Source organism: Boleophthalmus pectinirostris, unplaced genomic scaffold (assembly GCF_026225935.1).
Source record: "Boleophthalmus pectinirostris isolate CB_2022bp ecotype Guang Dong unplaced genomic scaffold, ASM2622593v1 HiC_scaffold_22, whole genome shotgun sequence".
Classification (NCBI taxonomy): Eukaryota; Metazoa; Chordata; class Actinopteri; order Gobiiformes; family Gobiidae; genus Boleophthalmus; species Boleophthalmus pectinirostris.
Window position 1 is genome coordinate 2693590 of NW_026571190.1, and position 70968 is coordinate 2764557.

The 70968-nt window shown below is 40.9% G+C and overlaps 4 protein-coding genes and 3 long non-coding RNA genes across 9 annotated transcripts; 5 read left to right on the forward strand and 2 right to left on the reverse strand.

The window, feature by feature from the left end:
* Positions 1-7627: 7627 nt before the first annotated feature.
* LOC129410322 (uncharacterized) lies at positions 7628-8462 on the forward strand. The gene is made up of 3 exons (XR_008632818.1): positions 7628-7727; positions 7838-7997; positions 8388-8462. It is a non-coding gene; the product is annotated as an uncharacterized LOC129410322 (long non-coding RNA).
* A 415-nt stretch (positions 8463-8877) lies between these two features.
* On the forward strand, positions 8878-10203 carry LOC129410286 (uncharacterized). Its single transcript, XM_055157968.1, has 5 exons — positions 8878-9259; positions 9331-9408; positions 9479-9546; positions 10000-10043; positions 10152-10203. Exons 1-5 carry the CDS (start codon positions 8959-8961, stop codon positions 10201-10203), a joined length of 543 nt encoding a protein of 180 aa, XP_055013943.1. The 5' UTR covers positions 8878-8958.
* A 573-nt stretch (positions 10204-10776) lies between these two features.
* On the forward strand, positions 10777-13774 carry LOC129410319 (uncharacterized). 2 transcript variants are annotated; one of them, XR_008632815.1, is made up of 7 exons: positions 10777-11006; positions 11735-11838; positions 11929-12027; positions 12195-12514; positions 12594-12661; positions 13079-13143; positions 13241-13774. It is a non-coding gene; the product is annotated as an uncharacterized LOC129410319 (long non-coding RNA). The 2 variants fall into 2 exon arrangements; XR_008632814.1 differs by having other exon boundaries at positions 13079-13774.
* Positions 13775-15847: 2073 nt separating this feature from the next.
* LOC129410287 (uncharacterized) lies at positions 15848-17865 on the reverse strand. The gene is made up of 4 exons (XM_055157969.1): positions 17799-17865; positions 17438-17704; positions 16928-17104; positions 15848-16858 (listed from the first exon to the last, which is right to left on the reverse strand). Exons 1-4 carry the CDS (start codon positions 17863-17865, stop codon positions 16632-16634), a joined length of 738 nt encoding a protein of 245 aa, XP_055013944.1. The 3' UTR covers positions 15848-16631.
* A 28-nt stretch (positions 17866-17893) lies between these two features.
* Positions 17894-22204, reverse strand: LOC129410316 (uncharacterized). 2 transcript variants are annotated; one of them, XM_055158061.1, is made up of 10 exons: positions 20753-22204; positions 20465-20539; positions 19939-20331; positions 19729-19827; positions 19287-19519; positions 18978-19156; positions 18773-18866; positions 18356-18694; positions 18175-18292; positions 17894-18090 (listed from the first exon to the last, which is right to left on the reverse strand). In XM_055158061.1, exons 1-10 carry the CDS (start codon positions 20955-20957, stop codon positions 17933-17935), a joined length of 1893 nt encoding a protein of 630 aa, XP_055014036.1. In that variant the 5' UTR covers positions 20958-22204; the 3' UTR covers positions 17894-17932. The 2 variants fall into 2 exon arrangements, with proteins under 2 accessions (XP_055014036.1, XP_055014037.1); XM_055158062.1 differs by lacking the exons at positions 17894-18090; positions 18175-18292 and having other exon boundaries at positions 18457-18693.
* Positions 22205-31026: 8822 nt separating this feature from the next.
* LOC129410288 (scavenger receptor cysteine-rich domain-containing protein SCART1-like) lies at positions 31027-34177 on the forward strand. Its single transcript, XM_055157970.1, has 6 exons — positions 31027-31108; positions 32943-32990; positions 33233-33520; positions 33654-33932; positions 34001-34077; positions 34166-34177. Exons 1-6 carry the CDS (start codon positions 31069-31071, stop codon positions 34175-34177), a joined length of 744 nt encoding a protein of 247 aa, XP_055013945.1. The 5' UTR covers positions 31027-31068.
* Positions 34178-34207: 30 nt separating this feature from the next.
* On the forward strand, positions 34208-35298 carry LOC129410320 (uncharacterized). Its single transcript, XR_008632816.1, has 4 exons — positions 34208-34293; positions 34496-34823; positions 34966-35054; positions 35200-35298. It is a non-coding gene; the product is annotated as an uncharacterized LOC129410320 (long non-coding RNA).
* Positions 35299-70968: the final 35670 nt, after the last annotated feature.

Genomic DNA, 70968 nt, shown 5'->3' on the forward strand with positions numbered 1-70968 from the left:
GTGCAGCTCGGACCTCGATGGTGGAAAAAGTCGAGTCAGTCAATTGGTTACGCCCACTGTGATGTGTAAATATGAAGTGTTTTCATTGTGTTTGGACACTTTGGTTGTTTAAATGATGTTTCAGTCAGTTGTATTACTGCAGTATCTTACCACGTCTGTATCACTGACTGTGGGTGTGAGAGTCGCTGTTGTGGTGAGGCCAATATTGAACAAATACTTGATGTAATGGGTGTTAACGTCCCTAAAGTTGTAACGGAAGAGAAATTATAACATAAAATAAAGTGCAAATTTCAAAAATGAAAGCGTTTTCATAAAATGAGGGATAATCAAGCTCTGACGTGACGTCAAATCCAAGGTTCAAGTGAGAGTCAGAAGATAATCGAATACAGCCTCTCCAGCCTCACCTGGAACTGCTGGGTGTGACCATGGCTCCATCATTATCATCATCATCATCATCATCATCATCATCATCATCATCTCCAGTATAAAAGCCTGAGCTTTCCACACCATCTCTGCCAGATTGTCAGTTATCAGCCTGCTCCTACTGCAGCCCCAGCTCCAGCTCCAGCCATTTCAACCCTGTGTTCCTCTTCTCTGCTGCTCCTGGACAAGTCTCCAATCCCTGTAATATTCCTCAATTCCTGTAAATAAATCATTGTTAAGCCTTCCCTGGATTCCGTCTGCTTTTAGGTCCTCAACTTATTCAGTTGTGACACCGTGACGCAACTCCAGAATATTAGCAACTGGTCTGCTTTGTTTTTCATGTTTGTATTTCAAACTTTCTAAATGGTCATAAACAACTGCCACCCTTAAACTACAGCCACCCTTAAACTACAGCCACCCTTAAACAACTGGCACCCTTAAACTACAGCCACCCTTAAACAACTGGCACCCTTAAACAAGTGCCACCCTTAAACAACTGGCACCCTTAAACTACAGCCCTTGTGTATGTGAATGAGTGAGTGGTTCCTTGTTGTAAAGTGCTTTGAGTTCCTTGAAGGTGGAACAGCGCTGTGACCATTTAGGATATTCAAAATAAGTGGGAGAGAGAAAAAGACTAGACTAGAGAAACAAACAGAGGAGAGAGAGAGAGAGAGAGAGAGAGAGAGAGAGAGAGAGAGAGAGAGAGAGAGAGAGAGAGAGAGAGAGAGAGAGAGAGAGAGAGAGAGAGAGAGAGAGAGAGAGAGAGAGAGAGAGAGAGAGAGAGAGAGAGAGAGAGAGAGAGAGAGAGAGAGAGAGAGAGAGAGTCGTCTGAGGAGTTATTATTAAGATGAAGTGAACAGTGACAGAATATTTGCCCAGAGCGACTGACTCATCATCTTTTGTGTTGTGCTGGCGGAGGACAGGACAAACCTCTTCATTATCCGGGGCTGTTGGCTCTCGTCTCATCCAGGGCCGTGTCACTTTATTAGGGAGGAGTTCATGTCACATTATTTTCACTTAATTTTCAAATATATCTGGTGATTATGTGTCTGCTCCACTATGGAATGTGTCTGATGTTTTCTACAATGTGCTGAAAAAGATTGACACATGTTTACTGTACTGAAACAAACTTTAATAAGAAATCAATAAATAAATTAGACACGACAGGAACATTACAGGCACAAACAGCATCTGTATAGAGCAGCAGCTAGAAAAGTACTGCACACCTTTACATATACTGAATACTTTCTTTTCTTACTTCAAAAATAATCTTGATATTGTCTACTTTCTTAAAACTTAAAAACCTTTTTTTTTTTTTTTTTTTTAAAGGTGCACTATGTAACTTTTCTGGTTGGTGGTCTGCTTCCTACTTGTTTCAGTGGAGATGCTATTGCTTTTATCTGGAATAGAATAGAATAGAATAGAAAGCCTTTATTGTTATTATACAATAGTATAATGAAATTCAGAGCTGCTCCATCAAAGTGCAAAAATGTATTAATAAACTAGAAAAGCAGTCAGAGAGCGCAGACCTCCGCCAAGGACTACAGTCCCCCTCATATTAATTGTGTTTTCCATAAATATTTTTCTCGTATTTTCAATTTGGAATATGAAAAAGGATCCCATTGTCCATCCCTGAGTCAAATTTCATGGGGTTTGGTCAATAATTAACCGAGATATTGAGAAACAAAATTTTTGGCCCCATTTACCACAATGTTAACTAAAATTTCAAAGTGATCCAGAATCCAGGATTTCTTCCGGATCAGCCCCAAAATGAAATCAGTTCTTCCTTTTCACATTTCCAACAAATCCTGAAAATTTTCACCAAAATCGGTCCATAACGTTTTGAGTTATGTTGCTAACAGACAAACAAACAAACAAACAAACAAACAGACAAAAATACAAACAAACAAACAAACAAAAAAAACAGACAAACGCCGGCAAAAACATAACCTCCTTGGCGGAGGTAATAAATAAAACAAATGAACAGTTCTCGTTCAGTATGGTGACAGCTTTGGGGAAGAAGCTGTCTCTGAGTCTATTCATCCTAGCTGGAACTGACCTGAAGCTCCTGCCAGAAGGTGGAATCCAGGGTGTGTATTGCATGTGTATTGTCTTTAATGATTTTCCTCACTCTGCTGAGTGTTGTTGGTGACCCTCTGCAGATGCTTCCTGTCAGCCTCTGTGCAGCTAGAGTGCCACACTGTCACAGCAGAGGTCAGCAGGTGACCAATGGTGGAACAACAGAAGGTCACCAGCAGCTTGTGTTTAGTTGCTCCATCCTGAGCACCTCAGGAAGTGTAGCCGCTGCTGGGCCTTTTTGACCAGTGCTGACGTGTTGACTGACCAGGAGAGATCCACAGAGATGTGAACCCCAAGGAATTTGAAGGTCCCCACTCGCTCCACACTTTGGTTGTTAATGTACGGGGGGGGGGACCAAAAGTCCAGGACCAAAAGTCCAGGATGAGTTCTTTAGTCTTGGTGATGTTCAGTGCCAAGTTGTTATTTGCACAGCACTGGCTGAGTTTCAGGACCTCATCTCTGTAGGCGCCTCATTCCCCTCTGTTATCAGCCCCACCACTGTTGTGTCATCAGTGAGTTTGACAGTGCTGTTCTGTGGGTGGGACTGCAGTCGTGAGTGTAGAGTGAGTAGAGGAGTGGACTCAGCACACAGCCCTAGGGGAGCAGGTGGTGAGAGTGCGAGTGGATGAGAGATGGGGACCCACTTTCACCTGCTGGGGTCAACTGACCAGAAAGTTCTTGATCCAGGAGCAGGTGGATGGTGAGAGCCCCAGGTTGGTCAACTTGGGGATCAGGATGTCTGGTATTATTGTGTTAAAAGCTGAGCTGTAGTCAGTGAATGACATAAGCTCTCCTGTTTCTCCAAGTGGTTCAGCACCGAGTGGAGGGTGATGGTTATTGCATCTGTGCCATACTGTGGCTAATGTTCCACAGTATGGCATTAAACTGGTGTTTCTTGCATTTATAACCTTTCTGGTGTTTGTTTTTTGTTGTTGTTGTTGTTGTTTTTAGGTAATAAAAACTATTTTAAAAACACCAACAATTTTATACCACAAAACAGGCTTGTCTAAAAGTACGTGCACAGTGCGATTTATGCACCGAGCACCCTCTTCTTCCAATGTCACCCAGACGCCAGTCCCGTGGGTGCCACAATGACACCTCTATAAAACAAGTGCACCCACTCAATAGGCAGTCTGTCCATGTCTCTCTGTGTCTGTGTCTCTCTCTGTGTCTGGCCTGTCACTCATGTCGGTCAGTGTGTTCAGGTCAGGATGTGAAAACTGCCCCATGGAATCACATGTTTTCATTCCCTCTGCGCAGAGTAAGGCATCTTAAAAAAAAAACATGAAAAGGTGAAAAACATGTACATATATTCAGTAAACCACAGGACTGAACAAGGGCTCTTTGACATGTGATGTAGGTTGACCGTAATGCGGGTTGGGGTTCAGTGAGTAAGGTTAAAAATCCAGACACAGACGAGAAGCAGTGGTCCACAACTTACTTTTTGTTTCAATAATTACAAAAAGTGCAAGTGCAAAAAAAGTGCAGGGTGCAAAATGGAGGCAGGCAGCAGTTTCCTCTCCAGCAGCAGAACACAGACTGGTGCCTTTTATACTGGTCTTACTGATTGGATAAAACTACTACAGCTAAAATAGTGATGGTAAAATTATCATTAGCTTAAAATCTTAACCTAAACCTCCATAAAATAACTCAAAACCAAATAACTATTAAAACCACCAACTATATACATAAAAACCCTAAAACCATACACCAATTCAATTTTAAAACCCATAAACCAATAAAACACCAAACCTAATACCCCTGTACAAAATAATACACATGGTCCAGCCCGGAACCTTAAAAGAGGGAGCTCGTTTCCAGAAGGACTCTTTAAGGACCTGGACAGAAGATAAAAAGGAGGTAAGTAACCCATATGGAAAAAAACTGAAAAAAAAAAAAAAAAGAATCTACCACTGTCTTTGTAGTAAATCTTAATATAAGGTTCATATGTGTCATGTGTGTTTTACTCCTGAAAGTGTTTCCCCTTTTACATTTTTCTCATACAACTATATTATGAAAAACTAGTAGTAAAGATAAAGTGAACATTTTGCATGACATTTACAGGTAATGTGCATGATCAACTACATTGTCTTTGTATGTTCCATGTAATGTTTGTATTCTTTAATTATATGTTGCAGAAAAAACAATCTGAGACTGAAGGGGGATTTGAACCCAGATCTACCATGTGGATCCAGTGACTCACCAATTGAGCAAAGCAGCTGCTGATTCCAGAGGGAACAACAGCAGATATTGAGGACAATTACAAGTACCTTGGTATTTGTAACTGATATGACGTCTTGTCAGTTGAGGCATGTGAAAAAACAGAAGTGTGTAGCTGCTTTTTGGAATATTACAAGTCAATATAGAACTTTGTAATAATTAGGATTTTGCAGAGTAAAAATATTTTTACAGCCTGATGTTTGTTCACTGTGAGATCAGTGGAAGATGTTTTTTAAGGTTGTAATGCAAGATTTACATTACTGTGTTTACCCCCATGCTGCCCAACACACACACACACACACACACACACAGACACACACACACACACACACAAACATACACATACACACGCGCACACACACGCACACACACTGTGATAATTTTCTTTCTCACTCTCTCACACAGACAACACAGCTGAAAACTGAGTTTAAGGAAACAATCATCATTTCACTTGTTTTTCTATGAAATAAATGACATTTGTCCAACACTTGTGAGGACATTGTGTGTGGGATTAGTGTTATATTCAGCTCTTGCAGGTTACAAAGTTTTATATGTTTCATGCTGCACATATTTACCAAAGATCTTGTAAGTGTTTTCACTGTCATATATAAATCTTTTAAGATTCATATGAAACATGTTAAAATGGTGTATGATTTGTCTATACCTTTTCCATATGGGAAAATCAGAACCACACCATTCACTAAAACACAATAAAATACACTAACACACACATCAACCCTTAAAACATTTAAAAAACAGATATTGCACCGTAAATTGCACTACTTCAGTTTAAAATGTAATTGGCTCATTGTCTCCTTTCCCTCCAGGGACCAGCAGCTTCCAATTAAAGTGCTACTGTGCCTCAGGATTAAAACATGGTAAAAGGAAGGACAATAAATCATTTTTAAAACCAATTGTGTGCTATTTCTTTTGTCATATGTGCAAATGTGTTGAAAGTGCTGTGTGCGATCAAAGTGCAGTGTTTTAAATAGGCTTGTCCCGAGCCGATCACGTGACTGCGGACTCGATCCAGACTCAGACGTTATGCGCCGATCAGGTATCGGATAAATAATATATGGGCCAAGGTCAAGCAGAAGTAAACAGCAAGGCCAAAAATTCAAGTTAATGCATCTGATATAAAAATGTATTGAACAGATACATATGTACTCTAGTTTATGAAACTGTCAACACAGTCTCACTCCGAGAGCGTCAATAAGTGACATTTTGTCAGTGCCCTTTGGCGTCAATACAAAACGAAAGTAGTGCCCATTTGCGTCCAGCAATGACGCGAAGTGTTTTTCATTCATCTTAAGGAGAGTCCCACAGCGGTGAAATGTGACGAGTTGCGCTGTTCTTTTTGAGACAATATTTTCAATATTTGTTCGAAATATTATTCATATTTTCTAGTCCTGGTTTAAGACCTGGTTTAAACCTGGTTTTAGTTCTGATTTTAGTCCTGGTTATAGTTCCGGTTTAGAGCCACCCGCGCACGGAAGGCCGCCACGCGCGGGACGAAACGCAGCGCGGGTGGACGAACGGGAGGTGAGCGCACGGGAGCGCACGGGAGGCGGGCGTACGGGAGCGCTCGTGAGGCGGGCGCACTGGAGGCGGACGCGCACGGGAGGCGGGCGCGCATGGATGGCGGTCGCGCACGGGAGGCGGGCGCACTGGAAGAGGCGCTGCGCTGGAGGCGGGCGTACGGGAGGCGGCCGCGCACGGGAGGCGGCCGCGCACGGGAGGCGCGCGCGCACGGGAAGCGGGCGCGCACGGATGGCGGTCGCGTACGGGAGGTCGGTGCACGGGAAGAGGCGCTGCGCTGGAGGCAGGCGTACGGGAGGCGGCCGCGCACGAGCGCGTATAGCAGTAGGACTCTTATCTCTGCCACGATTAGACAGCGAGCGGAGAATCATTCTAGAATTTGTAGGCCATTGATTCTGACTGACTATAAGAAGTTACCATGGTTACCACTGACACGGAACTCTCAAAACATCGAATAACTTGACGCTTTTAAAGTGGCTTGTGCAGTGTTTGTAAAAGTAGCCTATTTCTCATGATATTGTTTTGTCAGTAAATTCTATTAGTGGTGATTTAAAAACAAAACTAAACAACTAAACATGATTTTTTTTTTCTCCCCCGTTATCGTCATTTTCGACACTACACTTCCCATAGTTCATTGGTTTGGTAAGGCGCCAGGTTCATCGATTGTAATTTATATTTACATTTTTATTAATTAATCTTACCCATCGCTTTTATTACTCCCTTGTGTAAAATATCCGTCCGTGGAATATTACAAATTTTATACATAAAATATATTCATAATGCCGCGCAAATGACGTCAGCGTCCACGACTCTCCTATCCCAGTTCCCGCCATCTCCCACCAGCATTTGCTGTTTTCCGTTTGTGGAAGTCCGTGGAGCTATTAAAATAAGTAAGTAAGTCTTATACATGCTAATAACCACATAATAAACATTTGTGTAATTTAATGCTAGATAATATAGCACAACTTATCATAAAGCAACATAAAAAAAAAAAAAAAAGTAAACAATACAGCCGTGGAACAATACGATACTGTATGACTGTAAATCCACGCTATGGTGTTACAATCATTTTTAAGTTTAGCATTTTAAAATGTTCATTTTCATTGGCTTAGTATTAGGTAAACATTCTGTACACAATCCCTATCTCTATTTGCTCTAAATTGCTACACTTGTCAAAATACTACTTTTTGGATGAACACCTGTTATATACACTGTGTTGTTTGTTTGTTTGTTTGTTTGGTTGTTTTTTTTTAGTTAAAATGATGACAAGGCCAAAAGTGAAGGCTTGCCCCTCATGTGGGGAGGCGAACCCTTTGGCTCGAAAAACCTGTGGGGCCTGCCTTGTCTTGCTTCCACAAGGTGGAAAGGTCCACCTGCAGAAAGAAAAAATAAAGCAGTCTGGATGGGCCACAGGAGTAAAAAAAAATAGGAATGTTGGCAGAATTGTCAAGTCTGCCCAACTGTCTGTAAGTTCATTTTGTCTGTTTTTGCTCGTCACATCACTGATAAATATGAATAAAACAACTAATTTGTTAGTAATCTTTATTAACTTGCTATAATCTTTTTTTTTTTGCAGACATTTAAGCTGCATGAACTTGGGCAAAACCCAATTTTGTTCATTGGGCAGCCTAAGAGGAAGGGGTTCTTGGCAGACATGTTCCACCATTTCAACCTCGACCCAATAGCGGAAGAGATAATAAAAAAAATGATTAAACTTTATGAGCACCTGCTTAAAAGTAAGATTTGTGTTTTATAATTGTAGAAATTTTAGCATTACATAAGGGTGTATATAGAAAAAACAGACCTACCAAAAACTACACAAAGATACAACCATCATACCACACAATAGCCCCAATCATAACAGCATCATTCCAGAGTCTGAAGAAAGAAAGATCTTTGTCCAAAGGGGCTTTTGTAGGCAGAGCTGCTACTTTGAGCTCAAGCTGGTGTTCAGTCTGGTGCTGAGTGCTGCATTAGTGCCAGGAACAGACACTTTGCTTTTATCTGATTATAAAACCCAATGGAGATCATTGGACATATTTTTTGCTTTAATAGAACACTTATGAAAACAATATGCATTGTACCTGTGTGTGTTTGAGTTTGTAATTGTATTCCAATGTTTGCAGGACTAGTTGTACCACAGACCCCACCATCCACTGCTCCACCATCCACTTCTCCACCATCCACTGCTCCACCATCCACTTCTCCACCATGCCACTCCACCATCCACTTCCCTGCCATCCACTGCTCACCGTCCACTTCCCTGCCATCCACTCCACTTCCCTGCCATCCACTGCTCCACCGTCCACTTCCCTGCCATCCACTGCTCCACCGTCCACTTCCCTGCCATCCACTGCTCCACCGTCCACTTCCCTGCCATCCACTCCCACCGTCCACTCCCTGCCATCCACTGCTCCACCGTCCACTTCCCTGCCATCCACTGCTCCACCGTCCACTTCCCTGCCATCCACTGCTCCACCGTCCACTTCCCTGCCATCCACTGCTCCACCGTCCACTTCCCTGCCATCCACTGCTCCACTGCCATCCACTGTCCACTCCACTGCTCCACCGTCCACTTCTCTGCCATCCACTGCTCCACCGTCCACTTCTCTGCCATCCACTGCTCCACCGTCCACTTCTCTGCCATCCACCGCTCCACCATCCCCTGCTCTACCATTCCCTTCAACCCCTGCCTCAATGCCCCCTGAGAAAGCAGCAGAAACTATTATACTTCATCTTGTCCCTGTTGACCCTATGGTCCCTCCATCCCCTGCTCCCCCATCTTCAGCTCCACCATCCACTGCTCCGCTGGCCACTCCTCCACCATCCCCTGCTCCAAGATCCACTGCTCCAAGATCCACTGCTCCGAGAGCCACTGCTCTGCTGTCCTCTGCTGCAAGATCCACTGCTCCACGATCCCCTGCTCCAAAATCCACTGCTCCGCTGTCCTCTGCTTTAAGATCCACTGCTCCGCTGTCTTCTGCTCCACCATCTACTGGTCTTCCATCCTCTTGCCTTTCTCATCTCGCTAGTCTTCCTTTTCTCATTCTGGTTTTGTTGTGTTTTCAGCCTGCACTCCTTCATCTCCACCCTCTTTCTCCACCCAGAAAACTCAAAAACAGGCAAAAAAGAGACCTCATGTGAAAGGTTAGTTGTTGAACAGTTTTTGTTTTTATATGGGTACAGTGCTCATTATTATCTTTATCTATTTTTGTAGAATGTAAAAGACACAAATATCAAAAGGTGTTTCGCTATGAAAAAGTAGTGGACAAAAGAGTTTCAAATGTAAGTATATGACAGTTTTGCAGACCAGTTGAGCAGTATGTTGAAGGTTTCTCTGCAGTGCCTTTACATATATTTTATTACACTGTAAAACATTCAAAATCTTACTGAGTCTTACTTTGCCTGGAGGAGAATCTCCTGCTTTTTTTCCATGGAAATGTTGTTTCTTTGACTGTAATATTATTAACTTTCTATTTCCATGGATTCCAGAAAATTACGTGTTGTTGCTTTAAATAACTCTAGACTTAGCTAAGACATCTGTCTGCCTCCCCTCACAACTGAGAGGCTGCACTATATCACACTCTTTCAACTTTTATATCATCCCCATTTATATCAGGATATATCTCCAGTAACATTATAAGGCCAGGTTTATGATGTGTATTATGAAGCAAGATTATGCTATTTTTCTTCATGGTTTAAAATGCATTCAGTATTATTATAATGCAATTTTTTTAGGGAAAAGCAGAAGTCAAAATCCGATGGTCACCATGTCCTGAGTGGTAAGTGATGTGCTATCAAATAATTGTAACTTAATTAGAACTTAGTTAAAAAAATTTTTTTAAAAAAGCTGATTTTTTTTTTTTTTTTTTGTCTTATACTGTTTGCAGTGGTAAGGTGTGGGATGACACCTGGGAACCAGCAGCACAGTATTTGTTGTAATTGTAAAATAGTAGTAGTAGTAGTAGTCGTCGTGGTTGTTGTCATCATTCTAGTAGTAGTTGCAGTTCGTTTAACAATTAAAATAAACATTTTCTCTGTATTGTTGTTGTTGTTTTTTGCGGATATACAGTCAAATCAGTCATGCTTACCATATACAGTTTTAGACCTGTTTTATTCTTTGTAGTCTGACATTTTTTCAAAATCCTTGTTTAGGTTTAGAGAAGTTATAGATATTCCACTCCAGCGTATAACTGCTCACACCCCTCAGACAAAAGATTGAAGAGGCTCCCATCCTAGACAACAACACTGCAGTTAAGCAAGAACATTTCATATAGTACCTATATTTCAAGTTATCAAATCTTAACTTGACTACAACCTATTGCTGTTCTGTAGAAGACCGTTACTGATCAACAGTATTTAATGGAGGTGGCAGGGGCAGTAATTGTTAGTGTGTTAACATTAGTGGGCATAGAGCAAGTCTGTATGTTATATTTTGCGAGTCAGATTTTCACCTCTCAGGGGCAGTGAACTACTATGGTCCTGTCAACAGGCTAATCCTCTGAATAAGGTAAAACTTACACAGATGTTTTGCGTATTTGCTTTACTCTAAGAGCTATTTTTAAAAAATGCTTTTCACAGGTCCAAAAAAAAATGAATCCACTGATGAAACTCTGATGATCCTTCATTCAGAGAACCCACCAGGAGACCCTGATGTTATAGCCTCTTCTGTACACTGTGTCTGGCTTGTGGTGTCCTCTCGACATGATGATAAAGAAAGAGAAGTTGACAGACCTGTGCTAAATGTAAGTATGTTGCTTTAGAAATTACACTTTTATTAATTATGTTTTGCAGCAACAGCATGAATGTACTTAGTAATACTACAGTCAGATTTTAACGTAACATTTCTCACCAAAAATAAGCACACTTCCCTATGCAATGCCAGTAATACAGTATGTCTATTCCCAATCATTGTCAAGTATGACGATGACAGACAAATCTAGACAAAGTAATGAATTTGGCTTGGCCATTACATTAATCTTACCGTAACCAGTCATCAGCTTTAAAATATGTTGTTTGAGTCTTCATCTGTACTCAAGATGGAATGATGGCAAGTTAAGCCGCTGTAACATCCCTTGGTACAACAATCTGAAGTTGCCTGCTCAAGGCTGTCATTTGCTTGTGAGATATCAAGGCATATTTGTGTTCCTTGCTGTTTTATTTCATTACACACCCATGTATCCATATTTTTAGCCTTTTTCTGAACTATTGAAATGGTTGACCACTGCCAGTGACGTGCAATACAACATGTTTTAGCATAACTGTTTCACTATGGTCAGATTAAACCCAGGGATCACTTATTTCTAAACAGAGCACTCAGGATGAATGCAAGAGCATAGTATCTGCTTGATGTCAGGCATAAATGGGCAGCAGGTATCTTGACCTTTTTAAAAATGTATGTTTGCTATCTGTATTATATTTATATTTGTCCAGATGCGACTGTCTAATTGTATTTATTTATTTTGACATACAGACAAAGAACAGACAAACCAGGGTCAGTAAGCAAAAAGAATGAATGAACTCCGTGGTAGACTGCTGTATATTTGGTGATGCTTTCTTGGGAAGCACAATGAGAAGGTAAGCAGTGTGTGTACTCAGAGATAGAACAGCTATGGAATATAATGATAATTTGTGCATCTCTTTTCATAAACATGGCCTGCTTAAAAGACACCGGAGGTGAGGTCAGACTGTCAGACCCTTATTTGTCCAACAATGGGTAAATCACAGTGCTGCAAGCAAGATAAGCATGGGAATGAGAAGCATCATGTAATTACAATCAATATAAATGACTATTAAAATAGACAAATGTAGGTCAACCCTCAGTCTAAGTTATTGTGACTTTTTTCAATGGTGCTGCAACATAGCAGAGAAAATATTTGTCATTAACAGTGTGAATATTTATTTATAACAACCAACTGTATTCTCTTTTTTAGTAATGCGCCACCCAAGATGTTCTATCCAAATGTAGGACAGAGGAGATCAGATTTCAGCAATTTGCCAACCTTGAGTTCTTTAAGAAATCCCAAGTGCTCAACAGAGGCAATGTCTCAAGTGACTGCTCTCTGTGGTGCTGTGCACCGTTACATGTACATGTGAACCGAAGTTCCTCTATTTATTTTCTGCCTTTATTCTATGGTGTCACATGTCAGCAGCTATCTTGTGACTGAAGAAACATCTTCAGATTTTGAGAGGGATTTTCAAGGCGGAAAGATTCATCAAATGATTCAGCAAGACATCTTCATCCACACCAAAGGTGAAGAGGACGCATTGCATTATAATGCTTGCATAATTTACATTTATGACATTGCTCCTGTCTCTGTTTGTCATTGCAGTTTGAGGCTGTATTCGGCAATGAAGGCTTCAACTGATGTGAATGTGCTACCTGCTCCCGTCTAAACAGGTGATCAGTGTGGTACAGTGTACCAGCTAATGTTTTGTTTGTTACGAAGAACATTAAACATCCTTAATCAAATATTGCTCTTGCTATTTTTTTTGTGTGAAAAAAAATATATAATTATAATAATTTATATGTATTAATTAAGTAATAAAAAAAACATTTATTCCCAAAAACAAACATTTAATCAGCGGCCAAATCTGCACTGTACATAGCAATAACAAAATAATAAATAGCATTGAGATTAATAAATTAATAAATTTCACTACCTAATATATAATTTAGTTCAGTTTAGGCATATTAACTGTATACCGAAAAACTGAAAATTTTGACCATTGGCATTGGCCCAGTATGTTACTACTTTCATGTTTGCATACATTTTTCACTGTACTAACACAATGCTCTGTCTTTTTCCCTTAACAGACTACGCTGAGGACTTCTGGTTATTCCCCCCACCAAAAGAAAGTGTGGCAGGTGTTTGCTAAGAGGTTATTTAAAATATATTGCAATCTATGATGTGATTGCATTTTTTATTTTATAGAGCAACCAGTCAGGGCAAAAAAAATGAATGGGTTTTCTGTTCAGAGACAACACCCTTGGGATCACTGTGGCAAGAACTGTATAAGTGCAATAAAGGATCATCTCTGAAGAAATTATATCTGAAAAGGTGAAGGAGTGAACAGGAAAAATAAAGAGGCTGTCTGACTAATCACCAGGCCCACGTCTACAGGGGTACAAAAGGATGCTGAGCAATCTCATTTAAAAGTGTTTGTATGTAAAATAATGACAGATAAAATGGAAGAGTATTGTTTGCACCCCTTTGAAACTAGGATGCACCCTGAGTCAGTTAGGTCCCACACCTGAACCAAACACCACATCACACAGGTTCTACAACAACCCCACGGGCTCTCCATCTGACTGAAACCTCCTCATTCACACAGTTTAGACAAAGCACCTTCGCCATTGCTCCTCCTACTCTCTCCCCCTCCATTTTAGAAATTTGGACACACTTATCACCTTTAAAAGACTGCCCCCACCTCCTCGACACTGCCTTTGATGCACACTTCTCTTTGAAAGGAATATTCTGACTTTGTTTAAAGTTGTCAACTAGTAAACAAATAATTGGAGGCAACAATAGTAGCCTACATCAGATGCTATGAAGTAGTAATAGCTTATAGGGCTACAACTGCTATTTAGCCAGTGGCATTTAAATTGTGTAGGCGTATGTACAAACTGTTTACATTAGTGATTACATGTGATTCATTGTTGAGTTCTTTTTGTGGTTAAGCAAAACAACAAGCTTGGCTAATAAAGTTACTTTTAATGGATTGAATTATTGTTTCCATTATTTAATGCACCATAATCATTTTCTTCTCAGTGGAGCAAAATACACTATGCAAAATAGACTACGTTTTACAGATGCTTTCAACATCATCTTGCAGAAAAAAAAGTTTATCTACATATTTTGGTGAATATTTCTTTTAAATACATTATTATAGCATTCATAAATCCTCTGTCTCTTATTAGGGCTCATGTCACAGCAGCATCTGTCTAAATATGGGCTCATAGGCCTTTTTTCTGATGTGTGGGACACAGGTGACAGTATGATCTTACACAGACCCCTCCTCCTGATGTGACATAGACATGCCCAGAGGCTCTCACACATGTTCCTTAGGCTTAGATGCACCTGTGCAGCTCTGTTTTATCTTCTACAGTGTGACTAAGGGAGCACCTTGGTCACCCTATATATATAACATTGCACTTCTGATTCCTTTTCCTTTTACAATATGTGGAAGATGGACTTATCACATGATCTTGGAAGTTCATGATATACCAATATACCTAAAGAACTACAATTTGACTAAACTTACAAAAAAAAAAAAATTAATAATAAATAAATAAATAAATCTATGAAAGGAATAGATCATACACTGAGTGGACATGTCCAGTGGAAATAGAGAAGTTCTTGTGTTCATTTCCTCTTAACTAAGTGCATTACTCAATGAGAAGGCCATTGAACAAATACATTAACGACCGGACATACAGTCATAATGTAAATGTGTTTGAGCATGAATGATAATTGCAAAAGGTGCGTATAATTCTGTTGTTTCTGTTTTCAGACTTGTGTTAAACAGGTTCAGGCAGTGCCATGTCTCCAGTAAGAATTTAACCCTATGTAAGTATTATGGATGATGGAAGCCATGATACCCAAGAAATAACTTTTTTATCTTTCTTTTAATGTGAGGAAGAATTGTTGTTGAATATTCTTCCCTGTGCTGATCATGATGATGGTTTTTATACACATGCTCCAGCCCATGCACATCAAGCTGGATCTGGTCTCTGCATGTGTCCTACTAGTTCATTTATAGATTCCTCTTTTCAGTACAGTGTTCAAGAGTACCCGGTATATCATGGCTGCTGGATCTTTTTTCCATGTCGGCCTATTGTAAACAGAACAAAACCAAAATGAAACATACTTGCATTCATTGTAAATTTTACCATTTACAATGAAACATTGTATCACATTGTGTTGGCTAACCCCTCTCACTCAAAGGATTTATGGGTGCACTGCACTACTATGGAACATTTCTGCTATAGGCAACACCACCTGCTTGTTTCCATGGACATATTATTGTTTTGTCTGGATTATGGGCTAGGCACTAATGTGTACACCACTATAATAATAATAACAAATCAATATTGTGCTTATATGCATTTTGTACTCTCCTTCACATGGAAATAATACATTTATAGTTTATAAGTAGCATGCCTGCATGAATGCTTGGTGGAATCTGTGTGCTTTTTATATATTCTCTGTCTCTTACTGGTGCTTAGGACAGACGGCTCATATATACCCTTCCTTCTTGCTATGGTCTTTGCTTTTCCTCATTCTGAATACCATGGATATATAATGTAGGCACTTTCACTGTTGTCCTAATGCTGACATATACATAGACAAAAAATATACACATAACATATATGTTGATTAATGTTATCATTATTGTAGGAATATATTGTAACATGACAATATCAAATGTAACATTTTCAAAAATCTACTATAGGAATGAATACAAAGGATCAATTCATATTTTTCAGTTAGCTGAGTGTTTTATTGGAGAAGAAAGTAACACAGCAAAATAATTTTGCTGACAAAGATGTACAATATTGATTTTATTTTCAGTCTGTGGGCTGTCAATGTATAGTTATTCAACATAAAAGGTGTGAATACAACACAATACTAATGTTTCTGCTGCTCTAAAACAGCAGGCTGTCACTTTACACACCCAGACATTCACTAGCTAGGACCACGCCAAGAACATAGTGCGAAGAAGTTTATTGATAATGTACAAAGCAGGGCAGAGATGGCTGGGTTGAGACTCTAGGTGGGGGCTCCGTCTCAATCTACAATTGGCCCAGTCGGAACGGGACCCTCCCCGTAGGGGTATCATGACTGAAAGACAAAATAGGGGATGGGAGGGTGGGGTCGAGTTAGCCCAGACAAACTGGGATGATGGGAAAGGCTGCTACATAAAGGCTTCTGGGAAATTAGAGGCGTAGTCGAGATGAGTTGTGGTTCGCTGGTGAGAGGAGAGGGCGGCTGAGGCGTGGTCCTGCTCCTGAATCTCAGTTAATCATAGTAACTACATGTATCAGCCCTAAACCACAGATGAGGTGATTAACCAAAATAAGGACAAAAACATGAAAACTGTAGAAACCCCATACACATACTAAAGTTATAAAATCATGTAACATAAAACATAGGCCAGAAAACAGCGTAAATATGGGCCCTTTTAACTCACAGTTGATTCCTAAATCCAAAACTAACTCACTCTAAGCCTTCTCCTTTCTGATCTGATCCATATAAATCCTTATAATACAAATAGAAAAATTAGTCAACTAGTACAAACTTTGGTGGACTGAGGACACCCTCGACCGATAAATGAATTAAACAATTTAAGGTCTATAGAACTACATTTTAGTACATGTCGTCCAAATCACTGTCCAAATCACTGTCCAAGTCACTGTCCAAGTCACTGTCTGGAAAATCAGAAGTCATCTGTAGGAAGTCACACTCTGCTCCAGTAAAAATGCTCAAGTAGCAGTGCCTCACATCCTGTATTTTTTGCCGAATGTTCCACAACTTTTTTTTTAATAGGGCCTGCATGCCATTCAGGGCCTCATCAGTGAGTACATCCTGAGTATCTAAAAGTAAAAGAAATTTAAAACAGTTACTAATAATTAATCATTATATTTTTTCATAAAACTACATACTCTGGAGGGGAAGTTTAGAGACCCGGTCAGAATGCTCTTTCAGCCAACCAAAACGAGCTAGGAGATAATTCCAGTGCTTAGCCATCTCAGCAACAAGAATCTTCTTCTCTTCTTGCAGTCTTCTCACTCCCATGACTTGGTCAAAGACTTGTCTCTTTGTCCTAATGGTAACATGATCTGAATAGCATAAAGGTAATCATCATTACTGATTAAAATGCATAAAGTATGTGATAAAATCAAGTAAAATGTAGAAGCAGCACTTCCTCCAAATTGAAAGCTAAATACTTTTTTCATGATGGTTAATTGTAAAATTATAAATCAATTAATAGTTAATAACAAGTGCTTACTATACACATCCAATCGTGTGTGGGTGTGAATATGTATGAATGGATGTGTGTGTCTAAATTTGTATCTAAATAGAAAGAATATTATTATGTCTCCAGGCTAACTGAAGTAAATGTATTATGGGAAAAACTATGGAAACAAGTGACTAAATTGTGAACAATGTACCATTTTGGTTGTCCTGCCATGGCCATGCGACATCTTCTCTGAGGATTGTGTCAATGCACAGAGCCTCTGCGCTTGAGCTCAGGGTGTTATACTCTTCAATCAAAGTACATAACATCCGCTTCTCCTCTCTGAGTTTGCGTCGGACCCTGGCTCGAGCTTTGCAGCCGTCTGTGTCTTTGTACAAATGCTGCGTGCGTCTCTTGATGCTTGCTACCAGTCCCTCAATTTTACTTTCCAAGGCATCTTCATCTGTTGGAGTGGTTGCTGCTATAGAGAAAAAAATTCCATAGTAACATGAATATACATCATAATCTCAATTTAGACAGAACATGTATTATTTTATATGTATGACAGTTCTCACATTCAGCCCACTCCTTCACATCAGCTACCCAGTCCTTTAACTGGACCTCAGTGAGCAAAAAGTTCATTTTTTGTGGATTCCAGCATTTTTTCTTTTTCATCCAACATCTTTATGGTCTGTAAGTAAAAATGCAATCAATCAAAAATTGATATGTTCTTGATATGGTATGTCATTAACACACTATATATAATAGTTATTACTTTCAGATATCTGCGGGACAAGGATCCAGCCAAGTTTTCAAACTTGTGATCATTCCACCGTATGGCCATAAGGGTTAACATGTCAGAACGCCCTATAACAGAAAGGAAGCTCGTCACTCATTGGGAGTTTTATATACACTGTTAATGAATCACTCTTAAAGTATGTGTTATGTCACCTGCTTTTGACATATGCTTTGTTGTCACAGCAATGCGAGAGAGGAAGGCATTAACTTGTTCTACCTCCTCTCCAAGGGTTAAGCCAGCCCCCTCCTGATATGCTCCACTCCATTTAACCTGTTTGAAAACAAGAAGGTTACAGGAGGGATTAACAAGGATTCATTCTGTAACTTCACTTACTTCACATTTGAAGTCATGAGCTTTTGCATGGAACACGGAAAGAAAAGGTTTCATGCTGAGCAGTGCCTGGAGCTCTGGACAAAGCTTTGAGACCTTTTTTAGGTATGGCCAATATTTGCAGGTAACATCCATGCAAAAAAAGGTGCTGTTTGTGACCTTTTGTTGGAGGTACAAAGGATAAGCAAAAATTTCCCCCCTGTACATGTTAAGTGCACAGAGAAGAACTCCATGCCGGCACACTGCTAGCTCAAGTCCCTCTTCATCCAGCTTGCTGGCAGATTTGCGGGAGGTTTCTCTGGCTGCCGACCACTCGCCACCACAAATACCTCTTCCAGACACCTAGTAAAAATGAGAAATGCAAATTATTTTGATATTTGAAGATTTTTTTAAATTATAGATTAAAATTAGCAACAATACATGTTTGGCCTTGCTGTGAACATAGTTCACAAAATTTGCAACATCATTATCATTTGCAAGGAAAACTCCATCAAATATTGCTGGTTCTTCAGATCTAAAAAGAATATAGGAACAGTAATAAATTAGCTGAAAACATTTTTGAATTCATATAAGAAGAATTGTGATATTTTATCTGTATGTACAGTTTACAATTATTTATTATTACCTTGATGCACTCTTAAAGCGGTAATGCTTACGGTTTCCATCAACAGAAACTGCAAGCATATCTGGACTACAGGCCGGACAAGTAAAGGGCTCCTCTTTACAGCACCTATCCAGCCCATACTTAACAGCCTCCCACTCAAAAAAACTTCTCAGGAAGGTGTCAGCAGAGATCTTCCCCATCTAATGAAAAAAGACACACACACACACACACATAAACACACACATACTGTGTATAGAGAGATAGAGAGAGATAGAGAGAGAGATAGAGAGAGAGAGAGAGCGAGAGAGAGATAAACAATAAATTACGTACACGGCCAAAACGGACAGTTCTAAGATCAAGCATTCTTAAGAATGCCTGACAAGACAAGCCAGGTGCTGCCATTTTCATGTCTTCATAAGTTGCAAACACATCAGTGGCAAAGAGAGTGGCAAAGTTGAGTGTTGCTGGCCAGAAGTCACTGGCCAGAATTGTATCAATTCCTGCAGACCATGTAGTGCAGCAACTGTCACACACGAGCTCTGGAATACTCAAATCATGTCGTCCTTAAAAAATAAAACATGTTTTTTTATATATACAAATATTTTTCAAGTTACTACTTGTGTTATAATTTGTATTAGTTTTACATCCTATCCTATAAGTCCCAACAATCTTTCTGTTCAGTAGCATTATTTTGTAGGATACAAAATTAAGTTATAAAAACATGTGTAATATCTGTAGTGTAAGTTTTTTTCAACAATACACTGATTCCTACCATTCATTGTAACCACAGCCACACGCTTTCCTGGTTTGAGCTTTAGGGAGCTGGCACAACCACAGATTGTAGCAGGTATCTCCAGAGGCACAAGACGATCTAAAATGTAAAAAACCATTAGCACCCAGATTATGGACAAATCAAGGACAAATCCAGAATGGGCTGCAAATTGTATATAGGTATATGGTTTAGCACTTTTTACAAGCTTACCATAATGGCAAAGAGCCCCACTGCAGATGACTTTGGTTGGGGGCAATGGCTGATAAAAGCCAGCAATAGTGGCCTCCCTGTTGTGAAGGGGATATCTATCGTGCATTCTGCGGTCACACTCAGAGCAGAGGAAAGGGTGTGGACGGCAGTCACGGCACCGCACGACAGCAGCATTGCTCCAACATTCCTGGCAAGTCTTGGGAACCACGTGTTGATTTGCCATAATGGTGTTTACCAGGCGTGGTCTTTCTGTCCTCCAGTTCTCAGCAAACATGCACTTTCGTTTGCTCCACTCTGACGATGCTTGAGGAGAAGTTTGATGAGGTAGTTCTTCCTCCAACTGATCCACTGTAGTATCACTTAAGGCATGCTGGAGCTCCAGCATAAACTCCTCTGATGAAAGAGGTACAAAGAAAAGTAGAAATAAATAAGGATAATAAATAAGGAGGATTAAGTATTGTTCAAAACCATGCCATGAGAAAACAATAATATGTTACATTAAGCTAATGACTGACAAATATCATACCAATTGTCTCAGGAGTGAAGACCACCTCAGTCAGGTTCGGAGCAGCATCTGCTTGAGGCAGGCGGCTACAATCAGCTGTAACACAGAGAATATCATTCACTGTACTGATCATTGCCAAAAAATAAGAGAAGTATTATAGAAGTTAAGAAATATCACACTTCAACAAAATTAAAACAAGGTGTACAATTAGAAATATAAATGCATGTACCATATATAGACACATGCCAAGATAAAATCTGAGCACTGATGCGAAAATATGTACATTTTTTGTGCAAGAACACCACTCACCCTTAGAAGGTTGCTTCCTATTTGATCGTGGCTTTGTACAGATAAGGCTTCCATCATTTCTCCTTTTCTTCCACCTCACCATTGGCACTGCAGCCTCTTGAACAGCAGTAGCCTCCTTCTGCAGCTTGCAGAGGAACTCATCAACCCCCTTAAGATCATCACTGACCTCACTCTGCAGTAACTCCTGCAGCTCCGAATCGCTCATGATGATCAGAACAGACAACAAATTGACAAAGACAGTGACAAAGACAGAGATATGCAAGCGACAGGAACAAGACACAGAGAAAGAACCACAATACAATAGAAAAGCAGAACAGACAGAAAGACAGATGGGCTCTTAAAAGTGCCTTTGTGTTGTGCTCTAATGTATACCTAGTAAATACAGATCTGATGATGTGCTGGACCGGGTGGAAAAAAAAACATAGATTGCACAGGTAAGAATGGTATACATTGGTAATCACTGCATTACATCAATTTCAAAGAATTAAGTCTTTATAAACGGGTGGAGTTTATGTGCCATGATAATTTTCTATGACATACCTAATTCTAATCCTTTAGTTTAAAATGAAGCTGTTGGTTCAAATCCTATGGTGGTATTTGCTGTTTAGTTGTCAAATTGTAGTTTGTTGACCTCATTTATGGTTCATATCTCTGTAATTACTGGCCCTATGAAATCACTGTTGTTCGCCTTTAAGCTTTGGTCTTTCTTTCTTATTCTTTCTTTCTATTCTATTCTGTATATATATTCCACATTTTGTATATATCGTACTTGCTGTTCCTTGCACTTCTGATGAGATGCTAAAACACATTTTCTTACCTTGTGTTTATACATGACCTTGTATTTATGCAAGTGTAATGACAAAAAAATTGAATCTAAATCTGATAGTTGTCGATAAATTCTTTATGGAAGAAGATTTGTCTACAAGTATGGAAGAATTTATATCTCTTGTCGACCAAACAAATAGCCTAAAGATAATCAAAAATGTCCTATTAATACGTATGGAAATTCTTTCCAAAACCACTGAATCTGTCAGATTTATGTTTGTCCTCCATTTGAAACATTGTAAAATTCTACCTGCTGTAATCATACTACCCATCGAGTCATTTGGGGCTTTATGGCTTTTCATAAATTAATAATATATCGCGTTTTAATGCATTCTTAAGATTCTGAAATAATGTGCTACTTACCTCCACAAACGGAAAACAGCAAATGCTGGTGGGAGATGGCGGGAACTGGGATAGGAGAGTCGTGGACGCTGACGTCATTTGCGCGGCATTATGAATATATTTTAAGTATAAAATTTGTAATATTCCACGTACGGATATTTTACACAAGGGAGTAATAAAGGCGAAGGGTAAGATTAATTAATAAAAATGTAAATATAAATTACAATCGATGAACCTGGCGCCTTACCAAACCAATGAACTATGGGAAGTGTAGTGTCGAAAATGACGATAACGGGGGGGGGGGGGGGAATCATGTTTAGTTGTTTAGTTTTGTTTTTAAATCACCACTAATAGAATTTACTGACAAAACAATATCATGAGAAAATAGGCTACTTTTACAAACACTGCACAAGCCACTTTAAAAGCATCAAGTTATTCGATGTTTTGAGAGTTCCGTGTCAGTGGTAACCATGGTAACTTCTTATAGTCAGTCAGAATCAATGGCCTACAAATTCTAGAATGATTCTCCGGTCGCTGTCTAATAGCGGCAGAGATAAGAGTCCTACTGCTATACGCGCTCGTGCGCGGCCGCCTCCCGTACGCCCGCCTCCAGCGCAGCGCCTCTTCCCGTGCACCGGCCTCCCGTACGCGACCGCCATCCGTGCGCGCCCGCTTCCCGTGCACCGGCCTCCCGTGCTCGACCGCCATCCGTGCGCGCCCGCTTCCCGTGCGCCCGCCTCCCGTGCGCCCGCCTCCCGTGCGTCTGCCTCCAGCGCAGCGCCTCTTCCCGTGCGTCCGCCTCCCGTGCGCATCCGCCATCCCTGTGCGTCCGCCTCCCGAGCGCTCACGTGCGCTCCCGTACGCCCGCTTCCCGTGCACTCCCGTGCGCTCCCGTGCGCTCACCTCCCGTTCGTCCACCCGCGCTGCGTTTCGTCCCGCGCGTGGCGGCCTTCCGTGCGCGGGTGGCTCTAAACCGGAACTATAACCAGGACTAAAATCAGAACTAAATCCAGGTTTAAACCAGGTCTTAAACCAGGACTAGAAAATATGAATAATATTTCGAACAAATATTGAAAATATTGTCTCAAAAAGAACAGCGCAACTCGTCACATTTCACCGCTGTGGGACTCTCCTTAAGATGAATGAAAAACACTTCGCGTCATTGCTGGACGCAAATGGGCACTACTTTCGTTTTGTATTGACGCCAAAGGGCACTGACAAAATGTCACTTATTGACGCTCTCGGAGTGAGACTTTTGCACACACACATACATACACTAATGTTTTTTTGTACAAAATGAATAGATGGAATATGCTTTAATGAAGAGACCCGTCGGCGCAGTGTTTGAATGTAGGGCTGATTAGCTCACAGTGGTGTTCTCCACATGAGAAGCTCTCGAGGAGCCTGCAGGCTGGAGTTTCCTGGGGCCTGGATGAGCGGGCACAGATGGCACTCTGGCTACAGTGTGTGAACCGTCCTCTTCTACTTCACAGCCTCATAGAGTCTAGTGCCTTATCACACGAGCAGTGCACTCCAGCGTGTTTGTGAGTCGCCGTGACGATAATCTCTGGACAAACGGAGCAGAGACAAGGTCAGACAGAGCAGTGCACATGATAAGAGATGCTCAAGTTTACAATGGACACACTGATCGAGGCAGCAGCTTTAAACTGAGCTGTCTGCACTTCAGCTGCACATTTCTGGTTAATAGTCAGGCAATTACAAGTCTCTAAAGCTTGGACTCATCATGGTTCTTTGTTTTTCACCCGTCACATTTTAATCTTCATTCACTGCTCACAAGCGTGTCTATGGTATGGAGCACAAACGCACACAAAGAGGGGATCTTATACAAAGTGGTGGCAGCAAAAACTTTATGTCACAATAATGTCTGAGCCACATCACATTTTTATCATAATTCATGTGCACTTGTTTTATTCTTTCTCTAGTATTTAAGTCAGTCATCTGCTTCTTCACATTTGACTGTGATTAGTTAAATCCACCTCAGAGAATTACAGAGTCTGACCAAAGAGAAGGAGGGAAAGTGAGCAAATGACCAAAATAGCAGATCGTGGCAGGATTTTGATCCCCACATCCCCCAGTCCTACTACACTGGGAGTTCAAGAGAGGTGTCACTTTGGACAACTTCAAAACATGCCATATAAGCTTATTCTGTTTTACAAGTTTTAACCAAATCAGGTAAAGTGTGAACAGATAGTGACAAGACTCTCAACCCACCTCGCCCCTCTCTCTTTGTGTGAAAGTGTGTGAAAGGGTGGTGGTTATGAGGAAGCTTAAACCCAATTTCAGTGTGTATCTACTTACACACTCTGAGACAAGGACAAATGTTTAATACCCACTGCAGGAGAGGGCCCTTGTGTTTACAAATAGAGAAGATGAGTTCTCTGGAGGAAGTCTCGGTCTAAACCTCTAAACGGACCGCGGGCAGAGGGAGCGGGCCCCGTGTGTGCGTCTGTGCTGTCAGGACGGGTTACACTGTACATGCTCTAATCTAATAAATGTGCAGAAGGTCACTAGTCTGGAGTCATTTCTCTTAGTAACCTTTGAAACGGTACATTTGAGATATGGCTGAGAATTCTACGTGACCATCAGAGCTTTACAGGAGAAAGATTTTGTGTCTCCAGAGGTAAATACTTATAGCTCTAGGTGACAATTGTAATCCTGATTTAGTCTTCATTACCAAAACACTGGACATGGATGGCAAAGTTGTTGATGTTATAAAGTGTTATTTAGGTTCTCAAGATGATTATTGAGTTAAGGCACTTGCAACTGTGTATATATATATATATATATATATATATATATATATATATATATATATATATATATATATATATATATATTTTTTTTTTTCAAACATTAAACCACTAACTGTATTGTTCAACACTTTATGTAGATTCATCTTAAAATGTTTATATAGAACTCATCACTGTGAGTTATTTTTTGGACTATAAATTGCTCTATTTTCATGGTTTGGGTGTTTCCTGTGACTTATACTCCAGTGCAACGTATACATTAAAATGTTCACACTAAAGCGGTGAGAGGTTCTAGTCTTGTGTGTGAGTATCTGCTGCTCCTGTTCCTCCTGTACCACTGTCACTTCACTCTACTGCACATGTCTCCTGCAGAAAGAGCCTCTGTTCTGTCTGTATCATGTCAGTCGATCGCACCATTACTTCTGTATCACTGAACAATTTAACATTTCAACAAACTTATAAAGACGACTGAGAAGACTGAACACAAATGCCTCCAAATCAAAATCAGATTTTGCAGATTACAAACTGCAAGTCATGAAATCTGCAGCCGAAAATGGTAACTGAGCAGCAGAAAGAAAAAGTTTGGAGGATGCACCATGAAACTTTCCTGAAGTCACTGGATGGATGGACAAAGTCTGGACTTCAGTGACACTGAAACCATCCTGTCGGGATTCAGAAAGACCCGAATAATTCTAACTGGAACTGATGCTGAGTCTGACGACAGCGACACAGAAGAGTTTGCGGCGCTCTGTTTACCTCCAGAGGTCGAGGTCAAGTTGTTCAGAAGTGACACCGAGGATGAAGAATTGAATGGATTTAGTGATTTGGAGTGAGATGGAGAGTTTGTTAAACTTGTTCTGTTCTGTTGTTTATGTTATAGTTTATCTGAAGAACTGTTCATATGTGACGTTAACAGTCTGTTCTTCTCTCTTCTATTGTTATTACTAAAAATTCTCTATCAATTTCAAAATCAAGCCGATTTTATAAAATAAATTTCCCCCAAAAAGTGTGACTTATAGTCTGGGGTGACTTACATATATATTTTCTTTCTTCTTCATTGCACATATTGTGGCTGGTGCGACTTACACTCCGGAGCATCTTATAGTCAGAAAAATACGGTATGATCAGCTTGACTGGTTACAGCCTGAAAAAAGGCGTTTATGTTTATCTTTGAAAGTATTTATTTTGACTTTCCATCATATCTGAAATGTTGACTACTACAATTTACTCTCTTCAACACTCTCAGTATCTAACCTGTACTGTACCTCCCGTCTGTAAGGAGGCAGGTCGGAAGTTCTTTCACTTTGAGTCTCCTCAGACTGGAACAATCTGCCTCCATCACTGAGGTCTCCAACTTCTCTCAGCTCTTTTAGAACGACTCTGTTAACTTATCTGAAAACTGACTGTCACTGCTGTTGATTCTAGGAACACTGTGTTTATGTTAATGATTATGTGAGATGAAACTATGGGGGTTTTGTTACTTGTATGTATGTACATATATATGTGTGTGTGTCCATCCATCCATTTTCGTCCGCTTATCCGGGGCCGGGTCGCGGGGGCAGCAGCCTAAGCAGGGACTCCCAGACTTCCTTCACCCCAGACACGTCCTCCAGCTCCTCCGGGGGGACCCCGAGGCGTTCCCAGGCCAGTCGAGAGACATAGTCCCTCCAGCGTGTCCTGGGTCTTCCCCGGGGCCTCCTCCCGGTGGGACATGCCCAGAACACCTCCCGAGGGAGGCGCCCAGGAGGCATCCGGAACAGATGCCCGAGCCACCTCAACTGGCTCCTCTCGATGTGGAGGAGCAGCGGCTCTACTCCGAGCTCCTCCCGTGTGACTGAGCTCCTCACCCTATCTCTAAGGGAGCGCCCAGCCACCCTGCGGAGGAAACTCATTTCGAGCGCTTGTATCCGCGATCTCGTCCTTTCGGTCATTACCCAGAGCTCATGACCATAGGTGAGAGTAGGAACGAAGACTGACCGGTAAATCTTCAGCTCACCACGGGTCCGATACAGCGACCGCATCACTGCCGAAGCTGCACCGATCCGCCTGTCAATCTCCCGTTCCGTCCTTCCCTCACTCGTGAACAAGACCCCGAGATACTTGAACTCCTCCACTTGAGGCAAAGACTCCCCACCCACCCGGAGAGGGCAAGCCACCTTTTTCCGGTCGAGAACCATGGCCTCAGACTTAGAAGAGCTGATCTTCATCCCAGCCGCTTCACACTCGGCTGCAAACCGCCCCAGTGCACATTGCAGGTCCTGGTTCGATGAAGCCAACAGGACAACATCCTCCGCAAACAGCAGAGATGAGATCCTGTGGTCCACAAACCGGACCCCCTCTGGCCCCTGACTGCGCCTAGAAATTCTGTCCATAAACACAATGAACAGAACCGGTGACAAAGGGCAGCCCTGGCAGAGTCCAACATGCACCGGGAACAGGTCTGACTTACTGCCGGCAATGCGAACACAGCTCCTGCTCCGGTCATACAGGGACCGGACAGCCCTTAAGACGTCCTGTATTAGACTCTTTCACAGTTTTTACAGCTTTATCACTGAGGAAGTGTCGTCATCGTTTCAACTATTCACATTATGACAAAGTATTTCCAGAAGTTCATTTGATTATTTAATAAACAATATTTTCTCAAATGAGAGATGTCTTTCTTTATAAACTGATGAGCATTCCCTGTATACATTTAATCCCTTATCAATATAAAAATCCTTAATAATGTAAATTCCTTCACTGTTTTTGAAACTTTAAGGTCATTTAGGCTATTTTAGATATATCCCAGAAATATAGATGTGTGTCTCCACTGGGATCCACTGACACAAAGACACAGATGATCAGTAAAGTGCAGAAGAGAAGCCAATAACTGTGGTAATAATAATTATGTGTAAAATATTACAGACCATTGTCAGGCTGTTACTTGCATTTATTCATCCAAATCCACCAGATTATAGGAAATGATATCTGCTTTGCACAAGATCTTCTGAGGCGGTGGCCCCCAGACCCTCGTGCTTGAAAGAGGTGCACTACATCACACTTTGAAGAAAAAAAACCCCAACAGATTCAAAATATATAAGGAGCAGGCATTAAAAACATACATGTCTAGAACAACTAAGAGGCAGTAAGGCCATTTTAGGGTGACTCCATGGTAAAAGGTGCTGATGTACAGCAGGTTGTAATATGTAACCAAGTGGCTTTTGTGATTATTTTGTGATGAGGGTGTCACAGGTGTGACAAGGGTGTCACTGGTGTGATGAGGGTGTGCTCAGTCGTTGCCATGTTTGTAGTTTTCTGATATCAGAGTTTGGTAAATGTAGTTTAGACAGTCTCTTGTGTAAAGGGGACAGAAGTTTCTCCTGTGCCGTTGGGCCTGTACACTGATGAGTCTGTGTTAGGGATTGTGGAGGAGCATAGGCCATACGTTTGGCTCTGGGTGCATGTGGTTTGCAGGATAAATGAGTCTGTTTTGGTCATTGAATAATTCCTTTATGTGGTAATACTTTGCCCTGCAGCCTCACTCTTGCATCACTACTTCCTGCCCAGTTTGATCTCTCTGTGGTTTTTGTCGAGTTGCGCTAAAGTGCATCGATATGTAAAGATAAGGCATAATAAATATTAAAACAACACCACAAACTCAAATATTCTACATATGCAGATGTATGTATAGTTATACACAGATATTGTGAGTTATTTTCATCACACAGTAACTAAAATATTGTAAGACAGTAAACACCAGATATGCCACCTTTAAAGAATGGGTATTATACAAAAAAAGAATAGTTTTTGTATCTTTCTCCCATGTTATATTACCTTTGCTTCATCAAAAACCTGCCTGGAAGAGGTTTATGAGTAATCTACCACCAACACACAAACCACACAATAATACATAAATACACAAAACTACAAAAAATACTGTCAAATCTAACACTAGGTTCACTTGCATTCAGCTCATTTACTTTACTCACAGCTATGGATTTGTGGATCTTAATGATTGTGTTAAAGTAACAGTTACTTTCAGGGTGAAAAAAGCACTTTACTTGTCAGTTAGACTAAGATTAACTTGAATAAGATGAGTAACTTCAACAGTGATGTGTTATTGCCAAGAGTCCAGCTCCACTTTCTAGTCTGTTCTGCTCCTTCTTTTTCTTCCTCCCTGTTTTTCTTACAGCCACCGCTCATTCCCTGATCCTCCCAGGACGACTCTATATCCTCCCTCTGTTCATTCAGTCTGTGCTCAATTACACCTGTTCTCCTGTTTTGTTTCTTCAGTATTTTTGGAGTTCTAAGGTCGAGGGTCTTGGTTGAGTTGACATGGAATGACCTTTACTATTTTATTCTTACACACGTTATGATGTGTTTGAACTTAAGCTGAACAAAAGTTGTGCTATGTTTTTTTTTAGGGCCGGGCACGTTAATGCGTTAATTTTGCATTAACTAATTAAGTCATTATCACTGACAATTATTTTAACGCTGTTAACGCAGTTTTTATTATTTATTCATTTTATTGTAAACGTCTGTTTCTCACTGGCTTTTATTTTGAAAAAGTCCACCATAAGCGTTTCTTTAAGTTTGACGTCTTTTCTTTACACTTTTTTCACTTTTTTCTGACCACGAGAGATGCAACATGTCCGAGCCTCCACGAGCTGCGGGCCCGGCTGCGGGTTCGGGCACAGGCTCCGGCCGTGGGTTTGGCCGCAGCCTTTGGCCAGCTCTGGCCGGACCAGCCGTGCACTCTGACCTGAGCTTGTTTCTTTAGTTCAGTGCTGCAGGGGGAGTCACTGATTTACCCAGATACCATTGGAAGAAAAAATGTGATTGGTCCATTTCCATTCCATTATATTAACCCAAGAAATATCAGTCCAAGTTTATAACAACGATCTAGAAATTATTACTAGTCTAATGTTTATTACTCACTGTATAAAAAAATATTGAAAAAAATATATTAGTAGTACAAAAATTCATTCAATATTTTTTCTTGAGCCTTCACAGAACACCTTGAAGACTCTGAGGTTCCCCTGTGAAAGAAATGCTGTTTGCACAACAAATGTATGACTCTTTTATTTACATTTCCAATAAAAGTGCAGCTATATGCTACTTTTAAATTCATTAATTGGTTTTGTGTATAACATGAGCGATTAATCGTGATTAATTGCTCAAACTCATGCGATTAATGCGATAATTTTATTTATTTTTTTTTTTTTTTTTGCCCAAACCTCGTTTTTTTCAAAGACTAATAAATATTAAATCCTTGTGTATGTGATGCAGATCTAAATGGCATTATTGTAGCATAGAACCTGTTTTTAATCAAAGGTAAAGGTTCTTTATTTGTGATTCAGAACGAAATATGCTCCTATAGTCATCAAGAGAGATAAAAAAAAAAGCAATATTAAAAAGTGCATCAAAAACATAGCAGTTCCAACAGACAAGTACAAATAAAACGTGTGGAAAGATAGAGAGGCAGCCTAAACAGGAGTCTGTGTGCACAGTTCAAGAGTCTGACAGACCTCAGGAAAAAAGTTCGACTTCAGCCGAGATGTTCTGGCTCTGCTCCTCAGTCTCCTCCCAGAGAGCAGAGGAACAAACAGGAGGTGGGAGGGGTGCGAGGGGGTCGCCCATGATCCTGGAGGCACACTTCCTGCAGCGCTCCTCATAAATGTCACTGATGGCTGTAAAGTCACATCCAGTGATCTTCTCTGCACACGCTGTAGAACCTTCCTGTCCGGGACTGAGCAGTGGCCGTACCACACGGACTGTGTGATGGACTGGGTCAGCACACTCTCCACCCCACATCGATCAACGTGTGTACAGAAGTCACATTTACTTGCTCAACTGAAGGCAATGGGTTTCCATGGTTTTACCAAGTCAGATGAATTTATTCTTAAAGTAAAGGTGATCTTGATTCAAATGAGTTTGAATGAAACTAAAAGAGAACTCACTTTACAAACATGATTTCACAATTGGGGTCTTTATTTGACACATTGTTGTTGCAGTGCCTAAATCACCAACATGATGAACATTAATAACAGACCAATGAGGTAACTTCTTTCCCTGGGGTCACTCCCTAGCAACAGGTTTGATTGACAGCCAAACCACTGGTTCAAACAGGAAGGGGTGTTACCTTCAATAGCCTTGCTCCTGATTGGCTCTTTGGTTGCTATGATAACCTAGAGTGTGAGGCAGAATGCTCAATTCCGGTTCTGAGCTGTTTGAGGACAGTTTTACATTTGATGTCATATTTCCGTGTTTATGAGGAAAACCACAAAGGATCAATAGATAAGAACGTGTTAAAAACAGAACTCTCAAAAACCAGACTTAAATCTGGTGCAGACCAGACTCAGTCCTGTTTCAGACCTGGTTCAGTTCTGGTTCTTGGACATGTTCCTCAGGGTGCTGCTCCTGTCCCTCTGGTGTTGGGGTGAGTTCAGGCTCAGACTTTACTTGATGTAAAAAAAAAAAAAAAAAAAGGTCTCTATTAAAAGAATAAATTAAAAATCTGCTATTTTGAAGTGGTTTTAATTTTGAAAACTAATTTCTTATGTTAGTCTTAAGACAATTATTCATATAATTTAAATCAAATAATATTCAGATCACCTCAATCATTGTTGTGTTATCACATCAGTAAAGTTCTTTAAAAAGCACTCTACATGGCAGTCTGTGGTTTTGGCTGAATAACTTACGTGTTTGAAAACTGAGATAATTAGAGATGAGATGTTTTATTTACAATGAAGATAATGTCACAGGTTTGCGGCTTATTGTTAAATGTGCAGATTTCTTATGGCCTGGAGAAATTTAAAACTAATGGTTAATTTAAAAAAAATGTCATGGTTAACAAATGTTTTTATAATAACATAAGGTTACAATAATAAAATCCCTTGAAAAAAACTATCTCAAAGAGTACATAATGAAAACAAAGAATAAATAGACTAAAATCATAATAATATTAGGATTACTGTGAGAAAAAACACCATGATTTTATCATTGTTCATGATTATTGACCCCAGGACATTACAGAAATAAACAAACACTTTGGATTTCACTGTGACCTGTTTGACCTGTGTGAACTTTCTGAAGGATGGAGTTAGTTTGAGGTGACATAAGCAGGCAAAAAATGTGTAAAGAAAAACATTCTAATAGTCCAAAGAGGTTCATTTAACCTTCCTTTTTCATACCAGTTTGTTCTGCTCCCTGCGTTCTTCTTCAGAGTCATGTGATGTTGTTATGACGTGTTGGTCAGCTGATTTAAACAGGTTTTGGCGCTGTCTTCCTACGGGGGAGGCAGGACGACAGCGCCACCTGCAGTACAACTTCCCCAGGACAGTGTCTGATTTAGATCTGTTCATCAGTTAATCACTGAAAATACATTCTTCACTTGCTTCACTTTGGCTCCAGTCACCTCCATTCCAGAGTCTGGAACATTCTGATGACAGGATTTGAAAGTGTCTGTTGTGACCTGAATAATCACAGTTATCAGTGAACCTAATGTCCCCAAAGCAGCAAAAATGTGTGAGATTTGAGGATGTGGAATGATTTCCCATAAAGGACACTTTCACAGAGACACTTTCAATTTAGCTCATTACAGTGTGTCTTTATTTACTCTATATCCTCTAATGACTAGAATCAGTCATGTAAAAATATATTTCAGGTGTATTTATTCACAACAGCAGTGGTTCCCCCATGCGTCCGGCTCCTCTTGGTGGTGATTTGATTGTCACGCTGGATCCCTTTACCAACTCCCTTCCTTTTTGCCCAGTTCCATTCCAATCCTCTGTATATTTTCAGTTTCTAATATGACAACAGAAAGAAGCAAGAGATTTTTTTATTTTTTTTTGCCTCTTTTCATGTTTATGTTTTAAATGTCCCCGGAAGCACAAAAAAAGTATTTTATATGAAAACATGATGAAAAAGCTGTAATCCATTTTTTTCTTACATTTATGTGAGGAAATGACAAAGACAAAATGACCCACACTGTCATTTCAACATTGTGTGTGAATGCATGTTTCTGTTTCTAAATGAGGACAAGGAAACCTGTGACATCACTATGTCGAAATAAATAAACACAGAAGTGAGTAAAATGCGTGTTTTCATCTGAGATAAAGTATCTGTGAAGCACAGAGAACATTGCACCACAGTCTCTTCGTGTCCCTGTGGTTTTGGGCTCAAAACAGCAGACATTTTCTGTCCAGTTCTGTGTTATGTGACCAACAGATGTCATGTTACATGAACTCTATGTGCAGGGGTCCTGTGTGCAGGGGTCCTGTGTGCATGGGTCCTGAGTGCAGAAAACAACAGCTCAGCAGGTAAGAACCATTCAGCAACACACTCACACAGATCAGGACCAACTAATCTAACCAACAGCCTCCTCACTGAGAGGAGTGTGTGTGTGTGTGTGTGTGTGTGTGTGTGTGTGTGTGTGTGTGTGTGTGTGTGTGTGTGTGTGTGTGTGTGTGTGTGTGTGTGTGTGTGTGTGTGTGTGTGTGTGAGTCTATCCTAAAACCTGTCTCTGAGAGCAGGATCACCAGTGTGTGTCTCTTCTCTGCAGAGTCGTACAGTCTGAGGCTGGTGGGAGGAGCCAGTCGCTGTGAGGGGGAGGGGGAGTTTCAGAGACCAGGTCTGAACTGGACTACAGTGGGTCCATTTGACATGACTCTTGGGTTTGGGGCCAGACTGTGCTCGGTGCTAGACTGTGGCACTGTTCTGTCTGTGGGGCGTAATACTGGTCTAGAAAGAGAAGTTGTGATGGGTTATCCTCACTGTCAACAAACAGCCCTGATCCAGTGTTTTAGGACTGGATATCGCTCAGGAAGCAGTCTGCAGCTCCAGTGTTCAGGTGAGAACTAAGCTCCTATTGGCTCAGAGCAGTGATGTCACACATGTGTGCGTCCTATTGGTTCAGAGTGATGATGTCACATGTGTGTGCGTCCTATTGGTTCAGAGTGATGATGTCACATGTGTGTTCACAGACTCAGTGCGGTTGGTCTCGGGGTCCGGTCTGTGTTCAGGATCAGTGCAGATCTGGGACGGGTCCTGGACCGAGGTCTGTGACGGGGACTTGGACCAGCGGGGGGCAGAGGTGCTGTGCAGGGAGCTGGGCTGTGGGGCTCCTTCTCTCCTCCAGGGGGCGCTCTCTCCTCTGGGGCAGACGTTCCACTGTGAGGGCCATGAGTCTGCTCTGATGGACTGTCCCCGCTCCAACTCAAGCACCTGCTCCTCTGGAGCCACTGTCCACCTCACCTGCTCAGGTAAAGGGGCGGGGCTTCAGTGCTTAGGTAAAGGGGGCGGGGCTTCACTCTGCCTCTTGTCTGTTCAGAGCCGATCAGGCTGGTGGGAGGAGCCACTCGCTGTGCTGGGACAGTGGAGGTGAAACTCAGAGGAGAGTGGAGACGGGTGATTAGGGAAATATGGATCCTGGGAACCAGGAGCACACAGTTGCTGTGTGCAGAGACCTGGACTGTGGTTCTGCTGTTTATGGAAGAGAGAAAGATGATTTTCCACATAGTCCTGTGTGGTTGGTCTTATCTGACTGTGTGAAGGAGTCTTCAGTGAGAGGATGTGTCTTTGGTTCACACTCCTCTTCCTGGGGTCTGGAGGTGGTGTGTTCAGGTAAAAGTATGATCTTACATTTTTTTTTTTTTTTTTTTTTTTTTTGTCTCTGATGTTTTTCTAGTTGCTCCTGAGGAGTGTCAGGTGTAAAATATCTGATGTCCAATAAGAGTTTAGATCATACACACACACACACACACACACACGCACAAACACACACTCCTCTCCACAGATTGAACTGTCCAATCATGTGTCTCCACAGAGCTCCTGAATCGTCCAATCATTTCCGTGTCTGTGAGTGACGGGGCGTCCGAGCTCCAGCCTCAGGGGGTGCGGGTGCAGCTGGGCTCAAAGTTCAGGGTCAAATGCTTCCGTGGAGCCACAGTACCCGGGAGGCTCCTTCCGGCTCCTCTCTCCCGCCGCGCCCCCCGCTCAGAATCGCACCCTGTTCGCTGTCAATCACTCCGCCCACTTCCTGTTCTCTGACGCTGACCACACCCACAAAGGAAACTACACCTGTGTTTACCTCCTGCAGGTGTTCAACCACAGCTTCTCCTCTCAGAGCCACACACTCCAGCTCTCTGTGGGAGGTACGTCCAGATACAGACTCATGCACTTTGGTTTTGGTCCCAGTCCTGGTCCTGGTCTTAGTCCTGGTCTTGGTCCTGGTCTTGGTCCTGGTTCTGGTCTTGGTCCTGGTCCTGGTCTGATCTGGGTTCTTTTGTGTTGCAGAGTCAGACTCAGACCTGATCATCAGAGTTGTGGTGATTCTTCTGTTGAAGCTCCTGTACATCCTCCCAATGTCCTACTGCTACTGCAAGGTACTGACCATTAGACCTGGTTTAGTCCTTGTTTAGGGCTGGTATAGTCTTGGTTTAGTCCTGGTTTTCTTGGTTTTTTTTTTTTTTGTTTTTTTTTACTGTTTTTTGTGCTGTGTGCTGTTTTTATTTTATTTTATTTTTTCAGGTCAGAACCAGGGCGGCGCTAGAGAGAGGCCCGAGCAGTGAGTGAGACCAGTTCAGATCTGAGTTGGTCCTGTTTCAGATACAAGTGACAAATCAGCCAATTATTAGCACCATTAGTATCATTAGTGTTATTAGTATCATAAGCAGTGTAGGAGCTATTTGCTTATTTAATTTATTCTAAAATGTATTATTTTTGTGTGTCGATGAGTTTACTCATTTAGTTTTGTATAATATATTTTTTGCTATGGTAATATTATGTTTGTTAATTTGTTTAGTCTAATTTGGTATTATTTACCTTCAGCATCTTTTCTGTTTTGGTTGAATCTACGGGGCACCTAGTGGATAAAAGAGGGTGGTACAGGTCGACCAGAGTGCACTTGGGTGGGTCTATGGTTTTTACCAGTCGACAGGAGAGGCAGCAGATGTAGGTCTTGATCATGTACATTGTTGTTTGCCTGTAAAACTGTAATAAACCGTGGAAATTGATTTAGTTTTTTCCTTCACTGCGTAAACCACATTAGCCAGGCTGGCGCCACCTAGTGCCTCCATTCAATTTCATTTCTCTCCAGCGACTCGGTCAGGAATCAAAATACACTAGACGGTTTGCAAGAACCTCTTAAGTTGTAGACCGTGCACCGACCAATAGGCTGTGAGCTGTGAAGCCATGACGTCAAACTCGTCGCGTCTGTCTGTGTCCCTTTAGTGGAACAGCACAACAGAAAACAAAGCATCGAGATGGATGTAGACAAAAACAGACATTCTGTGTTGGCAACGATTCCCTAGATCGAGGATTTAAAACCAGAACAAAGAGAATGTTTTGTGAGTTTTATCAAGGAGAAAGACGTTACTGCCCTCTTTCCTACGGGATTTGGCACATTACAAACGTCACGACCAAATAACAGTGATTGGAAAAATAAAATTAAATAAAAAATCTGCCTAAAAAGGTGTAACCTGCCTAATATCGAGCGAACGAATCCCACAGCTGCAAGGTCAGACAGTTTCCATGAAGTGAAACCGGCTGATGAATAGAGCTAAAACCACATCCCCATGGTGCCCAAAAGTGATTATTTGAGTTATGTTTAGTTCTGAGTTTGCTCACCACTTATGTTTGTTACTTTTCTGTGACAAATAGTCACTAAAAGCATGTTTTGTTGTATTCATTAACTGTCGTAAGTTAAATAATGCCAATCTGTCTGTTTTCTTGTATGTATGTTTATAATAATGTGTTTGTATTTTTGCAATACATTTAATAAAAAATAAATAAATACATTTTAAAAAATGAATTAGCAGATTTGTCCTGTTTTTCACTCTGAGCATGTCCAGATATGGTGGCTCTGCAGTTGCTGTAGTAACTGTACCTTGGGCAAAACCCTTGTTTAAGTTGTTTCAGACAAATATTGTGATTTAAAATGTCTAAATTATAACATAAAGAGCTATGGGGGTCAGAGGTCAGAACTGTAGACACACACAGGTCTGACTGAGCGCCTGTTTACACCAGAACGCTTGTGGGTAAAAACAGCAAAATATTTTATCAGAAGTGCCTTTTGTTTAGAAGGTGACGACGTTTTTGGGGCTTAAAAATGCAAAAATCTGAAACGACCCTCCAGAGTGGAAAAACTGTAGCGTTTCCGTCTACACTTCCCAAGATGCAAAACTCTGATCAGATGTGCTCAGGTCATGTACGTGTTTACGTCACATACATACAGTACACAGAAACAATGTGTCGGATCATTTCCATGCGTCGGACCTTCAGGTTGCTCTGGCAGCTCTTATAAACTTACAGGAGGCTCGGTTGGTCGCAGGCGAGTCAGATGGATATGGATGAGACCTGGAGAACTGGTCAGTAGTGGGACAACTTTAAAATGTGTGCCATGAAATCTTCCGTATGTCCAAAGATGCCCTTGTTGCTTTAAGTAGAAACATACCCAATCCAATTCCACACACTTTTGCGTCACCGTCTGCACGCAGATTTCCTCCCAAAAATGCTCGTCTAAACGTGGAATAAAAGGTGAAGACGCGACACCACTTCCTCTGTTCAGACCCTCATCATATAAACATAGACTGAACCTAAACCCAAACCTTCATCCAAACCAGAAACTTAAAGGTCCAATGCGTCACTTTTCTTTGGGAGGGTACACCACATGCTGGTCTCCATGTACACGTAACTGTTCAGCTCGGAATGTTTCACAGTGCGGCATTAAACTTATCTGTGTTTAATGCAAGATGAGACAATCAGGCCAAGGTACAGATGAGTTCTATGGAGAGACGAGTCCGTTCACACAGGAGTGCATGTTGTTAAAGGATCTCTAAGCTCTCTGAACAATAGAATCACCTCCCACCCACCCAACTCCCACCCAAAAGTTACACAATGCACCTTTACCCCATTTTAACCCAAATCCTAACTTTAAACCATGTTGTTAATCAATAAAGAATGTTTTCATGGCCTAATGTTTGTCAATGTGTGTGTGTGTGCGTGTGTGTGTGTATGTATGTATGTATGTGTATGCATGCATGTATGAATGTGTGTGTGTGTGTGTATGTATGCATGCATGCGTATGTATGTATGTATGTATGGGTGTGTGTGTGTGTGTGTATGTATGTGTATGTATGTATGTATATATGTATGTATGGATGGATGTGTGGATGTGTATGTATATATGTATGTATGTATGTATGCATGTGTGTGTATGTATGTATGTATGCATGTATGCATGCATATGTATGTATGGATATGTATGTATGTATGCATATGTATGTATGCATGTATGTATGTGTATGTATGTATATATGTATGGATGTGTGTGTATGTATGTATGTATGTATGTATGTATGCATGTATGTGTATGTATGTATGTATGTATGTATGTATGTATGTATGTATGTATGCATGTGTATGTATGTATGCATGTATGTATGGACGTGTATGTATGTATATATGTATATATGTATGCATGTATGTATGGATGTGTATATATGTATGTATGCATGTATGTATGGATGTGTATGTATGTATGTATGTGTATGTATGTATGTATGTATGTATGTATGGATGTATGTATGGATGTGTATGCATGTATGTATGTGTGTATGTATGCATGTGTATGTATGTATGTATGTATGTATGTATGTATGTATGTATGCATGTGTGTGTATGTATGTATGTATGTATGTATGTATGTATGTATGTATGTATGTATGTATGTGTGTATGCATATGTATGTATGCATGTGTGTGTATGTATGTATGTATGTATGCATGTATGCATGTATGTATGTATGTATGTATGTATGCATGTGTATGTATGTATGTATGTATGTATGTATGTATGTATGTATGTATGTATGTATGTATGTATGTATGTATGTATGTATGTATGTATGTACATGTATGCATGTATGTATGTATGTATGTATGTATGTATGTATGTATGTATGTACATGTATGTATGTATGTATGTATGTATGTATGTATGCATGTATGTATGTATGTATGTACATGTATGTATGCATGTATGTATGCATGTATGTATCTTGTGTTACGTGTTGTTGTGGACAGTTATGTGTGAACTGTATGTTGTATGTTTTTGGTCCCTTTTGAAAATGAGATGTTGCATCTCAAGGGGTTTTCCATGAACACATTCACATTCACAGTAAGAGAGCAGACCACATACACTTCATTTAAGGTTCAAATGGAGGGATTTTTGCCATTTTAAATAGATAAATAAGTGCTGCCTGCTGTGGTCACTGTCATTTCAATGTCACACTGTACTGCCCTCGCTCCTAGTGAAGAAAAAAAAAAAAAACAGTTTCAGGTTTGTGATGAGGTAGCAACATTATAACAAATATTAGAAAATAGCCTAATGTGGGTCTTTTTTTGGCACAAAAGTTATGTCCTGGGGTAAAATAAAAATAGAGCCGGTAAAATAATGTACTGTGTCATCTGCTGCCTGGTGATGTCAGCTCTGCTCCGGAGCATTGTTCAGTTCCATGTCTCTTCGTGTACAGCGTGCACACACACACACACACACACACACAGCCACACACACACACTGGTAGCCTACAGCTGTACAGTGCGTTCTGAGCTGCTCTGACTGTCGACTGCTCTATGGTCTCATTTCGTGTGTGGTGTTTGGAAATGACTCCTGGCTCAGTGCACTCACATTTCTCTCATGGTTGCTTCCAGAGGGGCCATCTTTTTAATGTCGACACTTACTACAACACTGTCTGTTAAACGGCTGTTTAACACAAGTTTGGGGAGTTTTGTTGTAAGCTCCTGTAATACAATTTCTGAACCACTTTTGGACATCATTATGTAAAAATAAAATAAATAAAATAAAAGAATTTTGATTTCTTATTTTGGTGAAGTTTATAGTTTAACTTCCTGGTTAGACAAGAGTTGCAGGAATGACATACTGTAACAGGGTCAGTCCTATGTTCCCTCATTTCTAAGATTTTTTTCTATTTTTCTCAAAATGAAACTCTAATTCAAGTCATTTTTATTTTTAAACCGCATTTAAAGGGATGATTCAGAGTCATTTCAACCTCAGGTCCTTTGCATCATGACCTCTACATCACATCTGAAGAATTGACTTGGATTTAACTGAAGGCCAAATTGGGAGAAATTAGATCAAATCTGATGCAAATTGATGATAAAGGAAATGTGGGAATATAGGGCCTAATTTAGAATTTAAAAAAACAAAACAAAAAAACTTAGAAATGAGGGAATATAGGGCTGTGGGAACATAGAGAACATAGGCACACTCCCATTGTAATGATATTATGAACAAGGCCCAAAACGTGTTTAAATTGCCCAATAGTTATGATTAAACTAATACAAATAAAAGACAATGACCTCTGTTTTGTTAAATCTGTCAGAAAAATCCTTCCTTTGTGTGGATTGTTGCTACCTCTTATGTTTGTGTTTTTTTTTTTTTTCTCTTTTTAGTTTTATCCACAAACTGCCTTTTAACTCATGATAAATCATTACCATTGCCGTATACGCACTTTTAACAATGGGATTTGAGTGTGTAAGTAAATAATAATGTAGAGAATGTAGAAAGTGGTAATGTGGACTCAGACAGTTGATACTTTGCAGCTGATGTCAACATTCCCTTGGGGTGTGATGCTAAATAAAGGCTTTGCATTGTCTGAAACTCTATTACTGAAGTTGAACTTTAATCTGAGTTTTATTTTAACACAATTTAATAAGAAAAAAATGGCTTAGTTGGAACTACAACAGGTGAGCTGATCAGTGCTGTTAAACAAGTCCCCCCACATAAAATTACAGTTGTAAACTAGCCACCATTATCCAACTGTTTTTTCACTCTCACCTTTTTGCTGAAAATTGAACTCCTAAACTGGACCACAAATGCTTAGAAATGTGATGATTAAATCTATTCTGTATTTTTGTTGTGTTTTCAGACAAAATGTGCACATTGTGTCTCTGTTCGAGCATGGAAACCCGACCAAAGTCCAATGGGATCCATCAGAACCAAAATATTTAGAACTTCTGTTGGGTTTCGAGTTGGACTCAGACACATGAGCACATCAGCTGTTTCCTGTCTACAGTAAAACCACTCACTCTGAGACTCTGAAGTGTTCAAAAGATGAGAGCTCTGCACTTTAGATATAAGTCAAAAGTGTGTTATTTTTATTTATAAAATGTTGTGCAATATGGGACTATGTGTCTCGGCTGGTGTGTCTGGGGTGAAGAAAGTCTTGGAATCCCTGCTTAGACTGATGCCCCCGTGACCCAGCCCTGGATAAACTGAAGAAAATGGATGGATGGACTTTTTAAAGCATAAAGTACACACAAAGTAGAGTCACGCAGGAAGTAGAGTCACTATCACTAATCTGCAGCTTCACCTCAATCTGTGCACTGTGTGGATGTAAACAGACACACGTTAACTACTCATGTTTTTACTTTAATGCCTCAAACTGGATTCACAGCTCTGTTTTGTGGACTGGACGTCATTAATTGCAGAGGACAATTTCTATGGATAAAGTGGATGAGATGCTGCACTTTAACTTTACCACTTTTCGAGAGGTGAGGAATAAAATCTTATTACTTTCAATATCCTCTGTGTCTTTAGGCCTGTGAAAATAGTATGATTTGAATTGTGTCTGGTTAGGATTTGGACACAGACATGCTGCTCTGTCAGACGTGGGCCGGGCTCGGACAGAAACATTCAGCCCGATCCTCTAGTCTCCGTGGTAACAGCTGAACATTCCACCATAGGGATACATACGTGATAATGAAGGTGAAAGAACTTCTCTTCTGATCTTTAGAATTTAAAGATTCCATAGACATACCATAACATAAAGGTGACCCACGCCGTTTCACCGTAGCACACAGCACATTTAGATTGTATTTTTTTTAGATGTATTTACTGCTGAAAAGAAGTCTATTTTTTAAATGTACTGTTATTTTTATTATCACTAGAAAGTACAGAGCCATGGGCAAAGATTGGAGGCAGAAATAAATTAGAAGTTGTTTTTTTTTTTACACCAAACACTATCAAACTGTCCTGGTTACAGACGTCACAGCCAATGAAATGTTTCACATTGCAGTTTACAGCTTCCAGCATCAATTAATGTTCGTGGATGGATTTGCTAGTTCATTATAACTCATATATAACCCACTGTCTGTAACCAGGACAGTTTGATAGTCTTTTGGTGTAAACTGGGACATTTCAGTGTCCTGAGGAACGTTTGGTCACATTTCATGTGAGAAATGCAGCAGAGATGAAGGTTAAGACTGACTGATGCTCGATGTGGCTGTAATCGTGAATGTTTTAATCGAAACATGCAGAAAACGGCGATATTTGGCTCCACTATGTTTCTACTAAGACAGGGGTGCTCAATACATCGATCACAATCTACCAGTCGATCACCAAGGTCATGTGGGTAGATCTTAGTTCTCGTCTCGGACTCGAGTTTGGACTCGGTCTTGTCTCTCACTCAAGGTCTGACACTCAACAAGTGTGATCATATTTCATTACGGCCGCTGCTGTTGGTAATAAACTTGTAGCGGGTGCAGGAGCGTGTGGGGCGTCTCAGTGCAGCCTGTGCGCTCATTTGAAACCTGCGGAGACTCTACGGCACATCACAAACACACACGCTCCCTATGCACGGCTCGTCTGCAACAGCGTGTGCCCTCGTGTACCAGCGTGCATCACAGGGCAGGTTCAACTTCCTAAACATCCTACCTGTCCATCTGCCTCACGTCAGCACGCCGCCCCTCGCCTTTTCACGCTCTCGCTCCTTCCTGCGTACAGCGAACACAAGCCCCTCCCACAGTGCGGCTGATTAGAAGAGCAAGACCAAACGTGAAGCAAAAAACAGTCTAAATTTGTGTTCCAGTGTTGGCACAAAGCAGGTCTACAGCATAGAGTGGATCTACAGAACAGACCTACTGCCACATTTGGCTGAAGTTTGTCTAACAAAAGTGCACAAATGCATCTGTGTTTGTCACGATGTGCGTTTGGTTTGGTAAACGTGCAGAGGCTGGTAAATATCACTGCAAAACCAGAAAAGAATGTAACTCCAGTTTGGAACTTTAAAAAACAGGTTTAAAAATCTTCCTTCACTTTTTTCACAGTTTTGTGTAAAGTGCCAGAGGAAGTTCTCTTAAAGAAGAGGTTCTCAAACTGTGGGTGAGGGTCCAAAAAAGGGGCACAGAGTGTTTCAGTGCAGTTTGCTTGGCTTTGTATTAGGTAGATCATTTTGACTTGGTCATTTTGTAAGTAGCTCACATGCTGAAAAAGTGTGAACTCCTCTGTACTAAGACATAGGTGCAGTTTCCCGTTCAGGGGAGGTGTTTCTACACAATATTACACAGCAGCATTCGGTTCCTCAATTCAATGTGGCAAGACAAGACATTTTTACACTAAATTTGAATGAACCCACTTGTTGATCGCTGTTGTCGCTCCTTGTTGTGTCATTACTCTGTTTTTACCCTCTGCTACAAACTTAAACATGCACAGTCTTGATCTTGATCGATGTTTCTTCTGCTTCATAAATAATGTCTGTGAAGTGATGATGTATTTTTGACAGTAAAGTCCCGTCTGTGAATTTGTATTCGTACTGATGAAAAATTTTCATTTTGTGATTGTAATTCTTGACGTCGTAACTTTTCAGTTCGTATTCTGATGGATAAATACACACAATATATTTTATGTACGACTGGACTCATTGGAGAGTTTATGAATATTTATTTTATGCGCAACTCCAGCCAAATATGCACGGATTTCCCAAACACGCACGGATTTCTATTCTATGCGCATGAATATTTCTGAAATCTTTCTTACTCCATAGAGAAGACACTACTATAACGTGGTTCTGAAAAGTCCATTTTGCAGACTAGATGTCAGGATACTAATAGTGCTGCAAAACATGAATGAACTCTTATTTCTGTCACTCTATCTTTATTCATGTTGTGTACAGACTGCACATGCCCCTGTGAGTCTGTGACCGTGCATGTCTTATCATTCTTCTGAGCAGACGGGACGCACACAGACTGTCAAACATCCATAAAACATACACCGCACACTTATGGAAATGCCACCGTAAAGTGCATGTCATTTACCCTACTCCTGCTCCTGTATCCCATGGTCATAATATTCCAGAGTGAATCCGTGTTTCTTGATCTCTGTGAAAGCAGCAGCGTCTTGTTTAAAGAAGTGCTGGTTATTGTTATGTTATGTGCACTAAGCAAACATGCCGTCTACTCAGATGGAAGCAAGACCGAACATGTAATAAAATAAAAACAGTGGATGGTGTATGTATGCGTGCATGTGTGTGTGTGTGTGTGTTGCCTGAGCTTTTATTGGTTTAAAATTGAACTACAATCACAACTGAGCCTGTGTCACCACACAGACCGGGAGCCAGGTTCACCCCTCAGGATGTTTTGTGCTACCTTTTTTTCACTATTATTTCCTGTTATATTATATCTTGGGCCATCATGAGTTGATAGGGACCAACCCTCAGGGCCCAAAAAACACACTTTTTAAGAAGAGCTATTTGCGAAATTATGTAACTGTAAATATTAAGGTACTGTAACCACATACATGGTCAAATAACCCTAAAATTTGGCATGGTGTATCCTGACACATGGGGGAAACTAGCAGAAAAACATTCTGGGGCTTGCTGTCTTTCTACTGTCAAATATCACCCTCAACATACCTCAAAAGACAAAAAAAAGTCTGTCGGCCTGACAAATTGTCAGCAAAAGTGATCATTTTCAAGCATTTTATTGCATATATCACTGCCTCAAATGTACATGAAAAACTTCCGAAGTTTATAAGCTTCAATTTAAGCCCAAGATGACCTTTGTATCTGGAGGGAAACAGTTGGTATGACCAAAGTTCTTCACTGTACCTCAAATCGGCAGAAGGCAGAACTTTCAGGCATTACCGTTACTTATGAGATCAAGCAGGATTTTTTTAATAGAAACAATATTTGAAAAGAGTTGATTTATGTACTGCTGTACTATATGAAGAGAATTACATTAAAAGTGAATAATATTAAAACTCCAGGTGGACAGGGCTCAGGGTCAGAGCAAACTATGGTAACCAGGTTACACACACAAACACACACAACCCACACACAACCAACCAACATCCTAACTCTTCATGCAACATCCCATCAGAAGTTATTTTCCAAAGACAATTTAATTAAGATTCAAATAAAGCCTTCACCTGCAGAGAGAGGACACAACCAGGTTTTCCTTATTCTCAGTATAAGAGACAGTGTCAGCAGTCACCTCCAGTCTCTCTAAAACCTTCAAATCAGGTGAGACATCTCGGGGTAATAATAGACTCAGACTTGACCTTTAACAGCCACATCAAATCAATAACATCTGCTGCCTTTTACCATCTAAAAAACAGAAAAAATAGAAAAAAAATCAAAGGTTTACTGTCTAAAGCAGACTTAGACAGACTTATCCATGCGTTTGTCTCCGGTAGGTTAGACTACTGTCTCTCACTGGCTCCAAACAAGCTGTGAGAGGCTGCAGAACATCTAGAACGCTGCAGCTCGGGTCCTTACTCCTGAACTAGGAAGTCCGAGCACATGAGTCCTGTGCTCAGGTCTCTGCACTGGCTCCTGTGGCTCAGAGACTTTAAAGCAGCTCTGCTTGTACAAGTCTCTCCATGGCCGAGCACCAAAGTCCATCTGTGACATGTTAGTGTCATATGAACCATCTCACACTCTGAGGAGCTCAGGGACCGGCCTCCTGCTGGTGCCCAGAGTCACGACTAAACAAGGGGAGTCAGAGTTTTAGATTTACGCAGCTAAAACCTGGAACAGTCTTCCTGAACATGTCAGACACACTCGACTTTGACTCAAAACATTGTTTAGCTGCAGATGACTAAAAGGTTTTCATTCTTCATGTCTCTCTCTCTCTTTAATTTTATGATGATTATTTATGTTTTGACATCTTTGTATTCTGATTTTAATGTATGTCTTGGGTATGAATGGTGCTATACAAATGGACTTACCTTGCTTATGGACAGGTCATGGCTCATGTGAAGCTCAGAGTCTCCAGAATTCCCTCCCTGAGCTGCAGAGGCTGCACTAGCACTGACTCATGACTGGGGTTTAGGGAGTGACCATTCAGATCAGAGAGAGACATTTAGTGTTTAAACCAAGTGGATTTGAGCTCTGTACCTGGCAACCCAAATGAGAGAGTCATTCTGCTTGAGGCTCCTTCTGCTTTCACATCATTCTCTAAAGAAAGTTCTACAATTTACCATCACTTTTCCATCTGTGATTTGATTAACAGTGAATATATTTTATACCATTCATGAGTTCACATCATTTTCATAATCATGTGCAAGATTATAACAGAATATATAGTGAACACAATTTCTATCACCTGTGATCCATGTTGAGCAGTATGTTGGAGTATTTGAATGATCTCTCCCAGGCTCTATTCAGAACCCTTTTAGACTTAGACAAACTTTACTGATCCACAAAGGAAATGATTTGGACAAAGGAGCTCAGACATCACAATAAATATAATAACAAAGCATAAAAGGGAAAATATAAAATAGTACAGCTGTAAGTTCAATGCTCAGCCCACAAGTCTGAAAACATTCTGTCATCCCAGTACTGGAAAATCTTGCAAAATCAAGGGAGTTATTACCTGCAGCACCAACAATGTGATCTGTATGTTGAAATGTCCATGTGGGTTGGCATACATTGGTAAAACAACTAGACCACTAAAAATTAAACAGCCTGGTCGAGGTGACGATGTGAGTGCCATTCTTTTAAAAACGGAGGCATTCTGGATTTACACTCTGGGGACTCTGGCTCCAAAAGGTCTCAATGAAGATTTTTGACCTAAGACCGTTTTTGTGACTCAAAATGTTGATATGATCGCTCCAGTCTGAGGCTGTGTGTGACCTACAATGATACTTCCATTTCTACAGTGCTGATGCAAATATTATTGTCTTGTCTTTTTTTTTTTTTATGTGTATACAGTATGAATAGTAAAGAGTGCAAATATGTCTAACTGTGATAAACCAATACACCACTTCTGTTAGTTCTGTACTAAAGATTCGATTCAACAATTGTGATGAAAAACTTTTATTGGGTCACATGGTGGGTCTGGAGACTGGACCTTGGCCTATTTATAACAGGTGTGGAACTGAGGCTTGGCCCCAAATGTCACATTGTGGGGCCAATGAAATTAAAATAAAAAAAATTGGGAGTTTCAAAGAACTGCAGATTGCTTTCCCTTTTTTTTTTTTTTTTTTTTTTTTGTACTATTTTTGTCTTTGGATTCAGCACACAGTTGCTTTTTTGTTGTCCGTGCATGTACTGTGGCCTAGTGCCCCAGCGACTAGGTCAGGAATCAGAATACACTAGATCAGGGGTGTCAAACATATGGCCTGGGGGCCAGATCCAGCCCTCCAAGACCTTTAATCTGGCCCTCGGCTGATTTTCTACTAAAATATTTGAATAATATTTTCTATTAAAATATTATTAATTTTTTGTGGTGTTTCTCACATTGATTGGCTGGTGCCCGAACTTGCACTGGGTTTTTTGTAAACCATCTAGTGCAGAAGTGTCAAACTCATTTCATTCATTCATTCCAGGGGTTGTATCCAACTTATTTTGATCCCAAAGGGGCCGGATCAGAAAACTTACAGCATATAAACCCCAGAAATAACAATAAGTTCAAATATTTGTGCAGGGAAATACAAATTTATCACAGAAATCTTTTTTAATTATTATTTTTTTTTTATTTACAAAATATTATAATATTATGAACAACCTGAAACTTTAAGAAAAATACAATTTCAGCACAATGTTTTAACATGAACTTGTATGTAAATAGGAATAAGTCAATTTTTGTTGTAAAATCCTGCACTCGGCTCCACTTTTCTCATGTTGGACATTTTTCTGATGAGGGGGTCACGGTCAACAGTCAAAACGATCGTCCTTTAAGAGCGTTTGGAAAGAGACAAGTCTTCATTTGTGCTGCTCTGGTGGGAGGGGCCACGTACAGAGACGCTGGAGACGCTGCTGTGATAAACACCACAGAAAATTAACAAGATTTTAATAGAAAATATAATTAAAATATTTTAGTAGAAAATCAGCTGAGGGCCACATTAAAGTTCTTGGAGGGCCGGATCCGGCCCCCGGGCCGGATGTTTGACACCTGTGCCCTACAACTTCACAAACCTGATGGAATGTGCAGTAGTTGGTAGATGGTAATGTGACAGCGCACTGAAGAGGGGGTGACTTAGCGTGGAGAGCAAAGCGGGGGGAAACTTCAGCGCGTCAAAAAGTGAAACTGAAACTTCCTGGACATGTTAATACATTGCATTTCCAAAACAATAATCGTTAACATGGTGAAGTAAATATGCAATTTGTTACCAATGAATGCCTCGGAGAATTGTAATAGTCTCTCTGCTTCTGTCGAGAATGAACACTTTCTCAGAATGATTGACACGTATAATAACAAACTGTGCTTCGTCTGATCCCAGGAAAGATGACTCAAAGTGGATACGGCTGGAACAGTGCGTACAGCAGATGTTATTGTGTGTGTTTGGGAAATAATTCTTTTGGCAGCGTTCTCATACAGAAATAAAAACAGCACGTACCAGCTCATAAAACCCCGAGCGGAGTCCAGCTGCCCCCGTCACATTCTATTTGTCCCTAAACCCCGGTTATTAACGCAGGCTGTGTGTTCTTTGGTGGTTTGGTCGGCTCGAAAGATGAGATGAATATTTATTAAAAAACAGCTCATTATATTTAATAAACTGTACGATTCTGAAGCGTTGGAGAGTTTCTAACCCCAGAACCGAAAAGGCCGTGACCTGTGCGCATTAGAATTGATACAGTTTTCAAATATTCAGCCATCGTTTATATGCCCCTGCAGCTCCTCAGTTTAAAACAGACCTATTCTGCAAAATGGACTTTTTAGAGCTTGTGCTTCACGTTTACCCTGTGAAGTTGTATTTGGTGTGATTCATATTATGCTCGTGTGAAGTGCAGTTATCCATCAGACGTGATAGGTAGATTTTATTAATGCACATTTAGTAGAAACATTTCACACAGATAGAAAACAAAAAAATGACACATGCAGAGAGAATGAGAAATCTGTGTATCATCCATTTTTCAAAATAAAACCTAAAATAATGGGCGTTTCCCATTTCTGTTGTGGTACTGGACTTTTGCACCGCATACTAAACCAGGACTAAACCAGGACTAAACCAGGACTAAAACAGGTCTAAACCAGGACTGAACCAGGACTAAACCAGGACTAAACCAGGACTAAACCAGGACTAAACCAGGACTAAACCAGGACTGAACCTGGTCTAAACCAGGACTAAACCAGGACTAAACCAGGACTAAAACAGGTCTAAACCAGGACTGAACCTGGTCTAAACCAGGACTAAACCAGGTCGAAACCAGGACTAAACCAGGACTGAACCGGGACTAAACCAGGACTAAACCAGGACTGAACCGGGACTAAACCAGGTCTAAACTATGACTAAACCAGGACTAAACCAGGTCTAAACCAGGTCTAAACTAGGAAAAAACAAGGACTAAACCAGGTCTAAACCAGGACTAAACCAGGTTCAAACCAGGTCCAAACCAGGACTCAACCAGGACTAAACAAGGACTAAACCAGGTCTAAACCAGGACTAAACCAGGTTTAAACTAGGACTAAACCAGGAATGAACCAGGTCTAAACCAGGACTAAACCAGGTCCAAACCAGGTCCAAACCAGGACTCAACCAGGACTAAACCAGGAGTAAACCTGTTTCAGTCCTGATCTGGTCCCGAGCTCAGTCCTGGTCTCAGTCCTGGTTTGGTCCTGGTGTCAGTCCCCGTCTGGTCCAGGTCTGGTCCCTGGTTACTCCTGGTTTAGTCCTGGTTTAGTCCTGGTTCAGTCCTGGTTTAGACCTGGTTTAGACCTGGGTTAGTCCTGGTTTAGTCCTGGTTTAGTCCTGGTTTAGACCTGGTTTAGTCCTGGTTTAGACCTGGTTTAGTCCTGGTTTAGTCCTGGTTTAGACCTGGGTTAGTCCTGGTTCAGTCCTGGTTCAGTTCGGCATCGCAGTTTAAGTCATGTAAACGGGAAACGGCCATTATCCGTTTTTTCCATTATTCAGATAAATTGAAAACACGAATCGTTACACTTTTTTTTTTTTTTTTTTTTGGTTTTGGAGACAAATAATGAAGAAAATATTTGTCTTATTATTATTTTTTTTTTAATTATGAAAAATTAATGAACGAATGACACAGATTATGAGAAGATCTTTTCAGTCTCATAAGATCACCTCCCTAGAAACATAATTGTATGTTTATAGGGAGTTGACTTTCAGTAGTCTAAATATTAAATATAATTAGAAATCAATGTTTGTTTTGTCTTTTTAAAATAATCCAGTTAAGAAATGATGACTAAATGATTCCAGAGGGTGGACCTTCTGAACTTGAGTGTTCTTTGATTTGTGAATGTTCTGCATAAGGGAAGTGTTGGTGTGAACATCTGAAGAGAACATGAAAAAGCTGTCAAAAGATCTGGATAAAACATTGGACAAATACATAGACTTATACATGAACAGACAAATAGAATATACATTGGTGTAGGTTCAAAGCTGTTTGTCGTGATGTTGTTTACGTGGACGTCAGCTCCCACTGGACACTGCACTTCAATAATGTGATCCAGATTATGACATAATGGTTGACAGGTGTCAGAGAATATAAGTGTACAGCAGACACAAACACAGGCTTTAAAGTCCCCACTAGTCATGTTTCCATCACTTTATTATTAATGCACATTTGTAAAAGTTGTAGCAAAACTGCAAGTTCACTGCAGCAAAACTTGGATTTCCCTCAGGATCAATAAAGGATCATCTGCATAAAAGTTATTTACTCAATAACATCTGCAGCCTTTTACCATCTAAAAAACATAGCAAAAATCAAAGGTTTACTGTCTAAATCAGACTTGGAGAAACTTATCCATGCGTTTGTCTCCAGTAGATTAGATACTGTAATGTTCTGCTCACTGGTCTCTCCAAACGAGCTGTGAGACGCTGCAGAACATCCAGAACATCCAGAACATCCAGAACATCCAGAACATCCAGAACGCTGCAGCTCGGGTCCTTACTCGAACTAGGAAGTACGAGCACATGAAGTCCTGGTCTCAGGTCTCTGCACTGGCTCCTGTGGCTCAGAGACTTTAAAGCAGCTCTGCTTGTACAAGTCTCCATGGCCGAGCACCAAAGTCCATCTGTGACATGTTAGTGTCACATGAACCATCTCACACTCTGAGGAGCTCAGGGACCGACCTCCTGCTGGTGCCCAGAGTCACGACTAAACAAGGAGAGTCAGAGTTTCAGGTTCATGCAGCTAAAACCTGGAACAGTCTGAACATGTGAGACAGACTCTTCTGTGACGCTGTTTAAATCCAGACTCAAAACATTTCTGTTTGACTGTGCACATGACTGAAAGGTTTTCATTCCGCTCTCTTCTCTTTAATTTATGTCTCTCTTTTTTTAATTTTAATCTTCATGATTATTTATGTTTTGATTTGTTTTTATTATGATTTTAATGTATTTCTTATTCTGTAAAGCACTTTGAATTACTTTGTGTACGAATTGTGCTGTACAAATAAACTTGCCTTGCCTTGCCTTACTCGCTACAGGTGGATTTTGATTAAATTTATTGATTTGCAGATATAAAGTCCATGTGCCCATCAGACTGTGGCATCACAGACCTGCACTGCACCAGGGATGGACACTGGTGATGGACACAGGCAAAGGACACAGGAGATGGACACAGGAGAGGACACAGGAGATGGACACAGGAGATGGACACAGGGGATGGACACAGGAGATGGACACAGGTGATGGACACAGGATGGACACAGGTGGACACAGGTGGACACAGGAGATGGACACAGAGGATGGACACAGGAGATGGACACAGGAGATGGACACATGGATGGACACAGGAGATGGACACAGGATGGACACAGGTGATGGACACAGGATGATGGACACAGGAGATGGACACAGGAGATGGACACAGGACACAGAGGATGGTGATAGTTGTTAGTTGTTGTTTGCCCAGAGTCCAGCAGAAAAGCAGAGTCACACCCACAGTTTTGCTCATTTTTTTAAGTTAAGGCTAAAACGAGCGATGTTGGCCGACCAGTAACTTGCTGTCTTATCTTCATTAGCAGAGTAACTCTGGGAAAGTTTATGGTTGTCCAGCGTTATCTTAAAAGTGTAGCAAGACTTCAGCAGTTTTTTTGTTGTTGTTGTTGTTGTTGTTTTTTTTCCTTCAGTGCAGTAGTTTGGCAGGACTGAGACAGCAGCCTTTAGTTTGGTGGTAAAACATCTTTATGGCATTATTACAGTGTGCACAGCAGACAGACGGCCCTCGTAACCATGGACCCGACACCCAGTTATGTGCTCCAATGTTTAGACGGAAATGAAGATAAAGTCACATTTATTATGAGCTTTTCTGATGCACATTTTGTAAATATGCATATTTTAAATGAGTGCAAACACACTGGCTGTGTCACAGTCACAGTTAAGTACAGATTTTATGGTCTCTACTTTTTACTCCAAACTGTCCAAACTTGTCAAAATTTGGGACACACGTCTCGTTCAAGCTGTCTGCAGCTGTCTGTTCATTAGAGATGATAGAAATGAGCTGAAATAGAAAACAGGGTTGTGTCTGAGGTCCTTTGAGAACTGAAGACATGATCAGAATAACTGGTCACTGCAGCATGTGATATGCACTACCATTTAAAAGTTTCATCCAACTTTTTTTTTTTTTTCATAATTTTTTATAACTTTCTGCATTGTGTATATATATGAACTTTATTTACAAACTCAGGGTCTATACGGGTATAGGGTATATACGTACAAGACATTACATATATGAAGTACAGTATACAGCATTAAGTCAGGCATGTCCAAACTATGGCCCGGGGGCCAAATGCGGCCCTCAGACAAATTTTTCTTGGCCCTCAGGCTTCCAGGTGAATTGGCCCAAATTACCTTGCATCAATAAAAAAATATTTTTTTACTGCAAGTTTTTTTTAAATCTACCTTGATAAAGCTAATATTTAATATTTTGTGTGTCGTTTTAAGGATCTTAGCATGAATAAAGACTGATGGCTCATTCTAACGTGTTAAACATGCAGACATTTCAATTATTCCCTGTACTGAGCATCAGTCTACGGCCCTCAGTTGGCCCTTTGCTTTGTCTGTATTTAGATATGTGGCCCTTGATGAAAAAAGTTTGGACACCCCTGCATGATAAGTAGTAATTCGAAGTAAGTAGTAAGAAAAAAAAAATCAAAAAAGTAATGGATGGCTTTGAGGCTTTTTTGTTTAATTAGTAGAGTTATTTAACTTTTTTTTTTATTCCATATATCTTACTTTATATATTTGATGTCTTCTGGTCATATAGAAAATGCAGAAAGTACAAATAAAGAAAACTTTGAGTGAGAGGCTGTGTTCAAACTTTGGACTGAGAGTGTACATGGGGCCACATGCTGCAGTGACCGGTTATTCTGATCACGTCTTGAGAGTTCCCAAAAGACTCCAGACACAACCCTCTTTTCTATTTCAGCTCATTTCTATCATCTCAAATCAACAGACAGCTCCGAGCCTGTGACCACATTATGCTCTGGCTCAGTCTTGGTGTATTCTGAGTGAATTGCTGTCAGCTGGAGTAAACATGCGGAGCTGACACAGAGCCTGGAGGATTGAGGTGTGATGGGGTGAACGGTGTGACGGTGTGACAGTCTGGGTCGCATCGCCGACTGGAGATGAGTCCTACAGATATGGCTGGGTTCAGTTTCTCACCATTCACAAACACTGTACCTGCTCTGCCAAAGCCACCGGGGAGATAGTGACAGACTTGGCAATGGACGAGCCTGATGCTTTCACACATAAACCCGCAGATGCTGTAGATCCTCTGATGTACACTACAAACCGATTCTAGTCCACTGAGAGCACCAGGCCATTGCTCCTGACAGGTGGGTGAAGCCTATCCACCCTTCTGCTTTTGTGCCTATGATATATTGGACTTTCATTTCATTCCTGGAGGGATGTAGAACACAGAGGCGCTTCCAGGATGAGGCCACTAGAGATTGGACACATACCAATGTGGAATTGTAAGTGTTGGTGATGCTAAAAAAGAGAAATGTGAGGCACTCTAGTGTACAGAAATATTCATATCAATGTTAAGAAAAATGACAATATAACTGTAATATTGTGTACCTGTTGAACTGAGTATTGTGTGTTTCTGTGTCTGTCATACCAGCTTGTTAAAACCTGATCTCGTCAGATCTCAGAAGCTCAGCAGGGCAGGGCCTGGTTAGTAATTGGATGGGAGACACTGGGAAAATCAGGTGCCACAGTGGGGCCCCAGTCACAAAACTGTTGTTATGTCCTTAGGCAAGACACTTCACCCACATTGCCTAGTATGAAAGTGGTGTGTGTGTGAGTGATGGTGGTGGTCGGAGGGACCGATGGTGCCGATTGGCACGGAAGCTGTGTTTCTGCCAGCATGCCCCAGGGCAGCTGTGCCTACAATACTAGCGTATCATCACCGGGTATGGAGAGAAAAGAAACATGAATGTATAAATGCTCTGTGAAGTGTCTTGGTGACATATGTCTGTGAAAAGCGATATATAAATAAAGGCTTACTTACTTACTTAGATGTTTGGTCACAGGACCCGTCCCTTCATTTTAAAATGGGAGTCACCTGGTGCCTGTTTTTAATGAAAAGCCCTAATGAAGACGCTCAGGTGTAGAAACGCATAGGCTGGTAAATGTAACAATAATCTTCAGTACTTTACTTTTTTGTGTGTGTTTATTAAGGACATTACAATCACATTAGACAAGCCAGATGCACTGCTTTGATGTAGAGGTCTGTGCAGGACAGAATTTTCAGTTCCACACCCACATTGTGTAGTCCCGCTCCCTCCCGCCTGTGTAGTCTGGCTCCTCTGCCAGAGGGACTGACCCAGAGTCCTGTGCACTGGGACAACACCATGACCTCTAGTAGCACCTCTCTCTGTGTGCACAGTTTTAAACAAAACAAATGTTGTAAACAAGTTCTGAATTCAGTGATGTATCAGAGTTAAGACACTTAAAAAAATAATATAAGATTATTGAAATTGGTAAATTGTTCAAAGTGAAATAGGTTGCTTCAGTGGGGCCAGTGTCTGGTTTTGTCAAGGACCTTAAGGATCAGTTTGTAAAATGAACAGAGAAGATCATTGTGTTCATGAATAGTTTAGAGGTCTTAGAGTATTTTGTGTAATCGATAAATTTGACATTTTCATCCAGAATGAGTCCAAGGTATTTAACTTCACTGACTGTTTGAATTTTCTCTTTTTGAATAGTCACCTCAAAGTCAGTTTTTGCTTTGTGTACGCACCAAAAAACAAAGAGAAACTGTTTTTTTATTTTATTGTTTTTTTCACATTAAAAGTTAAGTGTGACACTCTAAGACATTTGGAGAGCTGCTGCAGCATACATTTGAACATTAACAGTAAGCATTGATTAAGATCTGAGTCTGGGCACTAGTGAATCTCCCCATTTTCAGATGGGTGTGATTGACAGGTGGATTAGCCAATCAAGGACATGCATGGATCAATATGGCTGCTTTTCAGGAGGAAAAAAAAGGGACTAAAAACATGTATAATGACAGATGTAAATGACAGATGACACTTTATTTATTTATTTTTTATGTAATAACATAACTCAGTAATATCTCCATGGAGACCAGCAGTTACATAGTGTACCTTTAAATACAGAATAAGATTAATATTACTTTTCATATTTCTTCACAGATATTTGTGGTCTGGAACAGGCGACCCAAAAGCTTCTTCACAGATACATGTGGTCTGACAGAGACTCCCCAAAGCTGAGTGACCCTGATCCAGCCAGATGTTGTTATGCAAATAGCCCGTTGAACTCTGACTGTGGAGGATTAGCCATGTCTGCATGTGGACTCCGTCTGCATCTGTGAGTAGTTCTTTAGAGGACACTTTTCTAAAGTCCTTGTCCTCAAAGTCTTGATGAGGCTCTGCTCCCCGTGTGCTTCATCAGACTGTCATTAGCAGGCTCCTCTTCATCCTCGTCTTCTTCAAAAGCTGTCTGTAAAGACTGTTCATTACACTTTTATGGAGTTAGGGGATTTTGTGAATATGTAAGAGGCAGAATGAGAATTAGGTTTGAAATGAACATTGATGTGTGCATCGAAAATCACAAGCAAGTACTTGCTTTACTCAAATGTAAAAAAAAAAAAAAAAAGTACTTGGAAAACCTACTACTCAAGTAAGAGTAACTGTAAGACCCCCCAGGTTCCCCTTGTCTTCCTGTCAAAAATAGTCCACATAAACAAGGGCACTTCTCATATGTAATTTACTAACTACATCAGCCCAGCAAATAAACTGAAAATAACTTGCAGCATCCAACTATATACATGTAGGCCTATTCAAATGTCTCTATTCAAAATGTGCATCAGTTCAAACAGCCAAAATCAACATGTTTTAGTGTACACATCAGCTCAGCAGAGGAGCCAAAAACACAAACAAAACACCCCCGTTATCCAGAATATGGAACAGCACATCAACAGCATCAGCAGCCCCCCCCCAAAAAAAAGTCTCTGTTCAGATCATCTGAATATACAGAGGAGAGTGCATTTGCCCACACGACCACAGTCTGTATGTCCAAGTTTTTGTCAAGACAAGGTTTCCACCTTGAATCATCTGGTGCCATGCAGGGCTAGTTTATTGTTTATTGTACTGTAACTTTTACTGTTTGACAAAGTGGCACCATAATCAAAGTGAACTTAGTGTACCATTCCTTTTAGATGTCATGATCCAAACTGTGCTTTGTACACGTTAATGTCATTTTGAAGGGAGTATATCTTGAGACACAGGCTCAAATCCTGGATGGTCCATCGTGCATCGTGCATGTGAGTTGACTGGGGACTTCTTCCATTCTTGCATTTACCTACCAAATATATTATCAATAACATGAGTGTGCAACCAGTAACTGAAAACAAGTTTTTGTAAAGCAAATGCACCTTCGGGGTTTCTTGACAACATCTATTTTCCACTTCTGTAGGTACTGTAGCGCAGTTGCCACATGTGCACCGAAAGACACGAAAACTGCACAATTCTGAAGGTTATGCAGGAAGGTACCCACTTGTAAACACACTTCATATGCACGTGTAGTTTATGGCATCATAGTGCATCATATGCACTAGGCTGTATCAAATCCCAAGCACCATTTTAAAACTAAACCATTTATTTTGAGCTGGATAGAAATGCACCTTATAGAATTACAAGTTAACCAACTCACCATTGAGAAACGTTCATTTCAAGTCGAGATTCCAATGGTTCTTCTTGTTCGACATCTTCATGCTTCGGGTCACATTCTGGTTCAGACATGTTGGGTTGGACAGTAAACTCTTCTTGTTGCACCATTTTTAACCTGTAGTTAAAAAGTAAGTAAAAAAAGTGAAACTTCCACACTGTGCGATTCTGTTCTGTAGTGGACTACAACAATGGCTGACGGGGGTGTTGTGCAGGTAAAGAAACACTCCCAGCTGCAGGGAGGGGGGAGGAGTGTGAAGGATCTCAGTTGCATTTAAAGGAGACAGTGTAAAACGAGTCATGGACAGAGAGAGCTCTGAGAAAGGGCAGGAGAATAGACTCTGGAGCACAAATATACTCATACACAAGAATACTATAGGATCTATTATTACAGTTATTATATACCATACATACATGTTTTGGTATTTCATAAAAGCATAATATTTGTTTTTTAAGCTCAGTTAGATCTCCCCATGGTGCAGGGTCAGCAGAAACTGAGTTTTAACTGTTTTTAGCTGTTTTTAACTCTATTTTATCAGATGACATGGTTAAGCAAAAGCAAAGAGCCACAGGGAGCAGGTCAACTCTGACCCTGCAGCAAGAGCAGAGTACGCTGCCAGGAGAAGAGAGAGGTTACTTCTGAAACATGGAAAAGGACATATTAATACAATATAATACAACACTATTTGGTTCAGCTCCCAGAGAAGAAAACAGCAAAAGCAGCAAGGAAAGATCGATTATGTTAAACCAAGTGAGCTGCAACACAGAGAGAAAAAGAAGCAGAGAGAGAAATGGAAGGCTGCATCCAAGGTTTACAGGGACAGAAAAAAAAAGAAAGGTAAACCCCATGTTAGACCTCACCCCATTCAGCAGCTCTGTTTAATGTAGCTGTAGCTCCAGAGTAGTCAGGAAATGTAGCTCTAGTGGACCCAATATTAAATAACGAGGAGCAGTTTTCTGTGTTTGATTTATTTTTGGTCCTTGATCCCTTTAGGCTGTAAATTAACAAGGGAAGTTCACAAGGTTACTGTGATTTTTAAAAATAAGAATGTTGTGAAAAATGAATATGACAATGTTGTGTAAAGGAAAAGTGGAAATGAGTGTATTTAAGAGGAATAAAATCTGTTTACAAATGACGATCAACGTGTTATGAAAATGAAAATACTGTTGTGAATAAAAAAAGTAGAAATCCAATGGAAACAAATGAAAGTTTGTTTTTATGTGCCTTGCCTTCATTGACTTATATGTCATTGACCCTTCTAGTTTGAAGATAATGTAACTGGGTGAAGAAAACATTAAATCATGCACAGACTCTGGTATTAGACACAAAAATGAGACAAACTAAATCATATGTGAAGGAGCTGCAGGAAACACAAACGTTCAAATCATTTCATATTGGCGACATAAAGCTTTTGTCAAGTAAGGGTACTGTTACTTCAATAAAAATATGACTCAAGTAGGAGTAAAAGTATGCTGCAAGAAAAGTACTCTGAAAGTACAATTTCTTGAAAAGGGTATTCAAGTAAGTGTAACTGAGTACTACCCACTTCTGCCCTCAAGGGTAAAATAAAGCTCAGTTTGCCCATGAGTGGTCGTGTTGTATGAATAGATGCATCAAGATTCTAGTTCTGATATTGCCATATTTTAGTTTTGGGATTCGGACATTGTAATTGTGTGGTTGTTGGATCCTAACAGCGGAAAACAGCTTGAGAAATGTGTTTGTGAACTCCATAAATGCAAAAGGGAATCAGATGTGTGTGACTCAAACCTCCGTTCAAACTGTTTCTCTTCCCAACGGAATTGAAAAATAGTGAAAGGCAAAGGCGATGGGCAGTGAAGATTTTGTATGTGGAGCCAACAAAGCGGGATCCTGTTTGTTAAGTGAGAGGAGCAGAAGACAAACAGACTGAGCTGCACTTTCTTGTTCTTGTGGTTTTACAGCAACATCACGTCTTGGTCTCTTTGCAGTGGAAGGTGTTTCTTGGTGAACAGTTGGTGCCTTTCGTTTTGGCGTTGACTTTTTAAATTCGTATCCAAGGTTGAGCGAGGGATCGGGGTTTGGTTTGTTGTCGCTCCACATGCAAAATGTTCACTGCAAACTCAGGATGATTTCTTAGGCAGTCATAGGTTTCCTTTTTTGTCCTTCCTGTGGATCAATTCTGCCCATCGCCTTCACCTTTCACTATTTTTCAATTCCGTTGGGAAGGGAAACAGTTTGAACAGAGGTTTGCAGTCACACACATCTGATTCCTTTTTTCATCTATGGAGTTCGCAAACAAATTTCTCGAGCCGTTTTCCGCTGTTAGGATCCAACAACCACACAATTACAATGTCCGAATCCCAAAACTAAAATATGACAATATCAGAACCAGAAACAAAAGTGATATGGTTCAAAAGACTTGAAAAGATCGACTTTGACAATAGACACATCCCACTGTAAAATCAAACATGATGGTTTGATGCTCACTTTTTCGGAGAATCCTTCCCAGTATGAATTGCGCATTGACCAGAAGTCCAACATTCTTGATGCATGTATAGAAACACATATAAGACAGCACTGGATGACCTAAAAAAAAAAAAAAAGTGTACAGATAAAATAATAACTGTAAAACTGTCAGCTTCTCCTGGAGGCAGCCTGAACAGAGGATCTTAAGAAAGAGTCTTGGAGAGTTAGAACAGTTCTCAGACATGTCTCTTTATTGGTTCAGGCAGGTGCAGGTCTCAAGATTCAAGTTGATTCAGCATGATTTGCCTACGCGGCGTCTCTCTGTGCATCGGTCGTCCCTCGACAACACAGTCGACGTTCCCCAACTGATGCACAGAAAAACTGGGTCCTTTTATACCAGCAGAACTGTTGAGTTCACATCTTCATGGAAACATACACAGCAGTTTGTCCCAACACGTGTCCCATAACAGACTGGCAGATGCTAAAGGTTGGAGACACACCCCTTATCTGTCCCATATACATTCACAGTCCATATGACATCATATCCCAACTCCATTGACACTCCAAAGTCCAGAAACATACACAGCATGTACACAGGGATTCATTACAGGGCAAATTAACATATGAATGAAACTTTAAAAACACAGGGAAGAAGCCCACAAAACATACAGTACAATACAAAAAAAAAAAAGAAAATTTGTTAAAATTGTTAATTCTATAACACATTTAGTTTGTATAGTGTGTTATTTATTTGGCTAAATGTAAATATTTGTAAGGTTTCATGTTCGTTTTCTTTTTCCCACTCTTTTTCGAGAATTTTCTTTTGTTTACAATGTATATGTAGTATGTATGCAATTATTTTTTCTCTCTATTTCTCTTTCTTTTATTTTCTCTGTTCCCTTCCACTGCTGGAGGGTAGTAGCCTTGAACACCTCGTGCACTGCAGTCACCTCACAGTACTAACTCACACACCTCACGCTGAAACTCTGTGTCTTACTAATGAGGAAAAAAATAAATCCACAAAGAGTACACAGAGTAGAGAACGCATGGAACTGGTGATGAATCAAAACATTCAGATTCTGGGTCACAAATATCTCACCTGAGACTTTTTTCATCTATAAAACATGGAAATGAAAATGTAATGCTAAGAAAAGTTTCTATTATTCAGTCGTTTTATATCAATATGGTTTTTAAGTATTGCAAGAAGGAAAAGTAGCATATATGAACAGCAAGTTTACATTTACTATTTCACTTGTGACTTATATAAGTGACAAAATAAAAACAAACAAAATGTAATGCATAGTTCATTCATTCCAGAGTTTAATAGCTTTCAAAACGGAATGCTTTACACTTCTTTTTAAAATCATCATTCCGTCATCATTTAGGTTTAAAGGTGCACTGTGTAACTTTTCTTCTGGAGGGTCCGTCCAATTTTTCTCCATGGACATGTTACTGCTTTGTCTGGAATCAATCGGTCAGTCAACTTTATTTGAATAGCTTGAATGCTTCACATGCAACAGAAACATTAAAATAATTATTTAAAAAAACAAAAAACAGCAACCCCACCTACCTGTTTCATCCATATATATACACAAAAAAACATAAACAAAGCTCCTAAGGGTTATAGTAAAAATAAAAAATGGAGAGCTAAAACAGATGGAGCCAAGTAAAATAGTAATGGTAATTTAATTTAAAATAATAATAATAATTTTAAAAACAAGTATAAGTTTCAATTAAAAGCTAAATTAAAAAGACACCACGCTCACAGTCGACTGACAAATGTTTGTTTTTCTACTCTTGGTTAAAAGTTTGAGAGTGAGAGCCACAATTGAATAAATGTAAGGTAGAGTTTTTAAATGTCAAACTGTGGAACATTCCAGGTAGAGCAATGACATCTCCATACAAGCAGGTGATGAACCCTCCACCAGAAAAGTTACACAATGCACCTTGAAGATGAACAAAACATTAAATAATTACTGTATTTAAGGAATGGGTATTGCACTTACCGTAAATTCCGGACTATAAGCCACTACTTTTTTCTCACATTTTGAACCCTGTGGCTAATAAAACAATGTGGCGAATATATGGACAGACAATGTTTGGCACATGGCCCAGACATATATACAGTCATACAGTATACATACATACATACATACAGTATACATGGTTTGGCAACACAGTGGATACGCACAGTCTGAGTGCAGAAAACGCTGCTGTCTGTGCGGTTACACATGGATCTAGAGTTCACTTTAAGTTGCTACATGAGTTCACAATATTGTTAGCGCACTCAAATTGTCATCCAAGCTCCTTGAGTAGATCAAGGACAAGGCCCCGACAGATGAGGTGCTCAGAGAATGTCTCAGACAGTGGGGTCCAGAGGAAGAGGAGGGACCATCATGGCAGGACAAACCCCTACACCAAAAAAACCAAAAAGTGCCCAAACGTAACAAGGGCGAACCACCGGAACAGAACTGAAGTGGCTGATATCAAGAAATCCTACCAATGTCTTGAGAGGGTCTGAAGGACAAACAGAGGCTCATCCTGGCTGCACAGGAGCAGAGCCTGAGCACTCAAGCAATAGAGACCCAGATCTACCACACCAGAAAGAGCCACGGTGTAGACTGTGCAAAGAGGCTCCTGAGACAGTCCAGCACAGAACTGCAGGTGTAAGATGCTGCAGGGAAACAAACATGAAGCGACAGAATCAAGTGGTGGGCATAGTGTACAGAAACATCTGTGTGGAGTACGGGCTGAAGAACCCAGGATCAAGGTGGGAAACACCTCCAAAGGTTGTGAATGATCGAGCCAAGATCCTGTGGGACTTCAGATACAGACTGACAGGATGGTGATGGACCAACCAGACATAGTGGTGGTGGAGAAGAAACAGAGCAGAGCCGTGGTGGTGGACATCACAATACCAAGTGATGGTAATATCAGGAAAAAGGAACACGAGAAACTAGAGAAATACCAGGAGGAGCTGGAGAAGGTCTGGAAAGTGAAGGCATCAGTGGAGCCTGTGGTGATCAGAGCACTCGGGGCCATAACCCCCAAACTGGAAGAGTGGCTACAACAGAAAACCAGGAAAAACAACAGACATCTCAGTCCAGAAAAGTGTCGAACTAGGAACAACAAAGATACTCAAATAGTTCATTACCGTGTGATAAAATAAGTTATGATGCTAAGTGAACATTAGTGAGGGGGATATGTCTTACCACTCATACCTGATTGACAGAACTAGCCCCGCCCCCGAGAGAGTCTGAAATCTGCTGAAATCCTCCAAGACACTGACATGATGCAGACAGAACAGAGACTCTTTCTGCTGGAGACATGTGCAGATGCTCATTTAATTGTGTTTTGAACAGTTATTTTGTGCTTCATACATACACCCTCCTCATGGAAAACACATGAAGAAAAGCAGATGATGCAGCTTTTAATAAGTTAACGGCGACTGATGTGGCTGTGGAAGAAGAAAACAGCCGCTGCATGTGAACTTGGCACCCAGGAGTCAATGGTGAGACGCTGGTGACGGCGGCGTGACGAACTGGATCAATGCAAACGACAAAAAGCTTTCAGAGGTGATTAAAGCAAATGGCCCAAACGTAATAATGTTCTTGAAGATGTGGGAACCCGCGGCTTATATTCAGGTGTGGCCTATTATGTACAATTTTTAAATTGTGTTAAAATTTAGTTGATGTGGTGTATATTCAGGTGCGCTCAATACTCTATGTATTATTAATTGTTATCACAACATATTTAGATCACCATATTACCGTTTTGTTTTTGAGTCCCCACTCCGTTTGCTCCCCACGCTAAGTCACTCCCCCTTCCGAGCGCTGTCACAACACAAGCAGCGTGCATCCCACTAATGAAACTACTGCACATTGCACTGGTTTTGTCAAGTTTTAATGTATTGTTTTGTATCATGCTTTTGTATATTTATGAAAAATTGGTGTGTCAGGATCAGACTGCTGAATGTGGTTACACCCTTATCATCAGAAGGCCCACTAGTCAGAAGGCCCTGTAGTGAGAAGGCCCACTAGTCAGAAGGCCCTGTAGTCCCTGTCAGAAGAAGTCCACTAGTCAGAAAAATCATTCCCTCTTCTATTGGTTTGTCAGCAACATTTCTCTTGAACAATTGAATGTATATTTGATGAAAGCAACAGGGAATAATCCCTGGATATCAGGGAAGAATTTGTAAACTTTTGGATGTTTACCAATTAAAAATGGCTGCACCATCAACATTTTTAGAGATATTGACAGGAAAACACATAATCATGCATAACAGCATTAGCTAAGGCCAGCATGACTTAATTTGTTGGTTTACAAACCCACCAATGCTATATTAAAAGAAAAAGATTTAAAATAAAATTGAAATGAAGGTTGTAGAGCTCGAATTACTGAACATTTTGCAAGTTGTTGCCTGAAAATCAGACAATTATTAACCCTGTTACACTTAAGACAGACATTTCCACCCAAATCATTATTTCCTCAAACATTTTTGCTGTATTTTAAGGGTGTAATATATTTCCATCCATCCATTTTCTTCCGCTTATCCGGGGTCGGGTTGCGGGGGCAACAGTCTGAGGAGGGCCTCCCAGACTTCCCTCTCCACACACACTTCCTCCAGCTCTTCCAGGGGGATCCCGAGACGTTCCCAGGCCAGCTGAGAGACATAGTCCCTCCAGCGTGTCCTAGGTCTTCCACGGGGCCTCCTCCCGGTGGGACATGCCCGGAACACCTCCTGAGGGAGACACTCAGGAGGCATCCGGAACAGATGCCCGAGCCACCTCAACTGGCTCCTCTCAATGTGGAGGAGCAGCGGCTCTACTCCGAGCTCCTCCCGTGTGACTGAGCTCCTCACCCTATCTCTAAGGGAGCGCCCAACCACCCTGCGGAGGAAACTCATTTCGGCTCCCCCCTGAAATGCCACCTTACCGTGGTGGGGGAGTTTGCATACCCGAATGATCCTAGGAGCTATGTTGCCTGGGGCATTACGCCCCTGGTAGGGTCTCCCATGGCAAACAGGTCCTAGGTGACGGGGCAGACTAAGAGCAGTTCACAAAACCCCAATGAACAGTTTAAAATCCAGGACCGTTACATCGCCCGGTATGGCACAGTCGGGGCCCCACCCTGGAGCCAGGCCTGGGGTTGGGGCTCGAATGCGAGCGCCTGGTGGCCGGGCCTTTGCCCACGGAGCCCGGCCGGGCTCAGCCCGAAAGGACGACGTGGGTCCACCCTCCTGTGGGCTCACCACCCGCAGAGGGGTTCATAGGGGTCGGGTGCATAGAGGACTGGGCGGCGGTCGGGAACAGGTGTCCCGACGGCCTGGTCCACACACACAGCATCTGGCTGTGCCGATGTGGAACGTCACCTCGCTGGGGGGGAAGGAGCCTGAGCTTGTGCGGGAGGTTGAGAGATACCGGCTAGATATAGTCGGGCTCACTTCTACGCACAGCTTGGGCTCTGGTACCCAACTTCTTGAAGGGTGTTGGACCCTCCATTTCTCTGGCGTTGCCCATGGGGAGCGGCGGCGAGCTGGTGTGGGTTTGCTTATAGCCCCACAGCTCAGCCGCCACGTGTTGGAGTTCACCCCAGTGAACGAGAGGGTCATGTCCCTGCGCCTTCAGGTTGGGGACAGGTTTAATATATTTATTACTTTAAATATTTACTTTTTAAAATATTTAAAACTTGAAATACTATTTCATTTGTAACAATTTGTAACACTACCTGAACATGGATTTTCTGACTAGAGGCTCTTCTGATGATAAGGCTGACCCCCCTGAAGGTTAGGAGGGTTCAAATAGGGTCCGGAGGAGATCGCTAGATTACTCAAATACGCTAAACTCTTCAGGCACGTTTTTGATGAGGTAAAATTATAACATGGTAGACAGCTCCAAAAAGTAAATTCTACATCATGCCCCTTTTTTAACCTCAAAAATAATAAAGAATTTCACTTATGTTCTAAAGAAAGACGGGTGGGAGTTTGTTTGTTTTTTTTGGTTCAGTGTTTCTATGGATAAGTCATTGCTCTCCTTGAAATGTCAGAAGATAGAAAGGTTTCATGTCATACTGTGAAACATTCCAGACAAAGCAATAACGTCTCCATGGAGAAAAGCATTTGATGGACGCTCAAACAGAAAAGTTACACAACGTACCTTTAAGTGTACTGGATACATGGAGACTTCCTTATTGCATTCGTTGATCTGCTCGAAATAAATTTAATAAAAAGTGATTATGAGAAAGGCAAGGACCAACACAGAATGGCTTAAAAGTGTTATTGGAAATTATTAGTGAAACCCACTGGTTCTCACACCGTTCCTGCCTCTTTGTTGAAATACAGAACTGTGTGAAAGCTCGGTGTTTGCGTCCTGTTTTCCCTCCTCTCCTCCATTATCTCCTTGTCATTTCCAACAATAGCTTTTTCTTCTTTCCCCATATCTCAGCCAAGGCCCATTAAACACAGGAGTGAACCCGGGGCCATGGTGATGAGGAGGAGTCCACAGACAAACACGAGAGCTCTCAGTGGACAAAAGACACAAGACTTAGCTAAGTACTGCCACTACATGATGGAATAAAATACACCATAACTATTTTGTACTTGTACAAACAGTCTCACATGCAGTGTTGGGGGTAACGCGTATAAAAGTAACAAATTACTGTAATGTGTTGCTTTTTGCTGTAATGCAGTAAAGTAAGGCATTACAGGGGGAAAAAAAATGTCTATTTTACTCGATATAAATGGGAGTATAATGCATTTTTAACCTTTATTGAAGTGGTGGGTTTTTCGTTTTTCTTCATGCAAATTCGCTAAAATCACCGCAATATCAGCAGCGCTAAAATGCCGGAGACGCGCCCGCGAAGACCGTCAGGTGACTAAGAGCGAAAGGACCGGCACAGAACTCCGCGCCCGATCACGCTTTGCAGACAGTCTTGTCCTTACAAGTTCTAGTCCAAGATTAGTCCTGGTTTGGTCTTGGTTTGGTCCTGGTTTAGTCCTGGTTTAGACCAAGTTTAGACTTGGTTTAGACCTGGTTTAGTTTTGGTTTAAACTTGGTTTAGACCTGGTTCAGTCCTGGTTCAGCTCTAGTTTAGTCCTAGTTTAGTTCTGGTTTAGTCCTGGTTTAGTTCTGGTTTAGTCCTGGTTCAGTCCTTGTTTAGTCCTGATTCATTTCTGGTTTAGTTCTGGTTTAGTCCTGGTTCAGTCCTTGTTTAGTTCTGGTTTAGTCCTGGTTCAGTCCTTGTTTAGTCCTGGTTTAATTCTGGTTTAGTCCTGGTTCAGTTGTAGTTTAGTCCTGGTTCAGTCCTTGTTTAGTCCTGGTTTAGTCCTGGTTCACTCTGTATACGGTGCAGAAGTTCAGCAGTTATTTTGGTGAGAGTAACTTAAAACTAATGCAATAGTAATGTAATGCCTTACATTTTAAATGCAATAATATTGTAATGTAACGAATGACTTTGAAATGACAGTAACAAGTCATAAATAACACATTACAGTTTTAAAGTCACTTGTCCAACAGTGCTCACATGTGAAATAAAGTTTTACAGCTGTACAAACCGTGAACACATTTTATTTATTTATTTATTTATTTATTTATTGTATCTGCACAATTGATCTGAATGTGAGTAAAACAGTTTTGTAGCTGTAGATCTGTTTTGTGTGTGGGAGAGTGACTCGTGTTCGGGTACAACACTGCACCTACAAAAGTCATAACACAAACACAAAACTATTCTGCGAAAAATAATTTAAACTTATGTGGGATTGTGCATCAGGTCCAAACAGTTCCAAGTTCCTTAGAAGATCAGCAGAAATTGAGTCTTGGTCCTAAAATAAATATTGAATTTCACACACATACTACATTAAAACAGAGGTGAGGTGAAGTGTCATGCCCAAGGACACAACAGCAGCTGATCAGAACAAAAACACGGGCATCAGTTTGAGTCAACAGACTGAGTTGAGTGCTGCGTGCCGTGTTGAGAGAGAAAAAGTATATGACGTCTTTTTGACAGCAGCAGTTTGAACTCTGTGGGGGGAATAAAAAGCTTTCTGGGCAGCACAGGACTTACTGTTATAGTTCTAATGGACTGGCCACCGACTCACCGCAGGCTGAATTAAATTAGCAATCAGAGACATGCACACACATTCAGAGGGGCAGGAAATGGGACACTTTTACATATCACTTAAAATGAACTGACCCACGGTTTGTAAAAGTAACAAAAGCTTTTTGTCTAGGTGTATATGAGCCGAGCGATCAGTAAGAATATTATAAAAATAAGAGCGACAGAGCAAAAAGTGAGCACGTCTGATGGTCCACCCCTAGATTTGTGAGCAAAATAAATGTCAGTTCCTGTAATCTGGGGTGTTTTGGGTGAAGAAATCCTTTTAACAGTCAGACAGGTGACAGAGGCCCTTTGTGACCCACTTCTCTCCAAGATTCCAGTCAGTTGTTTATCAGACTACAAAAAGTCGTCTATTTAATGTCAGACTTGTCATTAACTTTCATTTTAGTAATACTGATCACTTGTGTGGGACTCCTGTCCTGTGTTGGTGGTTCTGCTTGGAGTCCAGCCCTTTGCTCTTGACTCCGCCCCTGCTCTCCACAGACTACTGTGTTATGTTGTGTTTTTTATGATTTTTTCAAGAAAAGCACTGTGCACTGATGTGATAAACTCGCACTGTTTAGTCTATTATTGCCTATTACAGATGTATGGTGTTTCATCAACTGTTTTGCTCATAACATTGTGAATATGAGGCAGATTATCCAAAAAATAAAAACAATTTAAAATCTGAGGTGGTGTAGAGCATCTTTATGGATTCTAAAGTGTCACTACAGGCTTTGATTTGGTGCTATGTGCTGTTGAGTCTAAATGGAGTCCAGAAGCTGCACCGGGCTGATGCACACGAGTGAGAGGCAGGAGAGAGGGAGTGTTGGAGCACCAGTGGAGTTCTGTGTTACTACAGGCCTAGTGGAGTGTTTAAAACAACTTTTACACATCACACTGCATTCATCATGGACCAAATATTAAACAACACAGGGGCAGGTGCTTGAGCACCACCTGGGCTCTATCTGTGCACATCCCTGCTACAAATACCCTATCCAGATATGATCATAGATCCAAGGATTGGACCTTTGGGTTGGTGGGGCTCTAACTAAATAAGAATGACAATGAAAAATAATCCATTTATATTCATAGGTATGAAAATGTGACAGTAAATATAATGTTTTAGAAAGCCTCAGCACAGCACATATCATATTTATTCATGGCATGTTTAAGAGCTGTAGGACAAAAGCCTGCAGCAGGATCATCATCACTCTAACATCATGTCCGGGGCTAATCCCCTTCACGCCTCCAGTCACTTTTGACGTAATTGCTTCAGCACACATTACAGCGTATGTAGTGGAGGGCTGACTTCCTGAGGCCTACATCAGCATTTAACCGGAGCTACATTAATAGTAATCATTTCAAATTAAAAAAAGGTAAATGCTATTTGAATGTTCCATTAAAACAGATGTAGGCATCATGACCAAGGCCCCCATCTGGCCCCCAGATAGTGTCAGATTAAAAATAATATTTCTACTTTATATTAAAACTTTGCACACCATACATAATTCACAGTCAATTATGACGTACTGGACAAATGACACATCACAGCCACAAGACAGATTCTCAAGGAACTCTACTCTGTGTGCAGTACGTGTGTGTGTGTGTGTGTGTGTGTGTGTGTGTGTGTGTGTGTGTGTGTGTGTGTGTGTTGTGTGTGTGTGTGTGTGTGTGTGTGTGTGTGTGTGTATGTGTGTGTTGTGTGTGTATTGTGTGTGTGTGTGTGTGTGTATGTGTGTATGTGTGTGTGTGTGTGTGTGTGTGTTGTGTGTGTTGTGTGTGTGTGTGTGTGTGTGTGTGTGTGTGTGTGTGTGTGTGTGTGTGTGTATGTGTGTGTGTGTGTGTGTGTGTGTGTGTGTGTGTGTGTGTGTGTGTGTGTGTGTGTGTGTGTGTGTGTGTGTGTGTGTGTGTGTGTGTGTGTGTGTGTGTGTGTGTGTGTGTGTGTGTGTGTGTGTATGTGTGTGTGTGTGTGTGTGTGTGTGTGTGTGTGTGTGTGTGTGTTGTGTGTGTGTGTGTGTGTGTGTGTGTGTGTGTGTGTGTGATGTGTGTGTGTGTGTGTGTGTATGTGTGTGTGTGTGTGTGTGTGTGTGTGTGTGTGTGTGTGTGTGTGTGTGTGTGTGTGTGTGTGTGTGTGTGTATGTGTGTGTGTGTGTGTGTGTGTGTGTGTGTGTGTGTGTGTGTGTGTATGTGTGTGTGTGTGTGTGTGTGTGTGTGTGTGTGTGTGTGTGTGTGTGTGTGTGTGTGTGTGTATGTGTGTGTGTGTGTGTGTGTGTGTGTGTGTGTATGTGTGTGTGTGTGTGTGTGTGTGTGTGTGTGTGTGTGTGTGTGTGTGTGTGTGTGTGTGTGTGTGTGTGTGTGTGTGTGTGTGTGTGTGTGTGTGTGTGTGTGTGTGTGTGTGTGTGTGTGTGTGTGTGTGTGTGTGTGTGTGTGTGTGTGTGAATGGGTGAGTGGTTCCTTGTTGTAAAGTGCTTTAGTGCCTTGAAGGTGGAAAAGTGCTATAGAAAAATGTGACCATTTACCATGTTGCTGCCTCCAGGAAGAACAGCTGAAAGCTCATGGAGGCCAATTCAATCAATTCAAATACTGTCCCACTTTAACTGTATGTTTTTAACTGTATGTTTGAATAGTATTTAAATTGTTTATGTTGTTATAATAAATCAATATTGTTATTATTATTATTATTAATGACTAATCTGGATCTTGGGTAGAAATACATCAATTTACACAAAGACTAATTGACAGAAAACTTTTATTTACAACATAACATGTTCATCACATTACTTCCTCGTGTACTTGTTTACTTCATGTTTGTTGGCTGGTAGGTCGGACCCACCATCATTTCTGGGTTGTAGTACATGGTCCGAAAGGGAGCTGTGGGAACTGTTGTTGGGTTGGTATATCCACGTATTTGCGGGACTGTTAGATTATAATCCGGTGGTACCATCATAGCACGGTAGTTCCATGAAGGCTGAGCGGGACCTGCTGGAGCTGCGGGGTGGATGTAAGCTGCAGGTGTTGTTGTGTTGCTTTTCTGTTTCCTCCGCCCAAAGTTATCACTGGGGGACCACCCTGGGAACTTGGCCTCGTGCTCCCTCTGAGCCACTCTTGCCTGCTCAAAATATGGGGCTTGTTCATTGTCTGAAAGCGTTGTCCATCTCGCCCCAGCAATTTTGTTCACCTCCGCCGAATTTGTTATATTAAATTGTTGCATAATAAGTTCCCTCTGCTCAGCCTTGTACAGCATGAAGGCGTTAGGAGGTTTTTTGATGTATGGCTTGTTGTCTCGATTGACTGCTGCTTGGGCTGTGTTACTGGCCGTTCCTATTGGTCCAGTTATCTGAAACATTTTTCTCCCAT

Bases quoted from the DNA above. Each gene is read 5' to 3' on its own strand.
- LOC129410286 (XM_055157968.1), top strand. From the start codon at position 8,959: ATGCCCCCTGAGAAAGCAGCAGAAACTATTATACTTCATCTTGTCCCT. The intron at 9,409-9,478 runs GTTAGTTGTTGA...CTATTTTTGTAG, and splicing joins AAAGAGACCTCATGTGAAAG to AATGTAAAAGACACAAATAT. The intron at 10,044-10,151 runs GTAAGTGATGTG...TACTGTTTGCAG, and splicing joins TGGTCACCATGTCCTGAGTG to TGGTAAGGTGTGGGATGACA.
- LOC129410287 (XM_055157969.1), bottom strand. From the start codon at position 17,865: ATGAACTTTTTGCTCACTGAGGTCCAGTTAAAGGACTGGGTAGCTGAT. The intron at 17,105-17,437 runs GTACATTGTTCA...TATGCTATTCAG, and splicing joins ATGGCAGGACAACCAAAATG to ATCATGTTACCATTAGGACA. The intron at 16,859-16,927 runs GTATGTAGTTTT...TTTTACTTTTAG, and splicing joins CTCTAAACTTCCCCTCCAGA to ATACTCAGGATGTACTCACT.
- LOC129410316 (XM_055158061.1), bottom strand. From the start codon at position 20,957: ATGAGCGATTCGGAGCTGCAGGAGTTACTGCAGAGTGAGGTCAGTGAT. The intron at 19,157-19,286 runs GTACGTAATTTA...TTTTTTCATTAG, and splicing joins GAACTGTCCGTTTTGGCCGT to ATGGGGAAGATCTCTGCTGA. The intron at 18,091-18,174 runs GTGACATAACAC...TTTCTGTTATAG, and splicing joins AAAGCATATGTCAAAAGCAG to GGCGTTCTGACATGTTAACC.
- LOC129410288 (XM_055157970.1), top strand. From the start codon at position 31,069: ATGTTCCTCAGGGTGCTGCTCCTGTCCCTCTGGTGTTGGG. The intron at 33,521-33,653 runs GTGAGAACTAAG...GTGTGTTCACAG, and splicing joins TCTGCAGCTCCAGTGTTCAG to ACTCAGTGCGGTTGGTCTCG. The intron at 33,933-34,000 runs GTAAAGGGGCGG...TTGTCTGTTCAG, and splicing joins TGTCCACCTCACCTGCTCAG to AGCCGATCAGGCTGGTGGGA.